Source organism: Oryctolagus cuniculus, chromosome 4 (genome assembly GCF_051225735.1).
Source record: "Oryctolagus cuniculus isolate XC-2025 breed Fujian yellow rabbit chromosome 4, ASM5122573v1, whole genome shotgun sequence".
Classification (NCBI taxonomy): domain Eukaryota; kingdom Metazoa; phylum Chordata; class Mammalia; order Lagomorpha; family Leporidae; genus Oryctolagus; species Oryctolagus cuniculus.
Genome location: NC_142870.1, coordinates 132,632,915 through 132,705,003, shown reverse-complemented (window position 1 = coordinate 132,705,003; position 72,089 = coordinate 132,632,915). Strand labels below are relative to the sequence as shown.

The window sequence follows — 72,089 nt, the reverse complement described above, 5'->3', positions numbered from 1 at the left end:
GGTTGGAATTGCAGATTAGCTCTGGAAGCCGGCTGTGACTCCAATTCCAGACTCCCCGGCCTCCTAACCATTCATTTCATCAGACTGCCTTCTGCACATGGAAGGGTGCACTAATGGCTATTTCTCACTTAGAAAGCAAAGTAATAATGTACAAAGCAGATGACGAGTCCTTCCTCTGCTTGTTTCAGATACTAGCTGATTTCCATTACGGTATGGTTCATGAACACATTCATCATAACAACTTGGCAGATCCGGGAGCTCATATTGTCGGAACTAAGTAGAATGGATGCCAAGACAGGGCGTAGGGTTTCTGAGCAGATTTGGCCCTTCAAGAAATTCCTTTCAATCATACCATATCTATGCCTAGGTCTTCAATGCCTATGCTTTGCAGCAAGCCGATGCCTTTCCACTGTGGGATATTGGGGTTTAGTTTATTTTTTCTTAACCCGATGACTATGATTTTCCTTGCATGTGATGGAGTCCATTGTCTTTCTGTCGAGCTCCCCAGTTGGTCCCCACAGAATAGGCTTGGCACCCATGGCAATGTAGGCAGACCACAAAGTCTCCAGAATGAGGAAATGTTGGAAGCAAATGATATATTCAGCTGAGCAGCCTTCCTGTCAGTGGGAGAGCCTGATTTGGACCCTAAAAGCTTACTGGTGACAACAAAGAGGCATTGGCCTGGAAAATCCACCTCCTTTTAGGCAAAACAAGACAGGTAATGTGAAAATAAGTCTGCAATATTTGCAAAATGTTGCTACATTAAAGAAATTATCACAGTCCCATACAGGTCTCTTTCATGGAGTCATTCAGCGCCACATCCCTTGTGTGTCATCCAGAGCTCTTTGCATCTTTGACTGCCTCCCAGCACCTGAGGGTCATGTATCCCACTGAGAGCTTGGAAAGAGAAGCCAAGAAGATTTGGAGCTGATGCAGACGACTGTCGAGCACAGATGGCCAGTTATCGATGTAATCTGTGTATCTGGGAGGCATGTGCTATAAGGAGGCAGCTGCTAAAACAAATGAATCAAAGCACAGTCTTTAAGAAGGGAGAGAGTGTGGACTGGGAAAGGGCAGAAGTCGGGAACTTATGCAGCTGTAAGGGGCTGTGGTCAATGCTTAAAAACCAGGACGATATGCGCTGATTGACTGAGGGTTTTCTCAAAGTGCAGCCCTATGGTGGGTCACAGCAATAATCCTTTCCACTGGGAAGGGGGAGGGGCAGGGGAGGTCATTTTGCAAGGTCAGTTTTAACAGTGTTTTTCTGGCATGCCAGGTACTCCTATGTTACATTACAAGTGATGCTCTGTGTTTTGGAATAAGCTAGAGATCCACACTTAAAAGAAGGCATTGACCTGTCATTTTCCTTAGGGAAGAGGAGCAGAGAATGTTTTTACTCCATTTATTGATCATCTAGGTGTGTGACTTAGTCTGCATGGCTGGATAAATCCTAAATCCTCTGCCTATGGTATAACCCATAATGGTACTGCAAAATGAGCCAACATTACATTGTTCTGGCTGTGTGCACAGCACTGAATTCTAATTGTGTTTCTCTATGTAAGCCCAGAATGGAAACTGCCAAGATCAATTCATTTTGATAAATCAACTGTTTCTGATGGCTATCTACCCTGAACTGCAGCTGCTGTGCTTTTTTCCCCCTAACAAAATGATTATGAAGTAAATGTGCTCCAGCTATTGCTCACATTGTTTTATTGAACAAATGAATTGCTCTGGGAAGCCTGTTATGAAGAGTTTTGGTCAATTATTGTGTACAAATTGTTTAAAAGGAAATGCATCATAATTAGGCTAACAAATCTGCTGTGATACTGCCTCTCCTGATGAATGAATTCCTTGGAGAAGTGGGGGGAGGGAGACACAAAGGAGTACTTTGCATTTTTCTGTTTATTGATTTTCATACACAGTAATATGATGGGGTAACCGATGCTGGCTCCCAACTGCTCTTTGTCCAGAATTTAATGGAGGAAAAAAATATCACTTTTTGATCCCTTTAGAAACTCTCTTAGAAGTGCAGGAAAGAGAAGCATATGGTCATCAGGCAATACCACTGAGAACATTCACCTAGATCAAAATGAGGAAATGCATTTCCACTGTCATTACCATGTCATTACAGCCCCTCCTCAGCTGCATTTATGTTGCCAACAAGAATCCTCACCAGATCAAAATGATTGGAATCAGGCCCAAGACAGCTGTGGCCTAGATAAAGAAAACCAAATAATTTCTAGTCTCCTGGATACCAGCAAACAGACTATGTCATTGCTGGCCAGTTAGTGATCTTGTTCTGCACTGCAGTTCTACTCATTGGAGTGTGACACTTTCTGGGTAGTCACTGGACTATCAGTGCTCCTTAAAGTTTAGGGAGAAAAGGATTTCATTGTCTTCAAGGCCTTCTGCAAAAGTTGGAAGGCAGACACCAAGTGATACAGTCAGAGAGGGCTCTAGGAGTCTTGACGATAAAAAAACCACCATCCAACCAGTTACAGTCTTTTGATTTCATTATTCGAAAACTGAAGAGAAGTTGGCATGTACCTATTTTCTAGACTAGTGATTACCCAATAATATATACAATAATATATAGAGTGTGATTCTGGATTTATGAAAATTGAACTTTATATATTATATTAAGGTGGGAAATGACTATATGAAAAGAAAGTCTTGAGCCAAAATTCTCACCAGAAGTTTGGGGCACTGATAAGAAATCAGCCCTTTATAGCTACCTGTGTTTAAAGACATGCTTAGCATTATGCTTGATGAGATGAAAAATCTATGAATTAATAAGTGCATGGATCAAATAAGTAGTAACAGGATCAAAATTATGTGGACTTTATGCCCAATCAGGAGAGTCTCTGACACTCAGGAAGAATCTGTGTACCATCTTCCCTGCTCCACAAACCAGGCCAAAAAGAGGCCCTTTCACAAGCCCTCATGGACCCTGGCCAGTGAATGATCTTGTTCTTGTCAGAGAAGACCTCCCTCTCAAGCCTGCTAGAGTATTCTGTTTCTCTAAATCTTGTCTCTCTCTGTAATAAACTTCTCTCACCCTGATATAAATATAACACCTAACAATCTACCTGGGACCAGTGTTGTGGTTTAGCAGGTAAAGCTGCCACCTGTGACCCTGGCATCCCATATGGGTGCCCACTAGACTCCCGACCGCTCCACTTCCAATCCGGCTCCATGCTAATGTCCTGAGAAAAGCAGCAAAAGATGGCTCAAATGTTTGGGCCCCTGCCAGTCATGTGGGAGAGCTGAATGAAGCACCTGGCTTCTGACATCAGCCTGTCCTGACCCTGGCCATTTCCATCATCCTGGAGAGTGAACCAGTGGATGGAAATCTCTCTCTCTCTCTCTCTCCCCCTCCCAATCTTTTTTTAAAAAAGAAAAAGCACACTACCTAAATTGATCCATAGATTCAATGCAATCTTCATTAAAATTCAATAAAATCAAACTGTTATTCTTCACAGAAATAGAAAAAAAAATCCTAAAATTCATATGGAACCACAAAAGGTGCTGAACATAAAAAGCAATCTTAAGCAAAAAAGAATAAAGCTGGAACATCACACTTCAAAATATGCTACAAAGCTAGAGTAGCTAAAACACCTAGCAATGGCGTGAAGACAGACACAGACAGATGGAACATCATGGAGGACCCAAAAGTAAGACCATCAATCTATTGCCACATAATTCTCTGACAAAAGGAAAAAGAACTCACAAAGAAGAATAACAGTTTCTTTGATAAGCAGTGCTGAGAAAACTGGATATCCACATGTAGAAGAATGAAAGTAGACCCCTAACTCTCATCATACATGCAAAACAAACAAAAACTTAACATGGGTTGAAGACTTAAATGTGACACCCTGAATCTATGAAACTATTAAAAGAAAACATAGAGGAAATGTTTCAGGAAGTTAATTAGGCAAATATTTTTGGATATGATCTTGGAAGCACAGGCAACAAAAGTAAAAAGTGACAAATGGGATTACATCAAAATAAGAAGCTTCGGCACAGCAAAGGAAACAATCAGCAGAGCTAACAGGCAGCCGGCAGAATGAGTGATAATTGTTGCGGCATCTAATAAGGGGATATTATCCAGAATTTATAAAGAATCCAAACAACTTAATAGAAAAAAAATAAATAATCCAATTTTAAAGTGACCTAAAGACCTAAATAGAAATTTCTCAAAAAAAGACATTCAGCAGCTTGGGCAGCAGGAGGAGCGGCTGCAGCCAGGCAGCCCAGCTTCATAAAGGCTCTCGGCTGGCACTGATCTACAGGCACCTGCCTCACACCTTCCACACTGCCAAGATGCCCAAGAGGAAGGTCAGCTCTGCCCGGGCGGTGGTGGAGGAGGAGCCTAAGACGAGATCAGCGTGGTTGTCGGCTAAACCAGCTCCAGCAAAACTGGAAACAAAGCCCAAGAAGGTAGCCGGGAAGGTTAAGTGGTCAGACAAAAAACAAATGCGTGCAGGGGGGAAGAGAGGGGCAAAGGTAACACAGGCCAAGGCAGCTGACCAAGAAACTATAGATCTGCCTACAGAAAACAGAGAAACTAAAACTGGGGAGAGTCGAGCCTCTGAGGAAGCAGGAGAGAAGGGAGCCATGTCTGATAAATATCATGTACCATGTCTCATCAGTGGTCCTGTCTCCCTTCTTGGACAATCCGGGAGAATGTTTTAGCAATGATTTTGTAAATTCAAGTTTTTCAGTAGCTCTAGAAACATTTCTAAGAAGGAGAGAAGACCACCTCATCACATTTTTTAAGTGTAAGTGATTTTTTAGAAGAGATGAAATCATTTGCTGGTTGTTTCTTTTATAGTACAACCAGGAAAATAGTGGGATATTGAATTATGGGAAGCTTTGATTCTTGGGGTGTCAGGTTAACATTCCATAGGTGGGGGTGGTTTTTATATCCTGCAACACAACACAGACTTAATGGCAATTCGGAGTCTCCATTGTGCATTTAATCTGTCTTGAATATGTTCACTGCTTCTCCCGTGTTATTTTAGTAGAATTGTTTCCTACAGAACACTACTTATTGCTCAGTCAGAACCATGTGTGCTCTAACATCTTTGGCTATGGCAGTCAAGTTTCCCTAATAATTAAGTCAATGTGCTGAGAAAGACTGAAAATTTGAGTATGCCATCTATATCATAGTAAATTGAAATGGAGGGGATTTATGTAACAGCAGCCTTCAAAGATACTGGTACTTGATAGCTTCTTAAAGATGAGCAACCTCCAAATTTGAAGCTGGAAAGTCACTGGGATAGCTTTTAAAAAAGAATGACAATCCGTGGCTTTTTTAGATTTTTGGTATACATGCTAAGAACTGTGTACAAATTGAAATGTTTGTGTAATAATTCTCAACACCAATAACTTCTCAGTTATGGACCAAAAAAAGAGATGTACAAATGACTATCAGATATATGACAAAATGCTTAACATCACCAACCATTTAGGAAAATGCAAAGAAAACCCACACTGAGATATCACCTCCCTCCAGTTAGAATAGTTATTGTTTAAAAAAAATGCTGGTGAGGCTATGGAGAAAGAGAAATTTTTATGCATTGTAGATGGCAATGTAAATTCGTATAGCTTAATGGAAAACAATATTGATGTTGCTTAAAAAATTAAAAATAGAGATTAGCATTGTGGCATGGGGAATTAAACTTCTGCCTATGACCCTGGCATCCCATATGGGCACCAGTTCGAGTTGCAGCTGCTCCACTTCTGATCCAGCTCTCTGCTATAGCCTGAGAAAGCAGCAGAAGATGGTCCAAGAGCTTGGGCCCCTGTACCCACAAGGGAGACCCAGAAGAAGCTCCTGCCTGGTTCCTGGCTTCTGACTGGCCCAGCTCTGGCTGTTGCAGCCATTTGGGGGAGTGAATCAACAGATGGAAGAACTCTCTCTCTCTCTCTCTCTTTCTCTCTGCAACTCTCCCTTTCAAATAAATAAATAATCTTAATAAATAAATAAATAAATAAATAGGGACCGGTATTGTGGTGTAGCGAGGACAGCTGTCGTCTGCAATGTCGGCATCCCATATGGGCGCCGGTTAGTGTCCTGTATGCTCTGCTTCCTATCCATCTCCCCACTATTGGCCTGGGAAAAGCAAAGAAAATGGATCAAGTGTTTGGGCCCCATGTAGGAGACCTAGATGAAGCTCCTTGATCCTGGCTTCAGCCTGGCTCAGCTCTGGCCATTGCAGCCATCTGGGGAGTGAACCAGTAGATGGGAGATCCCCCTCTCTCTCTGTAACTCTTTCAAATAAGTAAATCTTTAAAAAAAAAAAAAAGTAGTCAAAATAGTCCTAACTGTTCACCAGTAGATGAACAGATAAAGAAAAGATGGTACATATACACAAGGGAACACTATTAAGCCTCAAAAAAAAAAATGAAATCTTGTCATTTGTGATGTGGATGGACCTGGAGGACATTATGTTAAGTGAAATAAACCAAGCACAGAAAGATAAATAATGCATGATCTCAATCATATGTACAATCTAAAATATTTGATTTCATAGAAATTTGGTAAAAAATGGTTACTACCAGAGGCTGGAGAGAGTAAAGGGAAAGGGGGAAGAAGAGAGAATGGCCAACAGGTGTGGTGTTACACAGAGACAGGAGGAATAGTTCTGGTGTGCTATGGCACAGTAGGGTGAATACAGTCAACAGTAATGCATTGTGTATCTCAAAATAACTCAAAGCGAGGATTTTGTATGTACTAGCCATAAAGAAATGGTGAATGTTAAGGTGATATATGTTAGTTACCCTGATTTCATCCTTACACTATGTACACACAAATTGAAACATCACATTCTACCCCATAAATGTGTGTAATTATGATGTGTCAGTCAAAAATAATATCGAAAAAGCCAAATATCTAAAATTGGATTTATCATACAATGTAGTGACTCTAGCTAAGAATACATCACATTCTGGAAAAATTGTAAGAGAGAAGATGTGAGTGTTTACACCACTAATGTGTAAACAGTGTAAGGTAATACATGTTAATTAAGTAAAGGAAATACATATTTCAATGTATCATGCTGTACACAGTAAATAAATTCAATTGCATCTGTCAATTTAAAATTATAAAAATGTGGAATTGTTCAACTTAAAAAAAAGATAACTTCCTATGTAAGTTGGGAAAGTGTAGTGTCTTTGCAAGACCAGCATTAAAAGTCAAAGCACGAATAACTCACAGCAGTGCTCCCAACCTTTCTCGTGTCATAGAACACATGAAGTTCATATCTGTACAAACAAGGTTGTTTGAGGTCGGCGCTTCAAGCCCTGCTCCCCTGCAGACCAGGAGCATAAATGTAAGCCATTGATGTGGGAGGCTGCACTGTCTACCAGTGATCGCTAACTTCTCTGCACCATGGACCCCTCTGCTATCTAGTGAACCCTAGGAACCCCTGCTCAGGATATTTTTAAATGTATAAAATAAGTTCATAGGATTAGAGAGGACATTGATTATATTGAAACAAAGTAAAAATATTATCACATAATAGCAGCATTTATTTCATTACAATATTAAATAAGTTTAGTGCCAATTTATTTCAGATTTATTTCATTTTCAGTTGGAAGTCAGCAAAAAAAAAAGGATATAATTTTTCCAAATCCCGACTCATCAACCCCCTCATTTTCCTCTGTGAATCCCAGTTTACAAACTCATCTTGAGAAGAAGAAAACTTCAGGACAAATTATTCTCGTGTGGCTTTCTGTTTTTCCCCTTCCCCAACCTTTTCCTGAACCACTCGTAAGCCCCCTCCCTCATCCTTTCATTCTGCAGCTTCCTGCTTCCTTCGGGATCAGTCTTTCCATTATTCTTGCCTTATTTCTTCTCATTCTCTTCATTTCCTTCATATCCTTTTGTCTCTGTCCATCAACTACTTCTCAGTGCACTTAGGAATGAAGTAGCCCCATCAGGGGCAGACCCTTGAATAGACTTATTCATAGCAAATGACAGGGATTTGAGCAAAGAGGGAAATGTACTTGAAATGCAGCCCTGGTTAGCTTGCTCAGGACAAGATTCTTTGTCATAAGTAAAGTGAAGAAAGCAGCCTCCACAGTTCAGAAGGAAAGTGGGCAATTGTCTGCTAGCCTGAGTCAATATACAGTGAGTAAAATTACCCAATCTCCAAAGTAGAATATTTGCAGACATAATTTCTTTTTTTTTTTTTACCTTTTTTTATTTATTTGACAGGTAGAGTTATAGACAGTGAGAGAGAAAGAGAGAAAGGTCTTCCTTCCATTGGTTCACTCCCCAGATGGCCACTACACTGGCACTGAGCTGATCTGAAGCCAAGAACCAGGTGCTTCTTCAAGGTCTCCCATGGGGTGCAGGGCCCAAGCACTTGGGCCATCCTCCACTGCACTCCCGGGCCACAGCAGAGAGCTGGACTGGAAGAGGAGCAACCGGAACTAGAAGCTGGCGCCCACATGGGATGCCGGCACCACAGGCAGAGGATTAACCAAGTGAGCCATGGCGCTGGTCCCAGCAGACATAATTTCTATCAACTTAAATATCAAACTCTTCCTTTACAAATTAAGCCTCCATTAGTAATCCTGTACTTTAAATGAAATTAGTATTAACAAAACCCTGAAAATATTTATGGATGGTCAAGAAAATCATAGGGCAGCTAGTGCTGTGGCACAGTAGGTTAAAGCCCTCGCCTACAGTGCCGGCATCCCATATGGGTGCTGGTTTGTGTCCTGCCTGCTCCACTTCCAATCCAGCTCCCTGCAAATGTGCCTGCAAAAGCAGCAGAGGATGGCTCAAGTGCTTGGGCTGCTACACACACATGGGAGACCCAGCAGAAGCTCCTGGCTTCTGCCTTCTGGCTTTGGATCAGCTCAGCTCTGGCTCAGCTTGTGGCTATTTAGGGAGTGAACTGGCAGATGGAAGACTAAGAGATCTCTCTCTTTTTGTGTCTCTACCTCTCTCTGTAACTCTTTCAAATAAATAAAATAAATATTTTAAAACAATTGTAGGAAAGTTTGAATTCAAAATTCTTATCCACATGCCTCAAATACAATAACCATACACTGGCACTCAAAGATGTACTAACAATTCACACACCTGCCTAGCACCCTACTCCTCAAACAGCATTCTTGATGCACCTTACAGGATTATGCTTACAGGCCACTAAGTTCTCTGTAGTGAGAATTGAGTAACTCAGGAGATGGTTAAACCCCTCTCCCCCAGTAAGTAAAGAAAGAAACTGAATAAATATGGAAACAATAGGAACACAAGAGGCTCATAAATAAAATTTACTGTTAAATTATACTAGATGACAGGGCTGGCGCTGTGGTATAGCAAGTAAGGCCACCGCCTGCAGTGCCAGCATCCCCTATGGGTGCCGGTTCGAGTCCTAGCTGCTCCTCTTTTGATCCAGCTCTCTGCTGTGGCCTGGGAAAAATGTGGAAGATGGCCCAAGTCCTTGGGCTACTGCATCTGTGTGGGAGACCCGTAAGAAGCTCCGGGCTCCTGGCTACAGGTCGGCTCTGCTCCGGCCATTGCAGCCAATTGGGGAGTGAACAAATGGATGGAAGACCTCTCTCTCTCTCTCTCTCTCTCTCTGCCTCTCTTTTTCTCTCTGTGTAACTCTGACTTTCAAATAAATAAATCAATCTTTTTTTAAAAATGTGCTAGATGGATTTGACTCATCAATGTAGAAGGGAAATTCATTAAATGATAAACATCTCATTTTAATAAAGTGCATGTGACAACATCTAAATACAACTTTGTCTAAAACCATCTGACCTAATTTTACAACAAAAAATCTCAGCCACATGAATAGAAAACTGTCTAGAAAAATTAACGATAATTTATACTTCATAAGGACACTAATTGGAGAAAAGCTTTTAATACCATGCTGTCTAGACAAAGAAAATGGGATCCACTCCAATTACTTCAACACTGTGATGGGAAGCATTTTGTATTCTTTTGATATTCAAAATTCATCTTGAGGACAGGCTGATCAGGAAGCAGATAGAAACAACTGTAAGAAAGCTACACCTGAATCCATCCTTTTTTTCTGGTGAGTCACTCTAGACCACAAGGATCTCCCTGCTGCTTGTCTCAAGTATGAGGAAGCTTCAGAAAGTTCATGGGAAACTTGCATGCTCATTTATTTCCATCACTCCACAGAATTTTAAAGCCTCCCTCATTCAAATAAACACAATTTCTGATTCACTTATTGACTTCCCAACCAATTATGCAACGATAAACAATTATTTCTAAGTCCCAGTTGTTTCAAATATAATGTAGGGATAATTCACAGAGCAATTATAAAAATCACAGAAACCAATGCATTTGTCAATCGTGAGCCATAAACAGAATAAGTGTTCAAGAAAGAACATGGTAGTCAGCTTTAGACAACCCAGCCAATGAGCTAAAGACTGTTTTGAACTATGATAAGGAAATGTGATTGGATTTTATGTTTGGAAATCTATTTGATGGAAAATATACCAATGATATGCTATGGTGTTTTCTGCACTCCAGAGTCTGTGTCATGATTTTAGCATCAAATGTAAGCAACTCACTTTTATTCCACATAACTGTGTCATCTTTCCTGATACTGCACAAAGGAAAATCACACCCAGCTGGCTAACAAGACAACAGCCATAACATTGTCTCTGTAGGGAGAATAAATCAAAATCTCGTGATTTCTTTGCTCTGAAATCCAAACTATAAGGGCTTAACTGGGGGTTTCCAAAATAATGTTTACAAGTAATAATGATCTTTAAAACTGGAAAATGATTAAAACTCCATCTCCTTTAGTCAGCCCGTTCAAAAATCATATCTAGAAAACTTTGTGTTATAGTAATAATCCTTTATTATTTCCTCTCTGTCTCTGTCTCTCTCCTTGGTCTTTTCATTTATTCATTTCCCATTAATCGTAAAATTGAAATAAAAAGAGATTGAATTTTTTAAAGTCACCTTCCATTCTGGATCTTTGTTAATTTCTTCTAAGTGCACTTTAGTGCTGTTTAATTTGTATCTGGGGGTAGTGCACCGTTACTGCACTATTTGCTTATTCCTCCAGATAGAAACAATTAGCAGGGCTAGCCAAATCCTCCACCTGGCCACCATCAGCATATACACAGCACCAGGAAAAAACAGGAGGCTGAGTGTTCCTTTGGGCCTGTTTCCTTTGGTATTTAAAATCTCCACTTTTTCCAATAGGTCTGTGGTAGTGGAATCTAATTTAAAGAACTCCGATCACTGCAGGTCCTGCTCTTGGCTGTGTTTCCATTCTGATATTTTAGTACCAAAGTAAGCTCTTTCTATTTTAAAGCTATTGCACTGACAAATAAGCAGTCTCTAAAGTGTAATTCCCAGTTTGACATTGGTTGGTACTGAAACTCACTGTTTTGTTAATGTTATGTGAGAAAGGTCTAGAAAGAAATTGGAGTGATCTTGATGTGACTCAACCAGGATTATGAATGTACATGCTTTAGAAAATGTACAGATGTTGGCTTAAGTTGATATTGTCTTTAGGGTCACTGGACAACTCCATACCCCTATGGGTTAGAATTTAACACATTTTAAGTGTCACTTGATAGATACCCATGTTGAACGTGGCTTGCCTAGAAACAGAGCTGTGGTATAACAGCTAATCTCCCCCTGTGATGTTGGCATTCCATATGAGACCCAGTTCAAGTCCCGGATGCTCCACTTCCTACCCAGTTCACTGCTAATTGGTGTGGGAAAAGCAATGGAAGATATTCCAAATACTTGAACCCAGATGAGGCTCCTGGCTCTGGCTTTGGCCTATCCCAGGCTTGACTGTTGGGACTATTTGGGGAGTGAGCCAGTGTATGGAAGATTCTCTCTCTCTCTCTCCCCTCTCTCTCTCTCTCACTCTCCTTCTCTTTCTGTAACATTGCCTTTCAAACAAGTAAAATAAATAAATCTTTTAAAAAAGAAAGAAAATAACTTTCCTTTTAGTTGATAGTATCAGTAGTTTCTAAGTTCTCTTCCAAAAACTTATCAGAACATATTTTCTTTTTTTTAAGATTTATTTTATATTTATTTGAAAGAGTTACAGAGAGAGGTGGAGACACAGAGAGAGGTTTTCCATTTGCTGGTTCACTCCCCAAATGGCCACAATGGCCAGAGCTGCACAGATCCGAAGGCAGAAGCCAGGAGCTTCTTCCGGGTCTCCCACGGGGGTGCAGGGGCCTAAGGACTTGGGCAATCTTCCATTGCTATCCCAGGCCATAGCAGGGAGCTGGATCAGCAGAGGAGCAGCTGAGACTAGAACAGGCGCCCATATGGGATGCCAACACTTCAGGCCAAGGCTTTAACCCCCTGCACCACAGCGTCGGCCCCAGAACATATTTTCCAATGTAAAAGAAGTTTCACTCCACAAAAAAGACAAATATCTTATGTTTTCTTTGATTTATAGCTAATACAGAGTAAAAAACATAATATATATGAGTGAAATTGACATCTTGAGTTTGATTAGTGTTTCTAACCTCTGTCTATAGCCCTGAAGAATGGTGTTCTTTCTACTTTCTACTTGTTGAATTCTTTATTTAGTGGAGGATTAACCTGTGACTATAAAGCAAACTGCAAGTATGTTATTGTGAAACTTAAAATAAAAAGAAAGGAAAGAATGAACAGGAAGGAAGGAAGAACAGGAAGGATCATTATGAGCTTAAAATTTTATATGTGAAATACATGAAAAATGTTCTCTATATAAATTTAAAAATTAAGAAAAGAAGAACTTGCACTCCATAAATGTCAACTGATAAGTGATTGTTTTAACACAGGAAAGTTTAGATTTAAAAATCAAATTATGATTTGTAATGTCAGGAAATGTGCTATGATTTTAGATAGGTAGGGCACAGTACAATATTTTTATTCTGTATGAAGTGCCTGTAATTAACCTTATGTTTTTATTTTTATTTTTTAAGATTTATTTATTTATTTGAAAGACAGAGTTACAGAGAGGCAGAGGCAGAGAGATAAGAGAGATCTTCCATCCACTTGTTCACTCCCCAGATGGCTGCAGCATCCACAGCAGGGATGATCCAAAGCCAAGAGCTAGAAGCTTCTTCTAGGTCTCCCAAGCAGGTGCAGAGGCCCAAGGACTTGAGCCATCTTCTACCGCTTTCCCAGGCCATAGCAGAGAGCTGGATTGGAAGTGGAGCAGCTGGGACTCCAACTGGCGCCCAAATGGGATGCCGGCATTGCAGACAGTGGCTTTACCAGCTTTGCCACAGTGCTGGTCCCATGTTTTTACTTTTGAAAAAGATTGCATGTTTCCCTTTTTGTGAGATTTCAATAAGAGATGCAGGATCTAGAGACCTCACCCTGCAGGTTTTGGAACTTTGATCTTATAAAAAGGTTCTTCTTGTTCCTGGTCATGTTTTTCCAGGCAAATATCAAATACAGAGACTTGGGAGAAAATGTCAAGCAAACGATTACATCCAAGAGTGAAAATAGAGTTTCAAATATCTTTAAATAAAGTAACCACAAGTCACAAACGTCTTCTTCTAAAGGAAACTAACTTTAAAAAAAAAATTAGTTGAGAAAACCATCAGCTAAGTAGTTTCTTTCTTTGCTTTGTTGTACAACTTAAACTGCTGTTCACAGCTGCACCCCAGATGCCTAGCTCAGTGTTTGCCAAATGGAAGGTACTAGGCAAATACCTTTAGAATAAGAGCTTAGTTTAGTGAATGAATTGATGAAGGCCATATCCTAATCTATCACCACTGACTGAGCAGAAATGTCCTCATCATTCCCTTCTTCCTGTTCACAATATTTAAAATGTGCAAATGTAGAATTGCGTTCTAGATTCCCCCTGCAGTATAGGAGGCCAGGGGGAAGAGCAAATCAAGGCAGGGGAAATTCTTCAATCTCTTAGCATCTCTGGCAAATCAGAAAACAATCCTGCTTGTTGTCCTAGATTTGAAAAGGTTTCAAGACAAATTACTTCTTTTCGCTTGGCCTTTTAACAATCAATCTAAATCCCACTTTCCAAATACGAAATGTCCTCCAAATATGACAGGACAGAAAGGGAGGGGATCCAATGATATATTCAAGGACACACTTTGATAGAATTAGATTGCTACACTGCCTCACAGAAGACAGGCGGGAAATGACAATTGCTAGGCTTTTTGGTGGTGGTAGCAGAGGAGGAAATAAAATGTATATGTCATTTTTATTCCAGACAAGGAGACTAAAGATAGCTATCAGTGAATGACAGTAAATTGTACCAGATGCCAAGTAAATTTTAACAGCTTTTTAGCTGTACTTCCTATAGTCCCATGATCATTAGTATTTTAATTTTTAGATATATAACTCAAGGTTTCAATACAATACCACATAAAAAGAATATTTCAAAGGTGTCTATGGAAGGAAATTCTTTTCTTGAGACTAGAATCCACACTTTGATCAAGAGATAAAAGTATTTTGTGTCTACCCTAGAGAAATGAAAACATATTTACACACATTCTTAAATGTGAATGTTCATAGAAACATTATTCATAATAACCAGAAAGTAAAAACAATCCAAACGCCCATGAACTGGAGAACAGATAAAAGAATGGGTTCCACCCAGGCAATGGAATATTATTTAGCAATAAAAAAGAATGAATTATAATAAATACCATGACATGGGAGAGTCTCAAAGACATTGTTAAATGAAATAACCCAAATAAAGAAGACTACACATATATTGCATCTATATAAAATGTTCAGAACATAAAAATCTAGAGAGAGAGAAAACAAATCAGTAATTATCTGGAGCTGGAAATGGTGCTGCAAAGATAAATGAAAAAAAAAATGTTGGGTGATAGGAAGTTTCTAAAATTGGATTTTGTAACTTTTACACAACTTATAAGTTTACTAGAAATTATTGAACTGTACATCTAAAAGGGTAGATTTTAAGATAAGCAAACAATAACTCAATAAAGCTACTAATAAGAGACCACTTTTTTTCACAGAGGAAAAGCTGGATTAGAAAGATTCCTCGTACAGAATAAAAATCTGTAAAATATAGAATATATTTTACTAATATCCGAAGCAATGATCAATCAGAAGTGATGTTTTCTTCTCAAAACAAAATGAAGAAAATTTGAAAATAAGCATTCCTCAATTGCTCTATCTTCTCATGCACTCTCGAAACAACCCCTTACTGTGGTGAGGGAAGGAGGGGGATGGGCGTGGGAGGGGAGCTCCCATATCACAAGCATTAGACTAAATTAATTGATGAAAAAGAATGAAATAAATGACATAATGAAGGCCTCCTTTCTCTTGAGCTCTTCAGTCATACATCTTCTTTGCTCTCACTGATCTAGGAACTTTCCCAGAGGTATGGATGAGCTCATTCTAATTTTGTGGTGCGCAACACCAGCTGAGTCCCCTATGCAAGCCACAAATTAATGTAAGTTCTCACCCCTTCCCCAAACCCACTTCCTCAGACTCCCTTCCTGCCACATCTCACCATCGTGTGCAGATAGTACTAATTCTACTTCAAAGAGAAAATTGAGGCTACCCTACAGAAAATCCCTCTGTTCTCTTGCCATTTGCCCCGTGGACAAACTCTCTTGTCTCCCTATCCTTTACCCTCTTCCATTCCCTAAGGGATCCGCACTCAACTTTCCCTAACACCTTCAACCTCTTCTTAATTCTTTCATTGTTCTTGTCATGCAAACATGTTCTAAGTCTTTCGCCACTGTAAAAGCAAACTTCAACCTTATCAACCTTTAGCTGCTTCCCTATTTCCCTCCATGCCTTCACTTCCTTGAAAGACCTCATTTTCCTCCTTCCTTTTCTCGAGCTCTGTGTGAAATCAGCGATGACATGTTGGCTGTTATATCACAGGGCGCAATCAACACCTAGTTTATCTGGGCTCTCAGTAATTTGCCTTTTAGCCTTAGAGTTGATACTTAATGAATTGAGACCATGGAGAAGGTTGGAACAGTGTGAGTATATTTTGCACCTCTATCTCTTAAAGACCAGGATCATGAAGGCTGGTGCTGTGGTGTAGTGGGTAAGGCCACTACCTGTAGTGCCGGCATCCCATGTGGGCAGCGGTTCAAGTCCCTGGTTCCTGGCTTTGGGGCCTCTGCAGACATTTGGAGAGTGAACCAGCAAATGGAAGATATCTCTCTCTCTCTCTCTCTCTCTCTCTCTTACTCTCTCTCTCTCTCTCTCCCCCTCTGTAACTCTTTCAAATAAATAAATAAATCTTTAAAAAAAAAAAAAAAGACCAGGATCATCATCATTGCTAACTGCCTACTGCATACTTTCACTTGGGTAACACATTGACAGTGTAAATTTGCATATGGTACTTCACCAAATCTAAATTTCTATCAATTATAAAAATAAACCATTACTTTATATAATATAAATAAAAGTCACCAACTTCATTATGCTATTGCTACTCATTATGAGAACAGAGCAAATTGAGAGATGTTAAAATGTAGGGAAAGCAAAGAAGGAGGTACCTTTCTCTGAAGGGAGGAGAGAACTTCCACTTTGACTATGACCTTGTCTAAATAAGATAAGAGTTGGAGAACTCAAAAGGCTTCCATAGCCTTGGCAACTCGTGACAAGAGCCTAGGGTGATTCCTGACACCATAAACAAGAGTGTCAATTTTTAAGTGAACAACAGGAGTCACTGTGCACTTACTCCCCATGTAGGATCTCTGTACTTAATCTGTAGTTCAATGTGAATTAATGCTATAACTAGTACTCAAACAGTACTTTACACTTTGTGTTTCTGTGTGGGCACAAACTGTTGAAATCTTTACTTAATATATACTAAATTGATCTTCTGTATATAAAGATAATTGAAAATGAATCTTGATGTAAATGGAATGGGAGAGGGAGTGGGAGATGGCAGGGTTGTGGGTGGGAAGGAGCTTATGGGAGGAAAAAGCCACTGTAATCCAAAAGCTGTACTTTGGAAATTTATATTTATTAAATAAAAGTTAAAAAATGTAGGGAAAGCAAAACAACATGCCTTGGAGTTAATAAATTATACTAAGCAAGTGAGGGAGTTCATTAGCTTAACTCCAAAAAGGAAGATGTTTTAAGCTGCTTGTACCTGCTTTTTCTTTTCTTTTCTTTATTTTTAGGTTTTATTTATTTATTTGAGAGGTAGAGCTACAGACAGAGGGAGAGACTGAGAGAAAGGTCTGCCATCTGCTGGTTCACTCCCCAAGTGGCTGCAACAGCTGTAGTTGGAAGAATCCGAAGCCAGGAGCCAGGAGCTTCTTGCAGGTCTCCCACGCAGGTGCAGGGGCCCCAGGCACTTGCACCATCTTCACTGCTTTCCCAGGCCAAAATAGAGCAGCTGGCACATGAACTGGTGACCATATGGGATGCCAGTGACGCAGGCAGAGGCTTAGCCTACTCCTCCACAGTGCCATCCCAGTCTGCTTTATCTTAATTGTCTTCAGCTCAACAATCCTTCATCATGTGGGTGTGGCATACTTTGCTTCCTTCCCTACATAACAATCATCCAATAACTCTGAAAATTACTTAAGCCTCCACATCTAAACTCTAATTGAAACTCATTCTCTATTTTTTTTTCATTTACTTGAAAGGCAGAGTAACAGAAAGAAAGAAAGAACAGATAGATCTTCCCCAAAACCAGCAACAGCTCAGGGCTAGGCCAAACTGAAGCCAAGAGTGGGGAGCTCCATCAGGGTCTCCTCTGTGGGTGTCAGGGATCCAAGCTCTTAAGCCATCTGCTGTCTCCCAGGACACATTGGCAGGAAGCTGGATCAGAAGCAGAGCAGCTGGGATGCAAACCAGCACTTACATATGGGATGCAGGCATCCCAAGCAGCAGTTTAATCTGTTGTACACCTGCCCCTTCAGTCTCCTGGTTGTTTTGTTTGTTTGTTTTTGTTTTTGACAGGCAGAGTGGACAGTGAGAGAGACAGACAGAAAGGTCTTCCTTTGCCGTTGGTTCACCCTCCAATGGCCACCACGGCCGGCGCGCTGGGGCCGGTGCACCGCGCTGATCCGATGGCAAGAGCCAGGAGCCAGGTACTTATCCTGGTCTCCCATGGGGTACAGGGCCCAAGCACTTGGGCCATCCTCCACTGCACCCCCTGGCCACAGCAGAGAGCTGGCCTGGAAGAGGAGCAACCGGGACAAATCCGGCGCCCCAACCGGGACTAGAACCCGGTGTGCCGGCACTGCAAGGCGGAGGATTAGCCTAGTGAGCCGCGGCGCCGGCCCTTCAGTCTCCTTTTAAACAAAGATACATCATTCACTTCCATTGTGAAACTACTCACTTTTAAATCATCTAGAAAGCAGGTACACATTGTTAAAAATTCTGTAATTTAGAAATTAACAAATTACATTGGCTCTGTAGAAGTCTAAAGAAAGTGTTTTCTTTTAAAAGATGTGTTAAAGATGAAAAAAAAAACTGATCCTAAGTCAGGAGCCAGGTGCTTCTCCTGGTCTCCCATGTGGGTGCAGGGCCCAAGCACTTGGGCCATCCTCCACTGCACTCCTGGGCCACAGCAGAGAGCTGGCCTGGAAAAGGGGCACCTGGGACAGAATCCGGCACCCCAACCAGGACTAGAACACTGGGTGCCGGCGCCACAGGCAGAGGATTAGCCTATTGAGCAGCAGCACCGGCCATTGGGGGGTGAAACAACGGCAAAGGAAGACCTTTCTCCCTGTCTCTCTCACTGTCCACTCTGCCTGTCAAAAAAAAAAAAAAAGAAAAAAAAAATTAGGAAAACATTTAATGCTTTCACAGATTTTCACTAGCAATATCAGGCAGGCCAAAATCTAGAATGTGTTAACATCTATTGGAAAAATGTCAAGGGTAACAAAATCATTTAGTCGGGTCACAAAGAGACAAGAACAATCAAGAAATTGCTCCCTCCCTTTCATTCATTTCACTTTGAGGATATGGTGTCATCACTAATACAAGAAGAAAACAGAAGTCAGTACTTGCCCCTGCCCAGCTTATCTTCATCTGGAAAGGGAAGGGGGAATTGAGCCCGAGAGAGACGAGGAGTAGTCAGAAGGCATCCAGTCCTATTAACTATGGTCACAGCTCCTGGGCCCAGCTGGACTGTGAGGGGAACTCAGTTTTCCTGGGAGACTGGAAGCTCTTGCAGATGCTCAAGAGGAACAAATGCCAAGGAGCATTAAAGAAATCAAGTTGGGTCTATTCAGAGAAAGCCTCCCCCGCATTAATGGCTGCCCTCTTCGTGGGCCAACTGCTGCTGCTTTCCAGCTGGTCCCGTCTCCGTCTCAACGCCTCGGGCACTTCTTTTGTCCTGGGTACAGTTGTTTCACCTCGCCTCAAAGACCAGAGATCCCTTCCAGGTTGCCAGCCTCTGCTCTGCTCAGTCCCAGAGAATCTATTGCAGCAAGCACTGTTTTCATGCTGGCGTTGAAGTCCTTCACTGTCTCTGATGTCGTCCTGTTGTTTAGCGCTTTGCTAGGTTCACATTCAGGCTTATGGGGCCGCTCAAAATGCCAGGATCAATGTCTAAATTAAATACTCTACACATACACCATTCTTCCTCATTTCCATTTCAATCTGCATTCACAGTCTTACTAACATTCATGTAAGCCATAGCTTGATTGAGAAGCAAATAATTCTGTCAGTGGAGCAGGGGGTCAATGGGTCTCCATAGGGAAGATGTAGCCCCATAGGAACATTTGACAATGGCTAGACACATAATTAATTATCACAACTTAAGCAGAGATGTACTACTTGAAATACTACTGGCATCTAATTGTTAGAGTTTAGGGATACAGCTAAGCATCCTAAAATGCACAGGGAAGCCACCCACAGTAAAGAATAATCCAGGCCAAGATATCAATAGTACTAAGGTTGTTTAATTCTGTAGGGAACTAACAAAATGTTAACTAATGCCATGATATGATTATAATCGCCTTTCTCATTTGTCATGGATTCTTGGTGTATGGGATTGCAATACTTGCCTTCAAAGATTTAACATAAAGTAGAACCAGAATATGAACCCATTCTGCATACCTATGTATACACCTAAGTATATGGCATGTACTTAAGCCATATTCAGAGTTCTCCAGCATGAGTAAAATAATGCATAAAATAATGCTTGTCAAAAATGTTGTTGACCCATTCTTTTAATTCCACAAATACACGTTAAGCTATTAATTGCATAAACTAGTAACAATTCATTTCAAAAGAGCATGAAAGGTCAAGGTCACTGAGAGTTTCCAGCCGTAGCGTCATCTGTGAAGCACTCTCTGGACGTCTCTCAGCCTCACTGAAACTCTATCCACAGTAAACATCATATTGCTTCTCCACAAGCAGAGAGAAGCTGCGGCGACATTCTCTGACCTCAGCAGGTCCTGACCCTGTGTGGCCAGGGTGGACATGCACTGCAGATCCTCCTGGCACTCTATGCAGTTCTTCCACAGCAGTATTGACTTCTGTGAACATCTTGATTTGGAAACAAAGTGCTAAGAACAAACATGAGTAAACAAACAGTTCCAAAATGGATATAAAGGACTTGTATTGTGATGAAACAAGCTAAGCCACAGCTTCAGACACCAGCACCACATTTCAGAGCACCGGCTCCAGTCCCAGAGATTCCACTTCCAATCATGCTTCCTGCCAATGTGTCCAGGAAGGCAGTGGGAGACAGCCCAAGTCCTTGCATCCCTGCCAGCCGTGTGGAGACCAGGACGAAGTTCCTGGCTTGTGGCTTCAGCCTGCCCCTGACCTGGTTGATGCTGCCATCTGTGGAGTAAACCAGCAAATGGAAGAACCCTCTCTCTCTCTCTCTCTCTCTTTTTCCCCCTTCTCTCTCCCCCTCCACCCCACTGTGTGTGTGTGTGTGTGTGTGTGTTTCCCTCTCTGTGAGTTTTTCTGCCTTTCAAATGCATAAATAAAACCCTTTTAAAAGAAACAAAAGGCATGTAGTATCAGAGGCAGGGTGGAAAGGGGAAAGACTGGGAACAGAAAGAGTAGGTGATAGTTTTTTTCGTCATCCCAGCTTGTGCCAGAGGTGATGGCAAGAACTGCTTCAGCTGTGCCCTTCACCCAGCTTTTGAAGCCCCGCTATTGGCCACCATTTTTGACTTGGTCAACCTGTCACTGCATCAGTTAAAATCTGTCATCAAACAAAACTTTACCAACTGTCACCCTTATGCCCACTGGACTTAAACCAGCTACTCTTCCCAACATTTCATACGTTGAACTAAATTGTGTGTGAAAATTACCTTTTAGTGACTTTAGTGAGAGCCTTGTACAAACAACTGAGGGCCAGTTTCAACTGCCAGAATAGCTCTCTGTCCCATCTGTTGGATGCACATACCATTAAAACCTTTATTGGCCCCAGAACTAGAGGACTCATTCTACAGTGTTAGCTAAAAACCTACAGAAGCAGCTCTACTAGCCCTGGCTATCACTGTGACTGAGTGGATGCTACTAAAGACCCAGGTTGACCATGTTGGCATCAATACTAAAAGGTAAAACTGCCCCAAAATGAGAGCATCAAAGTGCAATTTCACAACTGCGTCTTTGTACTTCATGTTAAACTGCTCAAAGAATATATATCTATTGCTTCTCAAAAAAATAGAGACCTTTTATAACATAGATTTAAAAATAAGAAAATTTCTTCTCCTGTTAACCTTGATTTGATAAGAAAACTGTCAAAGGACATACAGTTTCAATTAGACAGGAGAAAGAAGTTCAAGAGATTTATTGTACATTATAGTGATAATAATTAATAACAATATCTGTACTGTCTTCTTAAAAATTGCTAAAGAGGGGGACTGGTGCTGTGGAATAGTAAGCTAAGCCTCTGCCTATGGCACTTGCATCCCATCTGAGTCCTAGCTGTCCTACTTCCAATGCAGCTCCCTGCTAATATGCATGGGAAAGCAGTGGAAGATGGTCCAAGTGCTTGGGCCCCTATACTCGTGCTGGGGACCTGGAAGAAGCTCCTGGATCTTGCCTTCATATCGGCCCACCTCCAGCTGCTGCAGCCATTTGGGGAGTGAACCAGCAGATGGAAAACCTCTCTCTATGTCTGTAACTCTGTCTATCAAATAAATATATAAATCTTTTTTAAAAATTGCTAAAAGGGCCAGTATGTGGCGATCAAGTTGCCACCTACTCTGCCAGCATATGAGCACACTTTCCAATCCCTGCTTCACTTCTGATCTAGCACCCTACTAATACATCTGGAAAAGCAGAGGAAGTTTGGGGCCCCTGCTACCCATTGTGGTAGACTCAGAGAGAGTTCTGAGCTCCTGGCTTCAATCTCACCCAGCCCAGTCATTATGACCATTTGGGGTATGACCCAGCAGGTAGAGGATCTCTATTTGTGTCCCCCTATATACATATATATATGTATTTTTATGTATATTTATATATATTTATGTATATTTATATGCATATATATATAAAATTCTGCTTTCCAAATAAAAAATAAATCTTTTTTTTTTAAAAAAGAATGGGGGCCAGTGCAGCAGGTTAACGCTCTGGCCTGAAGCACCAGCATCCCATATTGGCGCTGGTTCGAGACCAGATTGCTCCACTTCCAATCCAGCTCTCTGCTGTGGCCTGGGAAAGCAGTAGAAGATGGCCCAAGTCCTTGGGCGCCTGCACCCATGCGGGACACCTGGAGGAAGCTCCTGGCTCCTGGCTTCAGATCAGCGCAGTGCCAGCTGTTGTGGCCAAGTGGGGAGTGAACAGCGGAAGGAAGACCTCTCTCTCTCTCTCTGCCCCTCCTCTCCGTGTAACTCTTTCAAATAAATAAATAAATCTTAAATAAATAAATAAAAAAGAATGGAAATTGCCAAAGGGTACACTTCAAATGTTTTCATCATTTAAAAAAATGAGAAGTATGTGATGTAAAACAAATGTTAAATAATTTGATGTAGCCCATTCCACAATGTACATGTGTCAAAACATCATGTTGCACACTGTAATTTTTTTTTTTTTGACAGGCAGGGTGGACAGTGAGAGAGAGGGAGACAGAGAGAAAGGTCTTCCTTTTGCCGTTGGTTCACCCTCCAATGGCCGCCGCGGCCGGCGTGCTGCGGCCAGTGCACCGCACTGATCCGAAGCCAGGAGCCAGGTGCTTCTCCTGGTCTCCCATGCGGGTGCAGGGCCCAAGCATTTGGGCCATCCTCCACTGCACTCCCGGGTCACAGCAGAGGGCTGGCCTGGAAGAGGGGCAACCGGGACAGAATCCGGCGCCCCGACCGGGACTAGAACCCGGTGTGCCGGTGCCACAGGTGGAGGATTAGCCTAGTGAGCCGCGGCGCCAGCCACACACTGTAAATTTATATAGTTTTTACTCATAAAAATCAATTAAAGAAAAAGAAAATTTCCTTAGAAACACCTTAAGGGAAACACCGTGCAGCGTAGACCTAAGAGTGAGCATCGAAGAAACCAAGAACATCTTTGGAAAAGCTGTAAGACGCTTTTCTAGGGGCCCAGGAAGAAGTAATGATCTTCTACCAGAAGCAGCGAGTAAGGTCATGGAAGCCTAGTATGGCTTTTTTACAGTTCTCCTTATAATTACACACTAAACAATTTACCCCTTGGGGATGAGTTCCTGAAGCCTGCTGAGACACTTCACTCAGAGAAAAGAGTACATGCTGTTTTTCTTCTGTTGCTGTTTATTTTTATTAAAACAAAAAAAACTTGCAACAACTGAAAAAAAATCACCTCTGTTGATTTTTACTCTTTCCAAGAAGACTGACAGCATGAATGAACATTTGTCCAATGTGTGCAGGAAGTCCAGCAATAAAAGACAATGGCTGACACATTCATGCCCAGTCAATGTCCTGTGGTCTGGAATTCATAAAATAAAGGCAGCAGATGGCATACCTAAATTTAATTTGCTATTTGATTTACCCTTGTGCTACCATTCTGAAATGCAGATACTGAGTGTTTAATGCCATTAGAAAACACAATATCATGCTTTGCACAAGGGGACTGTGTAACAATCCCGAGACCCAAGACTGCAGCCTATGCACAGCAGTGCTCTTGTCTAAGTGGGCCAGTCACCAGCCCATACTCCATGTCTCAGGGATGCCACAGCACATGCTTCGAAATCATTCCTCGTGGCAGGAAAATAATGCCAGAGACCGGGAAGAAGAAGACCATGCCTTTGATTCCTGTGTACCAGTAAGAAATGAGGGGGCTACTTTCATGTGTTTCAACTTTCCTTCCTAATAGTCCCAGAGAAAACTGATGCTTTCTTTCATTTTCCTTGTGGAACACTCTGCACCGTTGAACTCTGTATATCTTGTTCACTGTGCATCTTTCATTGTTCTTAGTAGTGTATGTCGGGCCAATACTCTAGCCACCACTCGCTACAATGGAAACTTCTTAAGTCTATGTTACAGCTCCTGGCAGCTGTCAAAACAGTTCCTGCTGACACCATGTTTAACAGCCTTTCCTCTGAGTCAGATCAATGTTGGGAGCAGCATGCAGTGCTGCAAAATTAGGTCATTAATTGTGAAGCAAGCTCAAGCCTCCTTTTACTTGGAGACCAAAACTCTGAGGGAAAAAGAAAAACTGAACAATCAAGAATTCTAGAATCATCTTTTAAATCTCAAATAAGGTGTCCGTTTAGTAATTTGATTCTCAGAATTCTTTGGAAGGATTTTAATACTTAAAAGTATGGTGATATAATAGCCTGTCCTCAAAAAGGACTGTGAACCATTCCAATGTTAAAATAAAATTTTCACTCCTAAAGGGTGAAAATCCAAGTCCCAACACCCATTACACTGATCATTTTCTGAGCACTTAAATGTCACCTTTTTCAAATGACTCCAGGGGAATCTACTGTCCATTTGTTTCTCTCAAGGATGAGCAGTAGGATTAGCCTATAAAAATATCACATGTTCATTTAATAAGGAGAAACACGGGAGTCTCAATGACTTAGAATCTGGGGACAGAAAAATACCAATTTGGTGGTCAGAACCAGATTGCCACATGACAGCATCACTGCAATTTCTGTGTGCCTGGAGGCTGCCCTTCCGAGCTAATTTTAAGAAGAAATGGAGATTGAACTGCAGCCACACAAAGTGGAACACAGACCTTTTTGAAGATTCACATCAGGTAAACGATAAACAGGTTGTCAGAAAATAGCAACATTTGAATTGATTTTATGCTTTTATTTCCCAACCATATGGCATTTTCTATTATTAGCATTTACTCATTAAAACTGAAACCATCCTCAAAAGGTTTTAAGGAGCCTTCATGTTCTGTTACAGCATTTTAAGAATAAAAAATAGTATCCCGCTACCTTACAAACCAGAAAAAAACAAAAATGTCTCATATTTGAATTAAAGGTGGAACTGCCGATTTTCTTAACATTTATCCCCAATAAAGCAAAGATATTAAGATGGAAACATAAGTGATGTGTTTATTTAACAATTCAAAATATCTGGAACATTTTCCTAAAATCCATCACCTAATACACAAATCAAAGATCAACATATTAAGATGGCTTATGAGAATTAACAAAGATAAATGTAGGAACAAAAACAGGTTGATTTGTTTGGCACCATTCCAGCTTTCCTCCTCACTCTTCTGTCCTGATTAATTGCCCTCAGCAAGGAGCTGGAGCCTCGTTAACGCTGTTTTCTTAATTCCTGTTGATGGAGTGTTGATACAAGGATAGAACAAGAACCAACTGCCTGTTCACCAACCCATTCTTCATGTGTTAATCAATCATAACTTGTCCATTTTAATTATCCCCCAAATTCCAAATAGAGATACGCTTGCAGTTTCCAAATATTTGCATGATTAAAGATGTTTTCCTTGTTTCAATAAGGAACCTCAAATTGATGACTCAGGTGCTAAGATTTATGGGATGAAGTAGCTGTGTTTATCTTCCAGCTTTCAAAAATACTGGTCTGCAACTCAGTAACAGACAACATTCCCACCAGAAATATGCCGACTATGCCCATTAAAAATGATGATCACGTAAAAAACATAAAAACATATACCGACATTAGTAAACACAAGGAAGAAAAGCCAGCCGAGAAAATGTTTTCTAGCCTCCTCCTTCATATTCATAAAAAGGCAGTGTTTTCAAATAGTAAATATAAATGCTCAAAACTAAGAGACCATAGGTGTACCATGTAACATTTTCGGGTTATTTTGCTCTCCTTGGAGCAATGCTAGCAGATTGGGCCATCCATCAGTTATTGGGCCATCCATCAAGTTACAGGGAAGTTCTGACTGACTCACAAATAACTGGACAGTTCAGTTAAGGAAAGGTAGTAAAGAAAATTTTCACCCAATTAATTAAATCAATCAGTTATTTTGATTGAAGACAAACAAACATAAAAGCTGACTCTTTGGAAACATCTTCCCATCTAGGAGGTTCCTTCTTTCAGCATATAAAATTTATTTCATTTTTAACACTAAAATTAAAGCCATGGGGCAGATGTTTAGCCTAGTGGTTAAAACACTGATTAGGCCATCCACATCCCATATAAGAGTATCTGCTTGAGTGCTGGCTCTGCTCCTGATTCCAGATTCCAGCTAATGCAGACCCTGTAAGGCAGTGGTGATGGTTCAACTAGTTTGGGTCTCTGACACCCAGGTGGGAGACCTGAGTTGAATTCCTGGCTCCCAGATTCGGCCTGGCCAAGCCCTAGCTATTGGTGGAATTTGGGGAGTATAACAATACATGCAAGTTCTGTCTCTGTCTATGCCAAGTAAATAAATAAATACTTTCTAGTACTTTCTAATACTGATGGAATAATTTTCTCTTTTCACAATTAACAGTCTAGGAAATGATAACTGATGAGGAGGAGGAGAAGGAAAATAATTTTTTCTGCTACCCTGAATTTTTAGTTGTGGAAAAAAGATGAATAGAACAGAAGAAGAGGCCGGCGCCACTGCTTACTTGGCTAATCCTCCGCCTGCAGTGCCAGCACCCCAGGTTCTAGTCCCGGTTGGGGTTCCGGATTCTATCCCAGTTGCTCTTCTTCCAGTCCAGCTCTCTACTGTAGCCTGGGAGTGCAGTGGAGGATGGCCCAAGTGCTTGGGCCCTGCACCCCATGGGAGACCAGGAGGAAGCACCTGGCCACACAGCACAGCGCGCTGGCCATAGCAGCCATTTGGGGAGTGAACCAACGGAAAAGGAAGACCTTTCTCTCTGTCTCTCTCTCACTGTCTAACTCCGCCTGTCAAAAAAAAAATAATAAAAGAACAGATAAGTTTATTAATACATATACCTTGTGTATACACAGGAGATACCCAAAGGAAAAATGAGTAAGTAAATCTCTGAGAGGTTGCTTAAATACCATCACCTGCTGAAACAGGGAAAAAGGATGTGGGGAGACACAGTTATGATAAGGTGACCAGGTATTACACTGTCAACAAGGGTAAGGCATACTTTGCAGATTTAAGTCAGTGCCTTCTCTACTAACAAGTTTCTGATGTTGTAGGATCATCCTTCTCTTCCTGGTACAGAGAAGACACCATCTCAAAAGGAGACTTCCTTTATAGATGCAAATTTCTCTCACCAAAGCACAACATCTATTCTTTTTGTGGAGTTTCTCCTGTGTCTGTTGTGAATTATATTTTGGGGTGGCCTATTCTATTCTCCTACAGTCACATTTGGTGGTAGTGAGTTCTTAACTCCTTCAAAGACAAAAATGATGATACTGAATTTTTGAGGAAATTATTTTATGTAAAATTTTTTTCATTAAATATCCAACAAACACAAAGACATACACAAAGTACTTGAACTTCTTCAAGTAATTAAAACTTTCCTGTGATTTAACAGAAATTACACATACCCTGGTTTAATCTCTTCCCTGTTCTCACTCTGGTCCTTGAAAAATATTGAAGAAGAGGATCTCCCACAAGGGTTCTACAAAAAGTTCATGAGATTTAGAATTAAAAGTATGAATTTATGTTGGTATAAAATATTTTTGAAATGCATGTACAGTTTTTTCATATAATACAAACCTTCTGTGTATTGTGTGAAAAGTACACCAAAATAAACTCATTTTTGATTCTATTTTCTTGGTGAACTTTTTGAAGTACCTTTGTATTTGTATTTCATCTGTCAATTTCATGTAGCACTCAAGCTGAGACAGTGGTTTACCCAGAATCATCATTTGATCCACTTGTTAAACTCCTATTCTAAAACAGTAGAAATGTTTCAAGGAAATGACTCCCTGAGTAATTTTGCCTGTTTGCATGCCTGGCAAAGCAGAGCTTTTCATCTCTGAATACTCCAATAGCACTTAGCCCAGCAACTTTAACATCAAAATCACAATACAGACCGGGGATCCTCAGGGTCAAGCCTTTAAATTAATGTAATTTTAGGGCAGGCATTGTGGCACAGTGGGTTAAGTCACTGCTTGAGCTACACATACCATGGCAAAGTACCTGGATCAAGTCCCTCTTCTACTTCCAATCAACCTGCTTGATAATGTGCACTCTGGAAAGCAGACAATGATGACTCAAGTGCTTGGGTACCTTCCACGCAATGGAAGACCCAGATGGAATTCCTAACTACTGGTTTTCGCCTGGCCCCAGTTCCAGCTGTTGTAGGCATTTGAAGAGTGAACCAGTAGATGCAAGATTCTCTCTCTCTCTCTCTCTCTCTCTCTCTCTCAGTGTGTGTGTGATTTTCCCTTTCAAATAAACATTTAAATTAATGTAATTCTAGTCATAAACTCAGTCTAGAGCTTCCCAAAATGTATTCTCAAAAAATCACTGTCCAAAGTAATGTTTTCAAAGGTAATCTTCCATAGTCAAACTCATCAGAATAGTACAAGTGGTCCCAAGTCTTCTAAGTATAGCTTGAACTCCACTCTGAGATGTGTTGGGAAATGCTGTATGCTATAGTCCATTTTGATGGTTTACAATACATAGTAAAGTCTTCAAGAAACCCTACACTAAAAAAACCCTGTTTGTTTTAGTTTAAAGTAAACATATTTGACCACAGAACGCTTTTCTACTTAATATTTTGGGAGATGCTTGGAAAACTTCTCTTTTAGAAATTAAAACATCACATAGGATGAAATGTAACACCATGGAGTAGTTTAGAAACTCTTCAAAAATCTCACACTGTTGCATGGAACACTGACAGAAAGATTCTTGCCTTATTAATCAACAAAGCTATGCAGAACAAAAGAAAATTTCAAAATAAAAACATGAGACAAAAGCAGGAATTTCAAAATCTAATAAAAATTATTGCACCTAACCAAAACAAACGTTAATTACTAACTGAAAATCCTAAATACCCTCCACTTGTATTTACAAAGCATCAGTTGAGATAAACTCTACAGTATGTTTATAGTTCCAAGTATAAGACCACAATTCATCTACAAGAGATTATGTCTTCCTTTAGTGAATATTTGTCATTCTTGTTGGTTACCCAAGTCTAAATCCTTTTTCTAAGTTTGCAGAATGCTTAGGCTAAGGAGGCAAAGACTCTTCCTACTATCAGCACTAAAAATCAGACTCTCAGAGACAGACAGCATTTAGCCTGGCGGTTGAGATGCCCACTTGTCTTATCAGAATATCTGTTGTTGACACCAGCTCCCTGCTAATGTGTACCCTGAGAGGCAATACGTGATAGCTCAAGTAGTTGAGGCCCTGCCACCTACAGAGAGACCTGCACTGAGTTCCCAGCTCCTGCCTTTGGCCTGTATCAGCCCTGGTCATTGAGGGCATTTGAAGAGTGAAACAGCATATGAAAGAAGTGGCCATCAAAGAAGAATGTACTTTTCTCTGAAGGGAGGAGAGAACTTCCACTTTGCTTATGGTCTTGTCTAAATACTGATGGGATTTGTGGATTCAAAAGGCTTGCATAGCCTAGGCAGCTCATGTCAAGAGCCTCAAGTGATCACTGACATCATACATAAGAATGTTAATTGTTAAATTAACAACAGAAGTCACTGTGCACTAACTTCCCATGCAGGACCTCTGTCTTCAAAGAGTTGTATTATGAGAGTTAACAATAAAACCTGTTCTCAAAAATTTTATTTCATTTTAGTGTATTAAGTGGAGGATATTCTCATGTCTCATAAGTTTTAATAATGCCTAAGTGTCCAAATCCATTGCTTGTTTTCTTAGGTGCTTCCTTAATTAATGATAAAACTCATTCTCAAGGACCTACTTTCTTTTATTGTATTAAGTGGAGGATATTCTCATGTCTCTTAGTTATATCTAAGTGTTCACAAAAGATATATAATTCTTGGGTGCTTCTTTAAAAATTAAGTTTCTAAAAAAAAGTGAAATTAACTTCGAGATGCAGTGATTGACTAGCCCTTGTCTTGACTGTTGAGGAACAGTGTGTGTGTGTGTGTGTGCGCGCGCGCATGCAAATTGTTGAACTCTTAACTTTGTATAGAGTTGGTCTTCTGTATATAAAATTAATCAAAAATGCATCTTAGCAGAGAATGGGACTGGGAATGGGAGAGGGAGGAGAAGAGGTGGGAGTGTGGGTGGAAGGGCTGGTATGGTGGGAAGAGTCACCATATCCCTAAAGTTGTACTTATGAAATGCATGAAGATTGTATTCCTTAAACAAAAGGTTTCTTTGGGGAAAAACAGAAGCCTTCTATTTAATGTCAGAAATATGGTAAAAATATACTATAATATCCCCCCAAAAAGAAACAGCAGATGAGATTGCACCCCCTTGCTCTCTCTCTCCTCACCCCTCAAATAATAATATAATATTCACTTTCTCAACCACTCATATAGCAAAGGCACTGGCCTATGATTTTGACTTTGACTTAGGAACTACTACAAGTGAGGGCTACTCAAGATCTGACCTGGAAAGAGAGGCAGCTGAAGCAGTAGTAGTGGCATTGAGTATTTTGTATGTGGTGTATGTCCAGCTTCTAGGGACGGTCACTTGACCTAGGCCTGGATAATCAGCACATCCTATCATCTTGACTACTAGAATTACTTTAAGGATAGTTCAGTACATATCTCAATTCAATTCACTAAGATTCAATCTGAAGATTCAGGTTAGAATTCTTGGGAAGAAGAAAGCATCCTTCCAAGAGGGGTTCTAATCTACTACATTACAAAACTACCTGATAGTGATCATCCTGTAATTACAGGGCAGGATTGACCGAAAAGAGAGGCCCAGGCTTAACAGACACCATCAACTAAGCCTGTGAAGCCAGAACTATTGCAGAACTTTTCAGCTATACTAATAACAAGTTTTAACTTCCATTTAGTGAGTTTAATTTTATTTTTAGTCACAACCAAAAGGGAATTTAGGGCAACCTAGGGAAGTGAAGTAAAGAAAGAATCCAAATCAGGATTGATGGACTGCAAAGGACAAGGTCAGTGGGGAGATTAAAAAAAAAAAAAAAAGAACAATGAGCAATGAAGTTCACACTTGATCTTAGCCAAAAGGCCGAGAAGCGATTAGCAATGATGTTCAAATCTGGAAGAATCAGCAGCAGAACAAAATGTGGTATATGGAGAAGATAGGGTTAGGATAATTTATAAGTAATCCAGTAATAAGGATTTACCATATATATGGTACCCATAGCATGGTGTATGAAGGGTGCAGTAATCAAAAAGACATCTGATCTGGATACCACTTGAACATTAATTCTGAATATGAAGAAGATTCTAAGATTCTAAGTTTCCCCTCAGAGGAAACTGACAATTATAGCAATACAAACATGGGGTGGGAAGGGGATTTTACGACTTCAGAGAAGCTTATAATTTTTATTTGATAGGAATTTTCATATAGTCATAAAATGAAAAGGGAATTCTTGGGGGGATCTTTTTGCCATTAAACCAAGAAAAGAATAAAATTTGAACTTCCTAAGAAAGCAATATCTTTCATAATATTAATCTCTCTATAATATGGCTATTGAACACTGCCAAAAGAACTTGGCATTTATGTGAAAATATCAGATTGTCATTACTTCTTCATCCTCCTGCTGTATGCACCAGCTACAAAACAAATTATAATGAATAAGACACAGTTTGATCTCTCAAGGAACTTGCAATCCTAGTGAAAGGAGAAAGATTCACAAATATTCATCTGGAATACAAAAAATTTTAAGACTGCAGAGATAAAAGCAAAGCAATCTAAGAGGGCACAGAGATGGGAATAATTAATAACACCTGTGAGTTAGTCTTGTCAAAGTCGAAGCACTGCCTAAAGTTCCAACTTTGTAATCAGTTGTGTTGATAAAGGAGAGACCATTTATATCCTCTATATTCAGGAAATTATGTAACTGGGCTCTAACTTCTTTGAAATGTTTTAATGGATTCTTGAGGGAACATGAAGATAAGCCAAACTGAAGAACATTCTACACAACTGACTTGTACCCTTTAAAAATGTCTATATGAAAGATAACTTAAGGTTGACGTACTAGCCCGGATTATAGGAGACTTAAAATGTTACAACCACAATGGGAAAACATCCAGCAGAACCTTGTAAACTTACATCTACATTATGGGTTTAGCAATTCCTGTCAGATAATTACCCCCATTCAAATGAAAATACATGTCAATGAAAAGACTTGTTCACAAATGTTTAGGGCAGCCTTATTCATAATAACACAAAATTGGAAGCAACATTACTATCTATTAACAAGAAATTGGCTAAACAAATTGTGGTATATTCATAAAATAGAATATTAGTTGTTAACAAAAGGGAACAAATTAATACTCTATACAAAAATACTGCTAAATCTCAAAAGATACTATCTTAAATGAAGGATTCCAGACACAAAGGAATATATAGTGTATGACCTCATACACATTAAGCTAGTACAAGCAAAATTAATGTATAAAGCTAGAAATCAGGACAAAGAAGCTCCTGGCTCCTGGCTTCGGATCAGTGAAGCTCTGGCTGTTGCGGCCATTTGGGAAGTGAACCAGCAGATGGAAGACCTTTCACTCTGTCTTGTCCTCTCTCTGTAACTCTACCTCTCAAATAAGTAGATAAAATCTTTTAAAAAGAAGTTATTTACTCCCGGGCTATTCAAGTCTGATATCCCACTTGAATAGGTGGGACTTGAGAGCATTCGCTGTTTCCACAGGTGTTGAGAATGATATCCTCTCAGACTTTACACAGCTACTTAGGCAACAGTGCCAGGAAACCCACTAATCAAGGTTGATAGGGCCTGTTTACAATCAGGAAAGAAAGCAAAGAACACCCGGTATTATAAAAGCAGGTGAGCCCAACCCAATACACCGAGTCAGACACAATGTTGGTGTTCCTGGTTCTGGTGACTGTGGCCCTGGCATGTGCTCATCATTCTGGTGAGCATTTTGAAGGGTAAGTAAGCAGTTCCTTAAAGAGCAACTCATTCTTCCTTCCCAAAATTTGCACCCGTGACCAATTTTAAATTTTCTGTTGATCTTCGGTTTCACCATTCAGTGAGAAGGTGTTGCGTGTCAGCGTTGAAGATGAAACTCACATCAACTTAATACAAGAGTTGGCCAGCACCAACCAGGCAAGTAGCACCTATTTTAAAATCTTTGATTGTACTGTGATTCTACCAAAGGAAGAAAGACATGAAATATGAACTGAACTCATAGCAGTTCAGGCTTGGGAAACATGTAGAAGCGCCATACGTTCTTTTTTCTGTCCACATTAGATTGCCATAAGCCCTATAGTATTATAAATCCATGCTGCTTCTGAAAGAACTGACAGGGCATGGCAACTGGATGAGTGGAACTGTCACGAAGGTCACCGAGCATCCACTGTGCAGTCACTTCCCTTATAAAGCAAAAGAGAAAAATGACCAACTGGATATAACCGGAAAACTGGGCTCTCATCCAACTTAAAATTCATTTCCACATCCCATGTATCATCTGTTCTCTTTGATTTTCTTTCATTCCAAATCAAACAGCTTGAGTTTTCATGACCTTGATTTGAGTCCCCTTAAAGATATAATATTGGAGGGGCAGGGAGAGAAGATAAGAAGTAATGATAAAAAAGTAACTTTGCTTATAAGAAACTGAAATCGCTATGCTCCTTTTTTAAAAAAATAAATCACCAAATATGGGGTGAGAACTGGCATTTTTTTATTAAACATGTAGTATGTGGCAGCAAGATATTGTTGACCACAAACAGTTTCACTCGGGCCAATGCTGTTCTTTTATGAATATATAAATTAAAATTATTTCCTAGCTCCTAAATATCTGTCTATATATATACATTTTTTAATTTCTAAGGTGTGGAGAAAGGAAGAAGGTGGAAAGTGTCATAACTGCAGACCCAGAGCTTAGCCTTGAAAGAAAATGTGCAATAATCTATTCCAACCTTCCAATCAAATCTGGAATTCCATCCCCTCTGTCCCTGAAAGTAACATCCCTGGTTGCTAGCCCTGGTAACAGCTGAGCACTTTCAGGGATGGTAGGTACACTACTTTTCAGAACAGCCCATTTGCCTTCCAACCATTCCAAGGGTTTTCTTCCTTGTATGGAGCCTTTGAAAGTTGCCTTCTCTAACTGTGACCCATTAGACCTAGCTGAGCTAAACATTGTTCTACCTCTAAGATTCATCTTTCCTAGGCTGTCTCTCATTTTTCTTAGCACTCATTTACAGACTCTCGATTGTTCTGGTCACTTCTGGATACAGCTTGGTCTTTCTGTCTATATTCCTATTTTTAAAATGTAGTTACCAGAATTGACAATGGACCTCTGATGTTTTCTGATTAATAGATTCTACAGAAGCAGACATTTACTCCTGGGAGCCTAAGATCCCTTTTAGCATCTTTGACAGTCATAGAACTCTCTTAGCTTATATGAAATCTTTGTTCAAAGCCATTAGGTTACTTTTTTCCTCAGAAGAACCACCCTCAAGCAAGTGATCTTTCCTTCTGCGCTTGCATTATTCATTTTTTTAAGCTAAAGATGACAGTTTAGATTTCTACTGCTAAAATTTATCTCGATAGCCTATCTCAGCAGCTTTAGATCTTATTCAGACATCCAGAAAAATACGTCTTCCCCCTAACTTTAGAACATCAGCAAGTTTGATAGTCATGGGTTCTCAACCTTCATCTTTGTCACCGATAAAGAAAAATGTGAGTGGCTCAGCAGTCAGCACAGAAGTAGAGTTCTCCTTCAAGGCTCACTCTTGCAGTACATAGTTATCATGAATGTCCAAAGTCCCAGACGCAGTGTTAAGCACTGAAAGAGATTCATTAACCTGCTTTTCCTCAGGTACGTTTATTCAACTACTCTAAATTAGTGGGATATTACCATAGCACTGACACTGGGCCACTTTCTGGCTTGAAAAGAAGGAAACCAGTGCAGCCACTTCATCAAATGCTTTGCTGGTATCAAGATTCAGCATTCTACTAAGTTAGCAGGTTTTTCCAATAATATGACGAAGCTAATTGGGCCTGACTTATTCTTGCTCTAAACCATGCTGGCTCACAGAGATCACAGCCTCTTTTTCTGAGCATTCACAATCCATCTGCTTCCAGTTTACTCTGCAGCTTTGCTAAATCCATGCCAGGCCCTGGGAGCTCCTGCTTCTGGGCTTCACCTGTTTTCCCATTTATGAAACCCAAGACTTGTCCCCTCCACTCCCCAGTGAGCCCTTCAACCTCTGATTCTTCCAAGATTGTAAGAGAATTCTGCAACCACCACATCTGCAGCATTTTTTAAAGTTGCCTAAAATTCAGCACTTTATGATCATCATGAGCAGAATCTGGACTCATACTTCCTGGGTTCAATCCCTGCCCTACCATCTGCTAAATGGACCTGGTATACCTCTCTCAGTCTCATTTCCTCATTTGTAAAATGATGACAATACTATTTACCTTATTGGATTGTTGCCATGTTTTAAAAGAATAATACAAGTAAAGCATTTAGAAAAAATAACAAGAACAAAATAAGCATTTGATATCATTACTGTCATTAGGTCTAGGGTTTTAATGCAATTCAATACATTTAATAATTTAATAAATTTAATTTTATTGCAATTTTAATAAATTATAAATTTATTAATTTATAATTAATAGACTCCTCTTCATCCCTTGGGCCTCATTGTTCTCTTTCCAAAGAAGGTCTTTTTATTTTTTTTTTAAATCATAACATGTGAAACACTTTTCACTTATCTCGGTGGTAAATTCACCTCTCAACCCAACAAGAAAAACAGGAGACAGTGTGATTCCTTTTTGGAAAAGACAAAAGTCAAACAAGAGTTAATGGGCTACTTTCTCTCTTACAGCTGCAAAGTTATGCCTGGGCTCCAAGCAGTAGGACACATGTTTCTTCTTTATTCTTTTTATTTCCAAGAAGATTGCAAGGAAGATTTTCAAAAACCTTAGCAGTTGTGTGATTGCACCATAATCTGGGCTGTAGCCTTCCTGATAAAATCTTCCAAGGGCATCCAGTCCTTGTATCCATCCGTGGCCAGGGGTCCTTGCTCCTAGCTTTTGAAGATTTCCTTTTGAGAGCCAGATGTATTGGAGAGATCTGTGACCACGTTGTGCTCTAGCATCCTCTCCTATTTCATCTGTATTTGGATAGTGAGGATTTTCTTTTATCTCCTTGCAATCATGGTTGCTCTTGTCCCTTTATTGGGTACATTCACCATTAAGCCTCCTACTGTCTTTTCTCTGGACCTCCTTGAATAGTGCATTTCTCAAGTGTAAGGTACATTTTGCTCTATGCCTAGAGTAACATGGTTCCTACCTTCCAATGCTTTCCTCATTCCCACTGCACCAATGAGTGCCTCCTCCATACTGTCTTAGAATTAGGTCTGGAGTAGAAGATGTTTCATTTTCCACAAAAAGAAAATTTTCCTCGAGATAAATAAAAAGTCTATCAGATGCGGTACTTCAGATTCAATTGCAATGTGAAGAAACAAATTTGTGCATGTGAATAACCAAAGATCCCCAGAACCCTGAAAGAATTGAAGATTGATTTACTTTTTCTTGCTTTTGTGCTAGTTTTATAACATATTGTAAGAAGGGATTCTTCAGTTGTAAGTCAGTTGGCTGGTTAAGTTGATATTTGCATAAGAATATCATTTAACAGGTGCTAAGAAGTGTGCATGACTTACCAAGTCTAAACCTCTGTGTCTGTAATAAAGGCTTGCTTCCCTCTTCCACCTCATTCTGGAATGACAGGTATTTACTAGGATTATAAATTCAGAGCTAACTTTTAAAAATGTGCTTTCTCTTTAGAATGCGCTTATCTTCATTCCTCTTCTCTATACAGTGTAGTTGAGCTATGGTTTCTCACGAGCCCCTGCTCTCTCTGTTCTTACTATGGCATGTCCTTATACTTCCTCTACTACCAGTTAACCTCTTATCTTGTCCCTCTCGTCCTTGACCCACTAGGTATCATCCTATTCCCAACCCTTATCCAACCATCTGTGCTCTTTCCTTTCAACCCTTTTATGACAACCACAATCACATCTTTCTCCTGGAATTCCTCTGAATGGAATCTCAGTGTCCTGACCTTGCCTATGGCCCTGTGTCCTAACAGTACCTACTGGACTTCTACAACCATTTGAAGATTATCAAGATAGGACATAGGATTCTGGATCTGTGTATCTGAAATTGAGTTTTTTTAATATTTTGCCTCATCGGTTTTTGCTGCACAGTTTCTAAGTCTGTCCAAACTCCTCTCCAAACTCCCTAGCCGTGGTCACAAATGTCACCATCACAGCTGAGACTAGCCCCCAGCCATCTAATCAGGGACTGCGTGAGATACTGGGGCAGAGAAAGGCCCAATGTTGGGCTCACCTCAGACTTGTAGATGCCTTCTCAGCAGAAGGAAGAACAAGAAATCAGTTACCCTGAAAGAGGCAATACACTCTGGCTAATATTTCTTTGTAGAAAGGAGATGTTTAAAAGCACATATCACAAATACAACTGATGGAATCATCAAATACATTATCCTGCTATTTTGTGCCTAATTTTATCTAAAATCCCTCCTCCTTATGAAGACAGAAGCCCTATTTGATTTTCCCACAAATAGACTTCTCATTCCAGGTTCAAGGCCCAGCACATAATAGGTCCTCAATAATACTGGATGAATAACTGAAAACATCAGTTCAATATTAGGTCCCTGGGAGTATTCTGTTTCCACTGCAGAGCCAGAATATTCACTGTGGAAAATACCATTTTTCTTCCTGATGTATCCTCCACACTTCAGGATGTCCCTGGTTCCACACATTACAATAACTTGTGCAGAACTGAGTCCCAAGAAAACTTCCTAAGACAAATTTATTCAAAAGTAAAAGGGAAAGCTCAGTTTCCCTCTACTAAATTTTATGGCTGTAGTTAATTCAATAGCATTTATACAGCATATTAATTCATTACTACAAACATTGCTATTGCAACAAGCAATACTCCAGAAAAATCAATACATAGAAAAGAGCAGTTGTGCAATACTGCAATTAACTAGTAATATGGGAAATAATTATATGCTCTTCATGCTGGGTGATAATCAAGGTTATGTGTATATCTGTAAATATTTCTATTGACATCTAACCACTTGGTACTAACCCTTGGTCACTCAAAAGAAGTATTTCAAAGAAATTTCATGGATTTGGAAAATAACTCAAGGAGCAGAGCATTAGTGAGCTCTCAGGTGATACACTCACTGAATTATAGGAGTCCAATATGGTATATTTTGATTTTTATTCAGATTGACTTCTGGAAACCAGATTCTGTCACACAAATCAAACCTCACAGTACAGTTGACTTTCGTGTCGCTGCAGAAGATGCTGACGCTGTGGAGGACTTTCTGAATCAGAATGAACTACAATATGAGTAAGTTTATGTTGGATAGCCCTTCAGATTATCTTCCTTGCCGCAGGGCCTTTGAATAATCTTGGGAAGGTAAAAATGAGACCAAGAGCATGCCCTCCTTATGGCTCCACAAGTAAATAATGGCATAGCTGGTTCTGGGTTCCAAATATTAACACTTCTGTGACTGGGTGTGGAAAAGTGACAGACTTCTTGTCTGAGGACAAGAACAAGAAAGGATGCTTAATTACACCACACCTGCTCAACAGAGTACTGGGAGTCCTAGCCAGACAAATCAGACAGGACAGAAGTAAAGGACATCCCTATAGAAAGAAGGAAGTCAAATTGTAATTGTTTGCAAATAACATGATTTTATACATGGAAAATTCCAAGGTTTCCAACAAAAACATGCTAGAACTAATGAACAAACCTAGCAAAGCTGAAGATATAAAGTCAATGTATAAAGTCAATAGAGAGTCATCTGAAAAAGAAATCCCATATCCAATGGCTACAAAAAAATCTGGGAATACAGAACAAAAAAGTGAAAGATTTCTACAATGAAAACTGAAAAGCATTGATGAAAGAAATTGAAGAGGAAACAAAGAAATAAAGACATTACACGTTCATGAATTAGAATATTAAAATGCACACACAACCCAAAGCAATTTACAGAAAAAAAAAAAGAAAAAAAAACAACTTCTGCACTGGCAAATTTTGTGCTTAATTACACCTCTAGTGAAAATGGTTTTGACTCTTGAACTCCAAACCTTCAGCCAGATATCTGACCTGCTACTGCTTTGTGGATGAAACTAGAGAACAGGCCAAACCAATGGTGACTCTGGACACACTTTTAGGTCCAAATCTTACCAGTTCTTCTTTCTAGGGGATGGACTAGACCTATTGGGAGCCATGTCTCTATATGCTCTTTTAACTTGGGAGCAAAACTTAAGTCAGTTTGAATGGCCATTCTGTCTTTTTGTCCAAGGTCCTATCACCATCTCTAGTGCTGGTAGAAGGCATAGAGAGAAAAGCCCCAGAAAAGACCTTGAGTAGAGCTGGCAAAGCCGGGCGCACAATATCAACTCTCCTCAAGTATCTGGCTAGTCTATCTAGTTCTTTCTAGATGGTAAGTAGAGCCAGTTGTCCATCTTTTGATCCAAGAAATAGGTACTGAGCACCCATATGTATCAAATACTGGAAAGGATAGAAATGGCCCCATTTCTTTTAAAGGAAAATAGACTTGAAACTAGGAATTTAGGGAATAGACCAAGTCTAGAGGGCAGGGAAGTCTGTCCTAGGTAATAAAGCTTCAGCTGAGAACTACAAGTTGGGGAGGAGTTAGCCAGACAAAGGCAATGAAAAAGCATCCTCTAGTCAGCAAACAGAACATACACTAAGGCTTAGAAGCGGGAGGGACCTTGCTGACCTAGATGTACTTGCAGGAAAGGAAAGGAATGAGGTCCTTACTACAAAGCAGAGTTCTTACTGGAGGCATGGACCAGGAAGGAGAAAAGAACATTCAAAGGTTGATCCAGCAGTCCCCGCCACAAACCCTTCATTATGTGTCAAGAAAATATGACCTACCAAATTTTAACGTTAGACATGTTCTCTTGTTTTTCACTTCTTAAAAATATATAATCACATTTGTGCCATTGAAAATGTCAAAATTGTTGCCTATAATATCTGTATTTCCCTCGAGAGAAGTGGTGTGGCATAACACAACCCCCAAATACTTTGGGGAAAAAAACATGACCAGATTCCAATCATGGCTCTGCAACTTCCTGACTGTGTTACACAGGATAATTTCCTTAATCTTTCAATGTAACAATATAATGTCTCTCCTAAAGAGCTGTCATAACAAAGAAATAAAATAATATGTAAATAAATTGCAATTGGTATCAGTACTGCTGAGAATGCTGCTATGGTTGACTAATGTAAAAAGAGAGATTATATATATATTTTAAAGGTCAGTGGAAACTGTTAAGTTTAACCCCGTTATCATGCCTCACATAGCTTAGCTATCTGCTTTTGCCTGCGGGAGTGTCAACATGTGACCTTAAGAGCTGGCTGTCTTTTTAAAACAAAAAGATAACCCAGTAAGTTTCAAAAAGTGATTAAGATTCATGTCTATGACATTTTGCTCTTCTTATACCAGGAAGAACTTCTAAAATCCTAGCCTTTAGGAGCCTTCAGCAGCGTTCACAACGATGATGAAAAACAGAGGTCAGAGTCGAATTCTGGCCACCTGTGCAATGTCCTAATTCAATTCATACCAGAAAATAGCGAAAGGGTTTCCAGTCACCTCCCAACCAAATTTACAGAGCTGGTAGAAAATTCACTTTCTTTTTTTGGTGTAAGCTTTTAGAAAATCTTGTATGAACACTGTCTCATCTAGAACATAGGATGTTTCCTGAGGACTAAGATCTTGTTCATTTTTGCTTCTCTGTTTACTGCTGAGCACATTCGCATCTTATAATTCTCTAAATATTAAATAATAATACAGCCCTAGAAGTCTTGGAAAAACACACGAGCAACATCCTTGCCAGGAACGCAAGCAATTCCCGTGCATCCCATTATCACTTCATATGGTAACTAATCTGTGTTTAGACAGTTTCCTGCTGGTAGGGGCTTGCAGTTACACTTGCTGTAGCAGGAACCATCTACTGCACACTTCCACCAAAATAACTCTTCAGATTTTTTCCATGGCCCCAACCTTTTCAGCAAGACTGGTATTATTTGGCAACTTTAATCAGACCCTGAATTATCATGGAAAAGATTCAAAATGTATGCAAAGTGAAAAGTAACTAGTTTTAAATGCCTAAGTTGCCCCTTAGCTTTAGAAAGACTAGAAATCACCTGGTGTGAATCTCCTAGAGTTCTGAAGCTAAGTTGACAGAGCTCTTTGGTGGATAGCCCTCCAGAGAACCTCTTCCTATAAATCGCAGGAAGATTGTCTTTTCCCTGTCCTCTTCAGGGAGAGATTGAGTGTTACTAAGAGTCTACAAGATCATTTTTCTGTGAATTTCAGAGTCACACTGGCAAGTGTCCTTGGATAGCCATATGCACATAGCAGTATCTTTTCATAGCACTAGGCACAGAGTTCAGGAACTGACCAAACCTCAGGAGTCTGAAGGTGGCATGAAACTGAGTCATGTCTCCCTGGCCCTCTCAGACACCATGTTCTTTGCTTTGTTGGGAGTCAGGGTTATCTAATTTGCTTGCATGTTTAAAAAAAGGAAAAGAAAGAAGTTGGATGGCACTATAAAAGGAGCATATGAAAGTATAAAATAATGTACATGCCTCTGTATTTTGGAGCTGTAATGCAATCCCTATTATATTAAGAGGCATTGTTTTAATCTTCTAGAATAGGAGCTCATTATTTAGTAATAATATTTTGTAATTTAGCTAAAGTAGTGCTTTGTCCTAAATCTAATAAAATAAAATAATCATAAGGCTGGAAAGGATCATTTGAGGTCAATTCCTTGCCTTCAGGCAAAAGGCAGCACCACATTTCAACCTCATTCTGATGCTTTTGTAAGTTACTAGAGGAAACTTTTACTCTTGGGTGTCATCTTAAATTTAACTAACTGTGTTTTTATGGTTGCCTTCGCCTGCTTATTGATGAAAAAGCTTTAATATTTAACACAGTAATAACTCTAACAGAACGTCTCTTCTTAGTACCAAACAAAACACTAGCCCTCACATAATCACTGATTCTCCTAAACAACTTGAACTTGAGAAGTGGGTGCAGATGAAAGTGTAGCTATATGTTCTGGAAGCTCTGCTACCTCTCAACCCAGAGCTGGTTCCTAATAGATCAGAGACAGCCAGGACGGTGGTCTTAGATACGGGAGTTTACCAAAAGTCTTGAGGGTGAAGACTGCCTGGAAGCAATTAACCCATAGGCACCCACTAAGAAGGCACAGGACCTAAATTATATTTTCCTTGCTCATTGATAGCGAAAAATCTTAAAATGAAAGTGGATGTCATTTACCATTTCCTCTTGGGCTTTTTGTTTGGTTGTTGGTTGTATTTTTTGTCTTTTGTCATTTAATAAGAGAAGTAAGGCAGAATTTTTTTCAAATTGATGATATTTGAATATTGTCATTTTCTTATATGTTAGTGTTTTTTTTTACATGTCCAGGTTTTTGTTTTACTTGCTTTATCTTGTTTTATTTTTCTGTTTTTATTTTTTAGTCATCCTTGAAAATCATTTTCCTAAACTACCTTTATTCTAGGCTTTAGTTTCATTCATGTTTTCTTATTGTTTATGAAGGTGGTAGCTGGCAAAAAAAATTTTTAAGGCCAATGGATTTGAGTCAAGTCATTGCATTTTAGAATTGAAGAAGACATTGAAAGTCTACTAAGCACATGGCCCCATTCTAAAACTTGCAAAATTAAGGTACAGAGATAAATGAATTTTTTGTAAAGCTAATTTACGAGTCAGATAAAACTGTCCCTTGATCTTTTGGTTCCTAGTTCATGATTCCTTTTGCTTCTACCCTGTCTCCTAACAATTCAGTTTAGGTGTTGAATATAATTATAATACTCACTATAACCATCGTAGCAGGCAAAATGAGAGTCCCCTGAAAATATCTACACCCTAAACTCCAGAGCATCTGAATATGTTATGCTACATCGCAAAGAGGAATTAAGGTTATCGATGGAACTGAATTCCCTGATCAGCTGATTTAAAGCAGAGAGATTATTCTGGATTGTTCAGATAGATACAACATAACCACAAAAGTCCTTAAAAGTGAAGGGGGGGGGTGCTGTGTTGTGATGCAGCAGGTTAAGCTGCTGCTTGTGAGGCAAGCGTCCCATATCCAAATGCTGGCTGTTCCACTTCCAATCCAGCTTCCTGCTAGTGCACCTAATGAGGGCAGTGAAAGATGGCTCAAGTGCCTGGGCCCTGCCACGCATGTGGGAGACCCAGAAGAAGCCCCTGGCTCCTGGCTTTACCCTGGCTTGCCCCTGGCTGTTGCAGCTGTTTGATAGCAGCCATGGAGGATCTCTCTCTCTCTCTCTTACTCTCTCTCTCTCTCTCCCTGTCATTCTGCCTTTCAAATATGTAAATAAATAAACCTTTTTTTGTTTTATTAAAGAAAAAAGAAAGTTGAGAAGGAAGCAGAGAACAGGCAGAGTGACTGGGTGTGAAAAGGAATTGATCTGCTACTGCTGGCTTTGGAGTTGGAGGAGGAGGGCCACAAGCCAGGGAAGCAGGCAGCTGCTAGGAGCTGGGAAGGACAGGAGCCACTCTCCCTGGAGCCTCCAGAAAGGCTGTTGACTCCTGGTTTTAGCCCAGTGAGACGTGCACTGGTCTTCTAACCTGGAGAAGTGTAAAATAATTCATGGCATATTAAACCACTATGTTTGGCCGGCGCCGCGGCTCACTAGGCTAATCCTCCGCCTAGCGGCGCCGGCACACCGGGTTCCAGTCCCGGTCGGGGCGCCGGATTCTGTCCCGGTTGCCCCTCTTCCAGGCCAGCCCTCTGCTGTGGCCAGGGAGTGCAGTGGAGGATGGCCCAGGTGCTTGGGCCCTGCACCCCATGGGAGACCAGGAAAAGCACCTGGCTCCTGGCTCCTGCCATCGGATCAGCGCGGTGCGCCGGCCGCAGCGCGCCGGCCGCGGCGGCCATTGGAGGGTGAACCAACGGCAATGGAAGACCTTTCTCTCTGTCTCTCTCTCTCTCACTGTCCACTCTGCCTGTCAAAAATAAAAAAAAAAAAATAAAAAAAATTAAAAAATAAAAAAAAAAACCACTATGTTTGTGGTACAGCTGCAGAATACTAACAGAGTACTGATGGCAGCTCAATGGAAAATTTTCTCTCTACAAAATAAATCTTTAAATCGACTCCTCTTTTTAATACTCCCTTAAAACAATTAAGAACCTAAAACACTGTTTGCATTTTGTTAGGAGGCATTTTTACAAATTTATTATATTTTCCATAAATGGACACAAGTGCACACCCAAGTTCACCAAAGGAAGGAGTGGCCAGGAGGAGGTTCAGAGGATGTCCCTGCCAGACTTCATCAGAATGCCCTTGGGGCAGCCAGATGAAAAGCAGACTTTTGATGTGTGGCTGCAATTCTCTGTGTGTCAGATAAACCCTTTTCAAGGCTTGACTATGGGTAATAAGACTTCTGCAAACCAGTCTCTGCAATATGCAGTGCTGTCACCAAGGACTTGAGTGCCCACACCATCCTGCCCCTTCCAAACACACTCCCACTCAAAGTAGCAAAGGGAAATGAAGTCTTGTATAGGTGCACCTTCAAGCCTTTTCTTACAAGCTTTAGGAGCTTTCAACTGAACATTTATAGAAACACATAGGTCTCGATGATGTGATCGCCAACTGTCATTTTAACTCACTACAGAACCATTATTAGAGTACTTTAAACCAGTCAAAAGATAAGAAAGTAGAAAACATTTCTTTAAACCCAATATTCTTTTGCCTAATATGTCTTCAACTTGTTAATATTTCTGAATTTCCAGTCATCAAGATATTTTTCTCAAAAATAGGTTCAAGGTAACCACTTATCTTGTATTCCCATTTACCCATAATCAAAGAGGTTCCTGGGGCATGGGACTTTTAGTGCTAAAATTAGGAAAAGTCTGAGGAAGGAAGCATACAGGCCTTAAGTACATACACACTGTTGGATGGAAGCCAAGGCCCTGACCCAGATGGTCCCAGGCACCAGGGGAAGCCATTTTCCTACTTCACGGTCTAAGGTCTAAGGTCAAAGGTCATGCAAACACACGAATTCTAGTATCCCTCTCAGCGACTCCCGCCCTCCCTTGAGCAGAACCTCCCCTGGGCAGCTCAGGTTGAAGGTCTCCAGGTACACTGGGAGGACAACCTGAGAATCCTGGGAGAGTGTGCCGTCCCATCTACTAAACAGGGGCTCTGGAGCTCCATGTATGTTCCCTGCAGAACCACACTCATGTTCATAACAGCACCCAACTCTGACTCATTGCAGGGTGTTGATAAACAACCTGAGACATGCGCTGGAGGCGCAGTTCGATAGCCGGGTCCGAGCGACTGGACACAGTTACGTGAAGTACAACAACTGGGACACGGTATGACACACACATTTAGAAAGACGTTGTTTTCAGAACTGGACCAAGGACATCCCGTTAATCCAAGAATGCTTCTGTTTGGTAGATAGAGGCTTGGATTAAACAAGTGGCTGCTGCGAATCCAAACCTCATCTCTAACAGCGTCATCGGAACTACATTTGAAGGGCGCTCTATTCACCTCCTCAAGGTAATCGTTTTTAACCATGACTTTGCCAGGTCTGAGGGTTTTAAATCAATGAATCTGAGCACATTAACATCTGTTCCACAGACATGCTAATCCCAAGCATTGTTATAACTCTTTTCTTGCCTATATTCCCCAGGGACTCAAACAGATTTGCCAGCTTCTTTTATCATATGTGGATTTTTAAATCATTATTTTGATTTATTCAAAAGAAAAAATGCAATAAAATAAGAGAAGTCCTATAAATTTAGCCACATTCCTGTAAGCAATGTAAATGATCATCTACCTTGATGAAATTCTTCTCTCCCAGCTGTTGTTGGCAAATCCATTTGCTAAAGAGGTTCATAAACTTCATGTCTATCAGACAATATTACACCACGTATCAACAATTTGTTTCTGTCATCCTCTAACACCATTTTTGTCGTATAATTCTAATGAAGGAAATAAAAAAAGGAATAAGCAGAGAGAAGGAAAAATTCTTACAGGATTAGCAACAATCATGATTACTTCTAATTACTCATCCAGTTGTCTTGGTCATGTCACCCAATAATAGCAGCTGAAAATAACCTCCACGTGAGTACAATTAGACTGGGTAATCAAGCATGTTCTGAAAATATGAGCTTGTCAAGCTTAATAAAAATAATAAACAACCATGTAAGCCCTGAGCTCAAACATTGTGAGTGTCTAGAGGCAAGAGCACACTGTGCTAGTGTTGTGTTTAATTTAATCATGGGATATATCTCTTGCTAGTGTCAAGTTTCACCTGTTGAGTACAACATCCAGAAGGTAGTAAATGTTAACCCCTGAATACCATGTGATGAATCAGTTTCCCTTTTCTTTTTGTTTGCAATAGGTTGGCAAAGCTAAATCAAATAAGCCTGCTGTTTTCATAGACTGTGGTTTTCATGCCAGAGAGTGGATTTCTCCTGCATTTTGCCAGTGGTTTGTGAAAGAGGTCAGTATATAGAGTGATCTTTGGCAAAGAGAAGTAGAAAGTATTTTTTATTTCATTTCTTTTTTTATTTTTTTTTAATTTATTTATTTTACTTGAAAGTCAGAGTTACACAGAGGAGAGGCAGAGAGAGAAAGAGAGAGAGAGAGAGAGAGATCTTCCATCCGCTGGTTCACTCCTCAACTGGCCGCAATGGCCGAAAATGTGCCGATCCAAAGCCAGGAGCCAGGATCTTCTTCCAGGTCTCCCACGCGGGTGCAGGGGCCCAAGGACTTGGGCCATCTTCCACCACTATCTCAAGCCATAGCAGAGAGCTGGATGGGAAATGGAGCAGCCGGGTCTCAAACCAGCGCCCATCTGGGATGCCTGCGCTTCAGGCCAGGGTGTTAACCCACTGCGCCACAGCACCAGCCCCTCAATTCATTTCTTATAACCTGGCTAAAATAAGAGAAAATAACATAAAAAAGAAGTGTGCATAATTCCAAATTCCTATTTTTGAAAATTTACTTCACGACCTTTATAAGACAAGACTTTAAAACAGCTTGAAAATGTTCTTTATTTGAATTTCACTCAAATTTATTAGTGTATTACACACCTTTGGTGCAGAAACTAACAGCAAGTATGGTGGATCAGTCATTCCAAAGGTAATGTGTGTTGGCCTAGTGGTTAAGACATTACTGGGGACACCCACATCCCATGTTAGAGCACCTGGATTCAATTTCCAGATATTTCTCCCAGTTCCATCTTCCTGCCAAACCTTGACCCTGGGAAGCAGCAAGTGATGATTCAAGTAACTGAGTTTCTATCACCAGTGTGGGAGACCTAGGGTGAGTTCTTGCCTCTCGTCTTTGGCCTGGCCCAGTCCTGGCTTTTGCAGGTATTTGAGGAGTAAACCAGCAGCTAGGAATTCTCACCCTGTCGATCTGTATCTCCGTGTGTAGTTGTGTGTATGTGTCTCTCCCTCGGTCTCTCTGTCTCTCAAAGTAAAAAAAAAAAAAAAAAAAAGTTAACTTTTGTGAATAAACCATCAACTTGATCATCATTATAATATACTTCAGAATAAAAGAAAAAGTGTGTGGTAGTCCCTACTCTAAATGATAAGGTTTCTCCTTCTGTATAATTACAATGATAAGATATATGCAAAGCTCTTTAAAAACTGAACTTTTTAAATATCCATGAGCTGACACAGATATAAATAATAATTCAATCAATAAATAAAAGAGAAAAGAATTCTTTCTTGCAGAAGAATTACGACTAATATATGTACCAAGAATGAGTAAAATATAAAATCACCAAGAGAATATCACTTCAGGTAAATCAGAAGATAAAATTTAAAGAGAAACAAGATACTTGCAGTCAGAAAATAGCTCCCTCTAAAATGTATTGGCTACAAAGGGAAAAGTTAACAGTGGAGAAACCTGGAAGAAATTCCCTTAACCAAGTGATCAACATCACTAGTAAAAACAAAACATACCAATATCATGTACCCCTTAAAATTATGCACTGAAAAGGCACAATAACATCTGTCATATTTTTCCCAAACTCCATGACCTCTCTTTACTCATAAAAGAAAAGTTTAATTTTAAAAAATCAGACAAACAACTTGATGGACATTCTGCCAAATAACCTGAGCAGCATTCTTCCATGGTGTCAAAGTTACCAAAGACAGGGAGAGATGAGGAACTCCCACGGAGCAGAGGAGACTAAGGCAACCACGATGTAGGATCCTACCATTGGATCCTGGAACAGAAAAAGGCTGGTAGTGGAAAAACCAGCTAACTCTCAACAAAGTCCACAGGATGGATAGGATTGTGCTCACATAAATTTCTTCACATTGGGAGAGGTCTTTGTTGTGTGAGGACCCAGGGGTGAGGCAGACATCTGCAAGCCAAGAAGAAAATGAGGCTGACACCCTGATCTCAGGTTTTCAGCTTCCAGGTGCGTGAGAAATAAATGTCTATTGTTTAAGCCAAAAAAAATTTTTTTTCTTCACATTGATGATTGTTCTGTGGTTATATAAGATGGTCACAATAGGCAACACTGGATGAAGAGTGGCTGGCAACAACCTGTACTATTATTAAGCTCTTTTGTAATTCTTAAAACCTGCATTGAAGTTCATTGAAGTTAAAAACATTTATTTGCTTTAAAAGACATAAGAATATTATAATACACAACAAAACTGCCTTGTGTGAACCATTTCTGCATTTATTTGCTATGGCCTTGATTTCTAGATGTTATATATCCAGGGGCATCGCTTCACTTCAGTGGATAGCTCATCATCTGCCCTTTAAAAGCAGAGAATTGGATTTTACCATTATTGCCAACTTGTAAACCATTTAAAGAATATGGTTCTGGGGCAGACGTTTGGCATAGCAGTTAAGCCACTGTTTGGGACATCTGTATCCGATATCAAATGCGTTCCAATCACGGCTCTGATCTCCATCCCAGCTCCCTGCTAAGGCATGCCTTGGGAGGTAGCAGTTGATGATTCAAGTACTTGGTCTCTGCCACCCACATGGAAGAGATGAAAGGAGTTGCTAGCTCCTGGCTTCAACCTAGCCAAGCTCTGGCTGTTGCATGCATTCAAAGGGTGAACCAGTGATGAGAGTTCTCTTGTCTCTCACTGTCTGAATTTCTTTGCCTCTGTCTCTCTGGCTTTAAAAATAAATAGGTCGGCACCGCGGCTCAATAGGCTAATCCTCCGCCTAGCGGCGCCAGCACACCAGTTTCTAGTCCCGGTTGGGGCGCCGGATTCTGTCCCGGTTGCCCCTCTTCCAGGCCAGCTCTCTGCTATGGCCAGGAATGCAGTGGAGGATGGCCCAAGTGCTTGGGCCCTGCACCCACATGGGAGACCAGGAGAAACACCTGGCTCCCGGCTATGGATCAGCGTGATGCACTGGCCACAGCGGCCATTGGAGGGGTGAACCAACGGAAAAAGGAAGACCTTTCTCTCTGTCTCTCTTTCTCACTGTCCACTCTGCCTATAAAAAAAAAAATAAAAATAAATAAATAAATAAATTTTTCAAAGTATATATGGTTCAATAGCTCCCCACTGTAATAAGCACAGGCTTTATCGTGTGCAATTTTCATGAATAAATACATGTATAAGTACAGAGTCACAAAGAGTATAGAAGAACTGTTCACACACAGAAGACTTTTACATTGTAAAGTTCATTCCAGCCAGTCCAAAGAAGGATTTACTTTCATTTGAACATGATTGGGAATGGAGGGGCTGTAACTAAGGGAACAGAGTTAATGGGCATGATGTCCTTCACTCTTAGATAAATGTCCACATTACTTAACAGGGAGAACCAGTCCCTTAGCAGAAATTCCTCCTCAAGAAAGAGGATGAACAAGGAGACCCCCATCATTATGCAGCTTGGAGAGTTGGGGAGAGCTGCCCCAAATCCATTGGTGTGGGCTCACTTAATCATTGGAGGCAGCCTCACTCTTCTTGCAAGCTCGAATCTCCCTCTAGTAAGATCATCTATAGGGAGTTTCATAGAAAATAACCCAGTTTATAGTTGATATATCATCAGGAACATGCATATTCTCTCATAAACATTCCTTAATTACTAGCACTAGGATTTATGCTCATATCGCACTACCTTTGGAAAAAAGTTACATAGTTTTTATCTCAAAGGAAGCTAGTATTTTTGTTATTTGAAAGTCATTAACCTTATTAAATCTTTAGAGTAAAACATTAGAATCAAACATAGTAAGTATGTGAATTATTTGTAGATGAAATAGAAGTATGCTGGAAGCAGAGAAGAATTGAAGACAACAGTCTTAAACAAAAATATCAGTAGCCAATTGCTGTAGCTGTTTAAATGCTAAAGTTGTCTACCTCAGTAAGGGACATTGTGCTCATTATCAAAGCCAATATTCATTTCATCTACGTACATTTTACCAGCACTGCAAATTCCATTTTCCATGAAATTCTGCTTTGTCATTCACATACAGGCTGTTAGCAACTATGGAAAAGATACTCTCACGACAACGCTTCTCAACGAGTTAGACTTTTATGTCCTTCCTGTGGTCAACATTGATGGCTACGTCTACACCTGGACCAAGGTAAATGAACCAAGACTGAGAACTGATGAAATTAAGATCAACCGTTTTCTATCATACTTGTCCTAACTACCTAATTCACTTTCAGAACCGAATGTGGAGAAAGACCCGCTCTACCAAGACAGGAACTACCTGTGTTGGTGTGGATCCCAACAGAAATTTTGATGCTGGTTGGTGCAGTAAGTATCTGACTGACTAGTTTGCATACATCAGTTGAAAAATTTAAGAGGAAAAATACATTAAAAACACAGCAGTGTGTAAAATTAGAAAACCTACAAACTTGTATGTCTTAGAGTTCTAACTTTCCAAAGGCACACACAACCGTTTACTAATTCATTCAACAAAAATATGTCAGACACTCAGCTATTTTCCCAGCAGTGCCACATGATGGAAATGTAAGACTGAACAAACAAGATGTAATCCTACAATTCACAGCATGTACAACCCAGAGAATCTAGTCTAATGAATGTCTAGAGAGAGCCATTAAATTAATAAACATTTAAATAAAACTGTGATGCAAGAATGATCACAGTAATAGAGCATTTCTTGTGGAGATAGTTTGCCCCCATTATCAATATTCATTTTCTTGCCCTGTAATGGTCTCATTGTGTAAAATTACACAAGGACTACTCGGTGATCTCCCTTGCAACTTCTTACTATGTTAGGTAAAACATACCATCCTAATCATGTGACTAAATGTATACATACTTTATAATACATGTGTAATTGAAGATGATGATAAAAACTCCCATGAAAAACAGTTTATTCTTAATTCCCTAACTTCCAAGCTTGAAAAATCCCTGTCAGAACTGTGGTAGGTCATTGTCTGTCATTGATAATATATTTTTCCAGAATTGGGAGCCTCTAAAAGCCCCTGTGATGACACGTACTGTGGATCTGCTCCTGAATCTGAAAAAGAGACCAAGGCCCTGGCCAACTTCATCCGCAAAAATCTCTCTACCATCAAGGCATATCTAACAGTCCACTCGTACTCCCAGTTGCTGCTCTACCCTTACTCCTATGATTACAAACTCCCTTCAAACAGTGCTGAGTTGGTAAGTAGCCATGACAGTGCACGTGGCATGCCAATGGTGAGACTTTTAAATTCTAATCCAGAAAAAAAAAAAAGATAATAACAACTTCTAAAAGTTCTTCTATTAATTTTTGGTAGTGGAAGTGGAAAAATTATTACAGATTTGTGGGATGGCTGTATATATTGGCTAAAAGATATAGTATTTTGATGCAAGGAATGGACCTTCCTCTGGTTCATTCACTGATCTTCAAAAATGACAATAGCTCCATTTCCTATGGCATCATCACAAAACTGACACACAGGATGATTTCAGGTGATTGGGGTAATAGACAAAGTTCCTTAGGTTGCACCCATAATCTTTGGCAAAGTCAATTTGGTGAAGTCATTTTGAGCTATATTTGACACTCAGAGTTTAGAAGTCATTAGAAATTTGCCTCATTTGATTGATATGGGATACAGCCATGAAATCCTAAAAATGTTTCGCTGTTTGAGCAGATGAGAGACAGAAGCTAATCAAGACCAAATGATGTGACTCAGTCTTTACTAGATACAGAGCATAACACCAAGAAATTTAAGTATCTCTACTCAAAACAACTAGCAATTTTGTTGGACGATCAACATATAATCACATGAGCAATTAAATAGTGCGAGTTTTATAACAATTCACATGAAAAAATATTACACATCAATGTGCAATTTTTAAAAAAACAGATCTGAATACTTCAAACAATATTTTCCAATTTATGAAACATCTGGCTGCCAGAAATTGAGGCCAATGATGTAAAAGAGCAAATATAAGATTTAAATCATTTCAGTTATGTCAAAAAAGTACTGTACTTAGACAATGACATAGATATTTGGCCTACCTAGATGCATAAATTTGAAGATCTAGTAATTTTAAAAGCTGCAAATGTTTTTGTGCTTTGAGATTCAGTCTTTCAGGGACCAAATAAGACATGTAATGCTGTAAACATTTTGTGAAGAGCAAAAACAGAAAAATTACCCACTCTTCTCGAAAACTGATAGATAATAGTTGGCAAAAGAAAAAAAAAAGATTAAAAACCCTTCCCGTTTTCCCTATCTGTATCCAAAAAATAGACCGGCACTGTGGCTCACTAGGCTAATCCTCCGCCTATGGCGCCAGCACCCCAGGTTCTAGTCCTGGTCGGGGTACCAGATTCTGTCCCAGTCACTCCTCTTCCAGTCCAGCTCTCTGCTATGGTCCAGGAGTACAGTGGAGGATGGCCCAAGTGCTTGGGCCCTGCACCCCATGGGAGACCGGGAGAAGCACCTGGCTCCTGGCTTCAGATCAGCGCGGTACACCGGCCACAGTGGCCCTTGGGGGGTGAACCAACAGAAAAGGAAGACCTTTCTCTCTGTCTCCCTCTCTCACTGTCCACTCTGCCTGTCAAAATAAATAAATACATAAATAAATAAATAAATAAATAAAATAAAACAATGTTAGACCACTAAACATTTCAGTTTTTCAGTTATGCTCAGTATGTGTTTCCAATGGGTGCTCACAGTCCTGCAGTCACAGCAAGAGAGGTATGGTCAGTGTCTCCTTTCTATCCTAGAGTGTTGGCAACAGAAGAGAGGAAGAAGGAGTATACAGCTTGCTTAATTCATGTGGGTATATTTAAATTGTACCACATGAGAAAATTAAAAAGCCATAATAGCTAAACACTAATAAATTAATAATGTAAATATCAAAACTAAAATTGTAAAACACATGAAATGTAACTATGATTAATATATCCAGTCTGCAAGGCACTAAGCCTTAGACATGAATACTAAAAGATCATACGAACAGAAAAGCTCAAAGTGTTCTTTGGAATCAAGCCACTCTGCCAAGATTTGGTATCTTTTATTTTGGGGGGAATAAGTTTAAGGAATGATAATGATCAAATAGCATTGTTGCTATTCACCACATGCAATAATATCCTAGTATTAGACTACCCAAAAAGTCTACAAATGATCCATTAAAAAAAGGAAAATCAAATAAGTTCTGCCTTGGGAATTTCATGAATAATCCCTGCTGCCTTCCATGAGAATTTTATTCAGGAGAAAACCCAAGACTCAGAGTCAGCCAGTTTAATGGGCCAATTCATTTGTGTCTCTAGTGGGGAGAAAATGTTCCAAGCAGAATGTGAGTCACCAAGACTCTTCCCTAAGAACCGCTTCTTTATTTAAAATCAAGAAAAGGAAAATAATAGAAAAAGAGATACTATTCAAAATCTAGTGTTTCAAAATTGTTTTTGAATTTTCCTTAAAAGTATATTTATTTATTTATTTGAAAGGCAAAATTAACAGCGAGATCTTCCATCCACTAGTTAATTCCCCAAAATGGCTGCAATGGCCAGTGCTAGACCAGGCTTAAGCCAGGAGCCCGGAACCCAATCTGCGTCACCACGCGTTAGCAGGGAGCCAGCCTGGAATTAGAGTGACCAGGACTCCAGCCTGTGCTCACATGAGATGTCTGCACTACAGGTGATGGCTTAAACTGGTGAGACACAACACAGGACCCTGTTTTTGAATTCCAAATAATAAAGCACTAGAATAAACATAAAGATATCAAAGTAATATATTCATAATCTATTATCAAAGGAATAAAAGCACAAACCACAAAATAACTTTATCCTGAATTTTTTTTAATATGAACTAATAAATTCAGGGAAGAAGGCATGCTACTTCTTGTTTTTCCAAAGCATGATAAAAATGTTACATGACTAAAATGCAAAATTTAATTAGATTTACATAATACTCAATGACTTAAGTTACTTTAATTTCTAATAACTTTTTTAAATAGTTTTTTCTATAGTTTGGCCTGGTTTCATAAAAGAAATATTTAAATGCCACTAGTAAGGCTTAAAGTGAATGTTAGTTGATTACTTAATTCATTCTATATCTGAATTCAGTTTGACACCCCAAAACAACTTTAATCTTTTGAGTTCCTAGAAATCCTTTAACTTTTTCTTATTTGTATAATTCCAATTCACTTACTTCCAAAGCATATTTTTGTATAATAAGCTTATAATTATGGTGTAATTACAAATACATGTAGAGTCAAAAGAGAATTTGAGTCTCTCAAAGGGAAAGATATTGGAGTTTTCACAGTTTTTATTTGTGATGAGGATTTCAAGGGGAAAAATTAAATTTTCATCTAGAAAGATGAATTTTCCATCCAAATTGAATGCCTCTATATTAATTCTTGGGTAGGGAAAGCTGTCCCTGCTGCAGAAAGCAAAGGTAGTAAAGGATTAATAAGATGAATTCCTGGTATCTTACTACATTATAGATAACTGAGAAAACTGAGCATTTTTTATTGGATACATTATGATGTCGTCTTACACAGGATTTGGCCTCACCATTGGCATACATATGATTTTTATTTCTCTTTACACTTATAAATCTTATAAGAATACATTTACAGAAAAAAAATGCTTCAAGGAGAATAAGACTGTAGATTCAAGCAAATTGATTTGTACTTATATTAGAATTTTCAGCAAATTTAGAACATACATAAGCAGCAATCCTTTATTATCTGAATCCTGATAAAAATTTATGTGGCTTCATTTCCAAGAGATCTCACATATAGACTGCCTCAAAATTGCTCATATCATGAGACAACCTTCAGAGGAAAGAAAGGCAGAGATGGGAATGTACAGTCCAGGGAAGTAAAAGAACAGGAAAAGTAATTACATAGATTATAAAGAATATTGCCAGAAAATCCAGCTTGAGTAGAGCAATACAAGCCCAGGACAATATGGTCATTTTATACACAAAATGCTTTTCATTACTGCTTGTAGCCATTCTGTATTGTTTAAAGAAATAAAGCAAAACGCACAATGAGTTTCCAGTGGCTTCATAAACCTGTATAGTGCCTCAGTGTAGACTTCTCCAATATAATGTTATCACCATCTTCCAAGGAAATTTTAAAGCTTAGAAAAAGAGGGTTGGGATATTAACATTTCCAAATATCTAAAGCATAACACATTGAACTGTGTGCCCTCTTTATTGTCAGAGGAAAATAAAATCTGGGAGACATAATGGAAAAGATCCCCAAACCTAGCCATATTGCTGCACTTGCTAAGCATAAAACCCAATCTTTGGCTCACCTTCCTATCCCCAAGACACCTACATAACTCTGCTATTAATAGTAATATAATAGCGCCACCTTGAAGTGAAAAGTAGGAAGCCAGCAGAATACCCAACCACGTGTCTTGTCCCAGTCCCCAGATGAACCAAATGGAAAGCAGAATACACTGCACAAAGGTGCTGATACACAGCATGCGTCCTGTACCATCGCTCTGCATTGGAGACGCAGAATCGTATAACTGGGAAAAGCTTAGGAATTATCTGGTTCTGTTTCTTCTTTTCCAACTGAAACAAGAAACTTTGGCTAAGCCAACACTAGTTGTGGAGCTAGTTCTGTGTCTAGAGCTATGGCTTCTGAAGACTTTTCTAGGTTGCCCAATATCCAAACACACACACACACACACACACACATACACATCTCTGTGGCCCTATGCTGTCCTAGTACTTCGTAACTATCTTGCAGAAGAACATTCAGCAGAAAACATCAGGAAGCCCATAAAATACATCATAATTACCTTTGCCCCTAGACATTGCTCAGGATTTCCTCTGGTTAGCAGAGATGACTCCCTGCTCGGTTCCTAGTCTTTATGATTCTGGCCCATTCTTCTGATGGAAGTATACTCATTAATCGGGAGGAAGAAGACAGTAACTCTAATTATTCTATGTGACCAAATGATAGAAACCTGCTCTTAAACTCTAACACCTTCCAGTCCAGTGGCACTTCACACACCACCTCTTTTGTTTGTTTGTTTGTTTGTTTGTTTTAAACATTTCTTTATTGATTTGAAAGGCAAAGTTACAGAGACAAAGGCAAAGAGAGAGAGAGAGAAAGAGAGAGAAAGAGAGAGGTCTTCTATCTGCTGGTTTACTCCCCAAATGGCTGCAACAGCCAGAGCTGGGCCAATCCAAAGCTAGGAGCCAGGAGCTTCTTTCAGGTCTCCCACTTGGGTTTGGGGGCCCAAGGACTTGTGCCATCTTCTACTGCTTTCCCAGGCCATAGCACAGAGCTGGATCGGAAGCAGAATATCCAGGACTCAAACTGGCGCCTATATGAGTTGCCGGCACCATAGGCAGAGGATTAACTTACTGTACCACAGTGCCAGCCCACACATATTACATCTTAAAGAAAGTTTTGTTTAATGAGCCACCAAGATAGAAGCCACAACTCTAGATATAATGCCATGATTAGAGATAAAAATAAAAATCAAAGGGAATAAATATTGTGATTAGGAGGTGGACAATTGCAGAGCCAGGCACACACCCATCACAGCTGTCACAATGTCCTTGCCTAATAACAGGAGTAGCAAGGCCTCAGCCTCACTGTCATGCAGGCTACTAGCCACTAAGGCAAGCAGTGCTCAAAGCACAAAATTTATCTGTTTTAGGAATTTCCTCAGAATGCCTGGTCTCATTTAAAAGAAAATTTTTTCTAATGGCAACAGTAGAGTGTCTGTTTCAAAGAACTGGTTGCTGATTTACCATTATATTATACTCTAAGTGATTTCCTGGCCTAATAAAATTCTCCTGTAGAGCCTGGTGAGGACATGGCTGAGCAGGTAATTATCAGAAATTTCATTGAACACCTATTCAGTGTTAACCATAATCCATGGTCCTTGCCACAGAGAATTTAGGATTCTATTGAGATGATGAAACTCAGATACCAGGAACCACACAGGAGAAGGACAGGAGTTGTCAACTAAGCTCCATCATAGAAGCTCAGGGAAGGGAAATGGCAGTGAGGGCTGGAGCTATTCCATGAAGGTTGTGGAGGGGAGATGCAATTTGTTCTGAGCCTGGAAGTGTGGGCAGGACTTTGGGGGCAGTAGAAGGACTAAAGCATTTTAAGAGAAAAGAACCAGCCAATGTGCAACGGAGGTACTGAATGAAGGAGTTGAATAGGGGAGAGGCAGAGGATCAGCCTATTTTGGATGTTCTTGTGAGGGAAGAGTGGGCGTGAGGTTTGGTCAGTATGATGCCCGGATAGAGAGGGACTTGAAGATGAGAACAGACCCTGTGATAACCAGTATTGCCAGGTCCAACATAGCACTCTTAGCTTACTGTGCATTTCAGATGAGCAACAAATAGTTTTTACTACATGTGTGTGCTGAATATTTCATGGGATGGACTTATACTGAAAACATACTCATGCTTTATCTGACATCTAAATTTAATGAGGCATCCTGTATTTTTTGCTAAATCTGGCAACCTTAACTGGTGAAGTATTCTTCTATGTATATAAGGTCTATCAGTGGGCACTGAGGAGAAAGCAAGTGGGACTGGAAGAAGCAAACGTGTATCTGCTAAAAAGGAGGCCTTAGCACAGATGTTTAAAGCCAGCTGTCTTTGACTTTAATATTTTCCTAAAAAGCAACTTATTCACCACAATTACATATTTTATAGTTTCCTTTGGACTAATTTTGCTCCCCCCAACTTTCCTCCCATCACTGCCCTGAGAGATCATTTGGTAGTGTTTGGGAGATGGGTTTGATCGTCCTGTGGGGGAGATCTCCTGGCATCTGTGCTGATAAACAGCCCATAATGCACAAGACAGGCCCCTCCTCCCACCCCACCCCACCCCCCCAGCAAATAATTATCTGGCCCAAAATGTCCATCTGCGCAGAGGTTGAAAAACCTTGCTTTACATAAAGATAAGAATAAAATCCCATTCCTGGCCAAAGACTCTTGGTTTTCACAGGATTTCACACCCTCCTCACAATTAGTTTGCAGTGTTCTGCATAGCTTGAGCACAAGAGCCCCTGCACATCCCTGTATACATTACTCACTTGTAATGTTTATATGGGAGAAGCACCAATTTCACCAAAAACAAAACAGAACTTCCCTGGACGTTGCAACTGCTGCTGACTCAGGCTTCACATTTTCCGTGAATTTGAAAGAGCTTAAAAATATGTATGCAGATCAGTCGAACAAAAAATTTTGGTTTATCTCAAGCAAAAGTGCTCCCGCATTCCCACCCAACTAGTGGGCTCTCCTAAACCCAGCTTGTCCTTAACCCCTATCCCTGGCTCCCACGCAGAGCCTCCTTTCAGAAACACATTTCTTTCTTCCAGTCCCACATGCCTTCTCCTCAGAGCCTGCTCACAAATCTTAAGAGCCTTCCTTTTGCACCAAAATTATGAGAGTTCAATTTCTCACTGGTCCCTTGGTGTAAGTTGCCCACTATCCCAGAGCAGAAGGAAGGACACTATAATTAGAGATGATCCTGATGCTCCCATTATCACACACTGACCCTCAACGATGGTTAAACTCACCAAAAAGTGCCTTTAAATTGTTTCACACCTCATAGTCAAGGGCTTTGGTTTCTTCTACGGTAATTAGGGGCCCCTGGAAGACTGGAAGAGGCAGCCACAGCTGTGACGCCAGCTGTGTACCTGGAGGCTGGAATGAGGACCACTTGCACGGTCACAAGACAGGGGCCTCTTTATCATGTGTTACCTGGGAGCGCAGGCCAAGGGAGAAGAACACCCCCTTTTTTCATCTCCCCAGGCCCCTGGAGCCCAGAGCCTGGAGAAGCATGACATTAGTTTATCCTTTGTCTCTAGGGCTTTCAGCTAGATGTGACATTTCAGTCTCTGTCTTTTGCTCTAGGACCAAGGCCTCTTTTTAAGGAAACAGATAACAAAAGAGAACATGCATAAGATGTGTCAGGAAACTCATATCTAAGGATTAATAAAGGCTGGGCATGTTTGGCCTTGACTAAAAGCAAAGTTTTCTCTGAGGCTGATTTATATTTAGCTTCCTTCTGTTCTTTACAATCGGTAAAGCCAGCTCCAGCAACACTTCTTTTGAAGTATTCCAAGGCCACAAGGAGAAGCAAAAAAGAGCACAGGATTTAAAGAAAGAAGAACCTAGCCCAAGTCAGCCACTTATGGGGCTATGTGCCCTTGGGCAAGTTCTTTTATCCTCTCTGAGTTTCAATTCTTTTATCTGTAAAATGGGGATAAAAATATCTAGCTCTTATCAAGTGCCCTTTGTCAAGTCCAAGGTTTTATGTAAATGTTAGGTTTTTCTGAACACACTGAGCAAGGATATAAAATGTCCCTCCCATGGCAGGTAGTGTAGAAAGTGTCATTAACTGAGGATTCAAGATGTGGACCCTGCTCTCTGCAGTGTTGTTCTTGGGTCTCCTGTCATTTGTCTTGGTCCTTTTGTACGGAAATGTACAGGGGAAAGGAGTTACCACTAGAGCGTCTTAGCAGACGCAAGCACACCTTTCTCTCTATAGTTCCTGGCAGGGGTCAGTCTTCCAGCTTGTTTGGAAGACTGCACGTGCTGCACCACACAGCATTCCATTCTGCTAGAAAATTCTGTGGTGATGAAATGTGGACAGATAATGTTAGGAAGATAAATGAGTAACATTTGTGAAATTATTTGAACTCCGCAAAAGAAAAGACCCACGCTGATTCCAGGGATTTTTGTTAAGATAATTGGAATTTTTTAAATTATATTTTAGTTGATTAATGTCTATTCTTATTTTTTTTTTGTCTCTTGGCCTTGAAAGGGCTAAAAAGAGTCCTCAGATTTCTTTGTTTGTTAATTAAGAAAAACAAGTAAAGTACATAAAAGGCATCCGTGCCTCCATGTGCTAACCCGTCTATTGTCGCTGCCCTCCTCACAAGCAGCCCCAGTCTGCACACAGGTGGGTCACAGTTCAACCTTTGCAGAACTTGGCACTTCCCGCCCCATCCAGATCTTGCCTGTTTATAGTGCCTCTAGGCCTAGCACAGGCCTCAATCAACCTTCTGCTAGGTAGGAGCTGGGCTGCTGAGGGTACAAAATGAATAGCCAAGGATCGCTTCTCAGAAGGAGCTCAGTGCTGGGCAGAGGAAGCAGTACCAAAACACAGAGTACCAGCACAGAGTGACAACAACTCAGAGATCTGTGAGTACCTACTAAGGACTGGGGAGGCCTGATGCTCCCTGGAAGAGCCGGGGACAGCTTCACATGGGAGGTAACACGGCAGCTGGATCTGGAAGAACAGCTACAATTCTCCATGGGACCAAAGTCATAGATGTAAGGAGAGGTAGGGACAGGTGAACAGGTAAGCAGGTCAGGAAATGGAACCGCAGAAAGAACAGGGGATGCACAGGAAGAGAGAAGGCTGGGATTCATGCATCGTGACTCTTGTCAAAAGAGAAGGTTGGACTTCAATCAAAGGTTTAGAGCCACTGTAGATACGGTGGTGAGGTGACCCTCAGATGAGTGATGAGGGGGAGGCAACTGAGGACAAGAACGGCCAAGGCTAAAGCACAAACTAAATGGTCCTTCTGTGCGTGCCAGTGGCAGGAACAGAGCAACAGCCTCTTCAAGCGAACATCAATCTTAGACACTGTTGCAGAATCAAAGACAGCAGCTTTTTCCTAAAGATTTCCTAGGAAGGCTTAAAAAGTGCTTAGGTGTCACTTCACGTGCCCAGAGCACGGTTCGAGGAAAAGCAATTTGAAATTTTTGTGTGGCCTTATGGGTAGTTATGAGTTGATGGATAAGTAGATGACTCCGAAGAGAGACCATAGTACCATTAGTTACTTTTGGTTTTGTCTGGAAACTCAGTTATTATACTACTACAATAAATATGTCGAGGAACTTGAAGGCCAACTGAGGCATCTGTTTCATAGATAATGTCTGTTAAGCCTATATCTTTTACCTTTATAATCTTCCACATTTGGAAATTCTCATATTTAGAACTTTTCACCTTTGGCACTAGTCCTGAAGAATTATATTTCTACTAACTAAAAATAATAATTCAAAGCCTAAAGAAAAGAACAGATCAGAAGTGAAAGCCGGCAAAGGCAGCTAGGCAAGGAACAAGAGATGTTTAGGGTCAGAGGTTCTACCTTGCAGAAAAGTAACTAGCTTTTCACCAATGGAGAGCAGATTAAAGAAATTGTACAATAGTAGAAAACATACTGCTTCCCTACCAAAAGAACTATTACCTCACCACAATCCACATCTCTAAAAGATGGCTTTAAATCTATTCTCAGCCTCACGCCATGTTGATCGATTATTCTGATTCTAGCTGAAAATAAGGGCCTACCTGAAGGTCAGGAGACAGTCTGACTCCAGCATCTTGGTTAGGATAAAACTGAGCACCAGGGGCAATGCAGTTAGATGGTAGCACACAAGAGTCCACATAGGAAGAGAAAGCATTTCTTAGCTTACCAGTTTGGAAACAGGGAAATAGAACCCTAATTTTTCAAGGGGCTGGCCCAAAACTGAGAAGACAGGGTTAGTTCCAGGAAACTGATGGCATCAGGCCACTGGACCAGAACAGAACATCATTATTTAAATTTTTTATAGTGTTTAAAATTTCCTAATTTGTCATTTGACTGATGAAATACAGCCATTGAAATCTTACAACCTTGTGCTCATCAATTTGACCCAAGATTCTATGAAGCTGATTTTAGTAATAGAATAATGACTAAGGGAAGTTTCTCCTTTGTAAAACTTGGATTACCCTGTTTCATCAACATCATAGTTTTCCAGGCATATGGACAAGAAGTAAGTGTGATGCCAAAGTATGAAATAAGGCCAGTTTCATAACCAGAATGAATTATAGCTAATTCTCCTGTAGTAAACAACCAGTTTTTCACATCTGTACTCCCCAGCCAGAGGAGTCAGGCCTTGCTTTTCAAGTGCTTATTTAAATAGGCTGTATGTCAGTGGACTTGTGCAGGGCAGGGTTTCTGGGTGCAGAGAGCCCTTCCCTAGCAGTTGGGTGCAGAGGGCTGGAGGTGAGAAGGTGATGCCACTTCTAAGAAGAGAATATACATAAGGTAACACTCATTACTTTTTTTCGATTCTGGGATTCACATAGTCTGCTTTTTGAAATAGAATGAATGTTCTCGAAATTTTGGCTTAAAAAGTCTTCCAAGCTGGAACTATCCCACAGCCTTGGAAGTGCCATTTGCAAAGCACTTTGATGCTGGCACTGACTATGCAATCATTTTTTTGTGTAGTCCCTGACACTGCTGCACTAATTCATAAAATCCTATCATGAGTTCATCTTGGCTTTACAACCTACCACACTGCCAAGTGGTTTTTGGGTTGTCTTGCTTTGCTTGGGGTTGTGTGTGTGTGTGTGTGTGTGTGTGATTTTTATCTGTTTGCCTGCAAAGTAGATACAGTCTTAGCCATTTGCCCAGTTACAAGACCCCTTTGCCCTCTGTTTTCCTCTTAAGAGCTTCAGGGACAAGAGACAGAAGCTCAGGGTGAGTGTTTGGGAACACACATTAGGGAAGATACCCTTCTACAAGAATCTCTTGGATTGTAAGACTAAGTCAGCTGGGAAAACTGGAATGGATGCTGAAGTATAAAATGCTAACACCAAGTGTGACATAAACATCTTTAAGTTCTTAAAAATAATATGAGGGAGGGGTGTTTATTTGGCAGTGTGTGTTTTCACGTACTTACTTATTGCTGGTTCTTTTGCAGGATGCCCTGGCCAAAGCTGCTGTTAAACAGCTTACCTCCCTGTATGGCACCAAGTACACATACGGCCCAGGAGCTACAACAATCTGTGAGTCTTGGCTTCAGAATGGTGCAAAGAAACCATGTGCCTAAAAAGCCAACAAATGCTTCCTGAGCTTTTCTTTTCTGAATATGTAAAGCATATGGCTTTTGGTGCACAGCACTTTTTTCTAAAATAAGTACTCAGTTGTCTGTTAAAAAAAAAAAAAAAAGGAGAGGGCTGGGGTGAGGATATTCCTATTCTTTCAACCATCAGAAACGTTTGATCTCTGAATATTGAGCGTCTACCAAGTGCCAGAACCTCACTAGATGCTAAAAGAAAAAGGAAGAAAGACCAGAAGTAAACAGTCCACTGGGATGCAGGTGCTAAGCGCTGAGACTGACATTAGGATGCACAAGGAGAGAACATGTCCAGACAAACCCAGGTCCCCTCCTCACTCCCACCAGTATCAGTGATGGCAGTGAGGACATGGAAACACATTATCAGGAGGGCTCATCGCCAGGAGAATGCGGGAGAAGGAGCGTTTTCCACGCTACCTGGATCACAGGTCTGATGGCTACTTGATGCGCAAGCCAGCTTCAAGGGGTGGACATCAATCCCTCTTGCCAGTCCATTGGTAAGAAAGCAAAAGAGAGGAAGTAGGAGGGTTAGGTAGGGGCCAGGCCACAAGGCCATGGATATGACAGAGTCCAGATTTCTTTGAGAAGGCTCCTTTTCCATTTCTATTTCTATTTTCCTTTGCCTTCCAGTGATTTCTTTCTGCCCCAGTTCTGAAATGAATAGAAAGATACATGAGGAAAAGATGCAGGCTTGTCATCAAGGGGCCTCCAGTGCAGCTGGGAAGGCTCCAGGCCTAAGTGGCTGGGTTGTTGATGTTTTTGTTTTTATAGAATACAGTTTTCTGCATTCTTATTGTTCCTTATACTGCTCCGATGCAGAGGAGTATACTGTCTACTTAAGGCTATTCTAGCAGAAATAACCCGCCTCGTCAAACATTGAGCTTCCTGTATGTTTTATTCAAACTACTTCAACTACCTTTTTTTTTTTCCCTATCATTCTGCCAACCTTAGGAGGGCAGGAGCAGTGTCTCCCCTTTATCCTGACCTCTCCAGTGTTGAGCCCATGGCCTGCTGTGCACTGGGGGCTATATAGTCATTGATGGAATACATAAAAAGATAAATAATTACTGAATGCATATTCTACGTGATAGTAACAACAGAATCTTTACTGAATGAGATAATAACTGAACAAATGCCAGCATAAGCCAGTAAACACACTGAAAGTACAAAATAATGGCACAGCCCTGCCTTCAAGCTGCTCCGATTTCCTCATTCAGCTCAGTTTTATGGGATTTAGAGTCCTCTCCTCTCATTACTCCCTGAAGCTTTCCTTGTTTTCCTGGAAGTTACACATTAGTGAGCCTTTCATTACTACAGTGAAATACCTGCCACAAGGTACCCATGAAAGGAGGAGGTTGGCTGCAGCTCATGGATGTGCAGGTTCACAGTCCAAGGTGGAGTAGCCCCAGTGATTCAGCATCGGGTGATGGTGCTTTTGCTAACAGAGTCCCCAGGTGAGGCACAGCGTCACTTGGCAAGAGGGAGCACCATGCCTCTCCTTATAAAGCCACCATGATGCCCTCATGAGGCTCCATTATAACAACCTTATCCAGTCTTTCTTTCTCTAAAGGCCCTGCCTCTAAACATCACAAGTAGATTAAGTGTCCACCTTCTTAGTGCCGTTAAGATGTTAGGGATGATGCCTTTAACACATAAGCCTTTGGGGGAATATTCTACATTCAAACTGATGTCCAAACCATAGTGTAAGTGAACTTTAAAAAGATCATGGAAAATGTATTAAATGTGGATTACCAGAAAACTATGTATGCATTTCAACATTTTTGCAGCAAAATAAACTTATTTTCTATTCCATTTTCCATGAAATTTTGAAATACCTTAACTGATATTTATCAATTAATATGCTATGTAATCTTGTTTACTATAACATAAAAGGACTGTGAGAATTTCATATTACAAATTACACACTTTCTAGAGAATTGAGCATATCATTCCCACAAAGCAGGTATAGAGGTAAGATTAAACAATTTTCTTTAAAATAGCTCCCCAAATCCTTTATGATCCAATTTACTAGAAAATTGGCCTACCCAGAATATTTTGCACAGTGAAACATTTGTAATTATGAAAGGAAGCTGACAATTTTTAGCAATGCTTTCTAGATTTAAACTTTCTTTTTTTTTATCTCTGCTCTTTGCACATTTCAGATCCTGCTGCTGGGGGCTCTGACGACTGGGCTTATGATCAAGGAATCAAATATTCCTTCACTTTTGAGCTCCGGGATACAGGCAGATACGGCTTTGCACTTCCTGAATCCCAGATCCAGGCAACCTGTGAGGAGACATTGCTGGCAGTTAAGCACATCGCCAACTACGTCCTGGAACACCTGTACTAGTGGAGGATGCTGAGATCCGTATTTAAAAATGCTCATTTTTCACTTCTTTTCTTTCCTGAATTATTCTTTTTGTTTGCCTGGATGTTTTGCAGATCTCAATCTTTCTTTTAGGCTTCTGGGTCTATGAACTACTTGGATATTTTAATATTGATCAGAATAAAAGTCAAGCATTCTAATGGGAACACCTGAAAGATTGTCTACTTCTTTGGTGGGGGATGGGGTATGGTGAGAACAAGTGAGTAGCAAGCTGTGCATAGGTAATAATGTAGTCATTCGTTATTGGCACAGGATTGGCCCAGGACTGTGGCCTGGGACTGACCCACACTGACCAAGTATAGAAACAGACACATTATAAAGGGAGGCTTACCAGTAAGAAGAAACAGAAATGGAAATTGAGAATTGCAAAACCTAGTGTGGATGAAAAAGACATCATCTTGATTTAGCTTTCATTGCAGCTCATTCACATTATTTTATGAGCTGTAGACCATATGCCAAGAACTGTGCTATGCAATTGAATACAGAACAAAGGAAAAGAAAGATAACACTTCTGCCCTCATTGGATGTATAGGCATCAGGAAGACAGTCATTAAACAGATAGTTAACTAATTAGTTATTAATTAATAATTAGTGATTTAGTTTGCATTAAGCAAATAAGCACTGAATGGACTATACAGAAATAACATATAAAAGTCTACCTACCTGATGAAGGAGAAAAGGCTGTCTCAGGAAGCATTATAACCTGAAAAAAATGAGTCACCATGAGCTGCACAGGTCCCAAGCCTATGATTATTCAGGTGTAAAAAGAAGAGGCCGGTGCCGCGGCTCACTAGGCTAATCCTCCGCCTTGTGGCGCCGGCACACCGGGTTCTAGTCCCGGTTGGGGCGCCGGATTCTGTCCTGGTTGCCCCTCTTCCAGGCCAGCTCTCTGCTGTGGCCCGGGAGTGCAGTGGAGGATGGCCCAAGTGCTTGGGCCCTGCACTCCATGGGAGACCAGGAGAAGCACCTGGCTCCTGCCATCGGATCAGCGCGGTGCGCCGGCCCCAGCGTGCCGGCCGAAGCGGCCATTGGAGGGTGAACCAATGGCAAAGGAAGACCTTTCTCTCTGTCTCTCTACCTCTCACTGTCCACTCTGCCTGTCCAAAAAAAAAAAAAGAAGAAGAAGAAGAAGAAGAAAGCCACTGAGAGTGGGACTTAGATAATAGAAGAGGGGCACGTGTCAGGGCTGGGGACCATATCAGGCAGTGCTTAGAGGTCATGTTAATGATTTGGAACATTGCTCTAAGAATAATGGCAATCCATTGACAATGTATGATCAGAGTCTTCTTTTTATTTAATTATTTAATTAATTAATTGAAAGACAGAGTTGGGGGTGGGGGGAGAGACTATTCCATCTACTGGTTCACTCCCCAGATGGCTGTATCAGCCAGGGCTGAGCAGGCTGAAACAAGGGGCCAGGAGCTTCTTCTGAGTCTCCCACATGGGTGCATGGGCCCAAAGACTTGGATCATCTTCTGCTGTTTTTCCAGGCACACTAGCAGGGAGCTGGGTCAGAAGTGGAACAGCCGAGACTGGAACCGGTGGCCATACTGGATGCCAGTGTGGCAGGTAGTAGTCTCACCTAGTATACCACAATGCTGGCTGCAGTTTTTGTTTCTTTTTTAAAGCACCAACTAGTCCGGAGTAGAAAGCAGATTGGAAGTAAGACAAGAGGTGGCAGGGACACTGCCTAGAAGTCATGAAAGATGGAAAGCCACTCTGTGAGTTGTACATCACACATAACTTGATGTTTTCTAGATTTAGAACTGTACATACTAGTGATGAAAAGCATTGTTCTGAAAACAAGCTTTAAGATAGAATAGTATGTATTTGGGTTGTAAAGTGGCGGCATTTCTTGTTTTAAAATCATAGAACAGGGGCCAGTGCTGTGGTATAGTGGGTAAAGCTGCCACCTGCAGCGCCGGCATCCCATATAGGTGCCGGATCGAATTCTGGCTGCTCCACTTCTAATCTAGCTCCCTGCTTATGCCCTGGGAAAGCAGTGGAAGATGGACCAAGTGCTTGGGCCTCTGTACCTGCATGGGAGACCCAGAATAAGCTCTGGGCTTCTGGCTTCAGATTGGCCCAGCACTAGCCATTGCAGCCATTTGGGGAGTGAACCAGTGGATGGAGGACCTCTGTCTCTCTCTCTGTCTCTTTCACTCTCTCCCTCTCTCTCTCTCCCTCTGCCTCTACCTCTCTGTAACTCTGCCTTTCAAATAAATAAATCTCTGTCTCTCTCACTCTCTCCCTCTCTCTCTCTCTCTCTCTCTCTGCCTCTACCTCTCTGTAACTCTGCCTTTCAAATAAATAAATCTTTTTTAGAAAATCATAGAACAAAATATTAGCTCATCATTTTCTATGCAGATTCAATGAAAATAGAATTCCATATAAAAATAATATGCTAAAATTTCCATAACAGTCCTGCTTCTGCTTCCAATCCAGCTTGCTGCTGATGCACACCCTAGGAGGAAGCAGGTAATAGTTGAAGTACTTTGGTCCCTACCACCCACATGGGAGACCCACTTGGAGTTCCTGGCTCCTGGCTTTCTTCCTGCTCCAGCCCTGGCTGTTTCAGACATAAGGAAAGCGAAGTAGCTGACAGAAGACATCTCCCCCTCACCCTCTCCTCTCTCTCATAAATATAAATAAACTTTTTCAAAAAAAGGAAGATAAATCCCTTGAAGACACCATGGTTCATTGGGAAGTTAAGTTGGAGTGATTAATTTCATTAATTGTCCACTAGATGGTAGCAGTGTAGATGCTACAATTTGTCAAGCAATCAACTTCAAAATAATTTAATAATATATTACTTAAAGAAACAGAGATCTTTAAATGTAAAAAAGAAATTCCTGCTAATTTTTCTGTAGTTTTGATGATAACTTAAATAGATGTAATTCAGCTAACTTATTTTTCCCCACTATATTTAACTAATATAAACTGGAGGGCTAGAGGCCAACTCTGTGGCATAGAAGGTTAAACCTCAAAAGTGTGTGACACTGGCATCCCATATGGACGCTGGTTTGAAACCCCAGCTGCTCCACTTCTGACCCAGCTCCCTGCTAATGTGCCTGGGAAAGCAGCAAAAGGTGGCCCAAGTTCTTGGGCCCAAGCACCCACATAGGAGATCTGGAAGAAGCTCCAGGCTCCTGGCTTTGGCCTGTCTCAGCCACCTGGGGAATGAACCAGTGGATGGAAGAATCCATTTCTGCCTCTACATCTTTCTGTGTCTCTGCCTTTCAAATAAATAAAAATTAAATAAAAAAAAGTCAACCATAGTTACCTGATTATCTTGCTGAAAGTATATGATTACATCTCTGGTCCACAGGGTGCTCCCTTACCCTGCCACTGGCAGATAACATCAACCCCTAACTCAGAGATACTGCATCCGAAGCACAGAAGCCCAGTGGGTAAACCATAAAAAGCACTCTAAGTCCCTCAGCCTAACACTCTCCAACAGAAATTAGGAAGACGTAGGCTTCTCTAAATTTCAAGGAATTTTTAAGTAGAATAAGGAACTAGAAAACAAAGATGCAAATATCCTTATTTAAAATTCCCTGCAGGTGAAATTTCCCACATACATTTTTGCTGGAATTCCTGCTACCGAAATAGCTAGTGGCTGAGAATTCCACCCTCCCAAGCTAACCCAAGGAAAACAAAGAGTGAAGTTTGCTTTAGTCCTCTCCAGGGCAACAGAGGCTGATGCCCTCCTGCCTGGCTGATCCGACACCTAAGAACCCCCCAACCCAGCCTTGCCCACCTAAGAGCCCCAGGGTATGAGGGCACCTCTTCCCCTTCATTTTTTCTTAAAGATTTATTTATTTATTTGAGAGGTAGAGTACAGAGAGATGGAGAGACATAGAGAAAGGTCTTCCACCTGCTGGTCCACTCCCCAGATGGCTGCAATGGCCAGAGCTGAGCTGATCAGAAGCCAGGAGGCAGGAGCCTCTTTCAGGTCTCTCACATAGGTACAGGGGCCCATGCACTTGGGCCATCTCCTGCTGCTTTCCCAGGCCATTAGCAGAGAAGTGGATGGGATGTAGAACAGCTGGGACTTGAATCAGCACCCAGATGGGATACTGGCACTGCAGGTAGAGGCTTAGCCTACTGCACCAAAATGGCACCATGACCCCCCCCCCCAACCCCACATTCTTTAACTTCCTTCCACCCTGAGAGCCCTTCCCTCAGCTCCAACCTCTCATGCCCCAAAGCCACCAACCGCCCCTTGACCAGACTGGCTGCCTCGGCTATATAAGGTACTGTACCAACTGAAATAAATGAGTCTGTGCGCTGCTCGCCACTAGCCCACTTTCACCCGACTCCCAGTGTCTGTGTTGTGACTCTGTGCCTCTTGCCCCCACCACGTTCCTCCTCTCAGAACAAATCCACAGCAACACCACAGTTAACCAGCAGCACAGGAATAGCCCCTGGACACTCTCCTTATCAAATGACGTGGCCAGTAAACAGCAAGACTAGTTTTCTGATGTGAATTACAGAATTCCTATATATGTACAGTCACATACCAAGTGCTCATCTGCTTTTCAAACTGACCTATGTGACTTGGTCAAAGAGGAAGAACTGTGACAAGTTAATGAGTTAATTTGGGGGCTGAATGGGGTTTTGATGAGGTTCTTAGGACATCTCATTCAAGCAAGTAGCCATTGTCCCTTTACCAGGTCTGACACTGCCTGAATCATACACTCACATATTCAATGAAATAACAAGAAAACTTTCACTTCCATTTTCTAGGACACTTCTTTTGCAATGGTAATGTTTGACAATACAGGGAAGCATAGTTTGAAAAAGTGATATTTTAAACCTTAACTAAACATGAACGTACTTCGAAAAGTGTGTAGAAAAGTAGATTTAAAATATTATTTTATTTTGGCCCCAAAATATTTGAAATCCATGCTTAGCTCCTGAGAATATGCATTTCCCATGAACTTTTTGAAGATCCCCTTGTATATACAACTTCAATTTTTTGTACCAAAATAAAATAATCCATTCAATTTTTCCATGACCCTTTTGAAGTATCTATACACGCTACAAAAATCTTAAGAGTGCAAAGCTCCAGAAAAATGGAAAATTATTCCTGTATGAAGCATTCAACTTTACTTTTTAAAGCAACTAATTTAACCTATGAAGCATCACACAGAATGACAGTCTTACACAGTCAATCTTAAAATGATATGGTGCCAACAACTATTCATCCTATTCCAGACACATGCCAAGACCTTTTATAAATCTTGATGCTGTAATATAAGGTTGTACTGAACTATGCCTGCCAAGAAAAGCACTTGTTCTGATAAAAAGCTCAGGAACATTCTTGAAATTCATCTATTGTGCTTTTCTTCAAAGGCTAAATAGATTGGAGAGGACTGGAAAAGGGATCTTAAATGCATCACACATCTATATCCTATTCCAGAAACAGAATTGTCAATATTCAACAGATATTAAGAATCCTAAGATGTACTTTTATTTATCATCAAAGTCTCATCCTGAGATACCAAAGTCCTCATATACTCATCTAGATTCCCTAATAAAATAAAAATGTCCTGTTTGTTCTGAAAAACAGATGTAGAAGTCTTCCCTATTAAAAACAGTCCCACCACAAAAGGCTTCAAGAAAATACATCAGAATGCTAGAATCAAGGGAGATTTCTATTTTTCTTCTTTCAAGTTTCCTGTGTTTTGCAAAACTATTTTCAATGGACATTTGTAACTTTTACAATCAGAAAATAAATCTCCAAACAGCAAAGTTAGAACATAAAAATTTTTTTTCCTGAAGTTGTCTACATTGAAACAAATACAAAGAGCTGTTTTATCCTTAAGGGTCAGAGTCCCCACTTTAATCTGCCAGGTGACACGTGCTGATACACCTCGTCCTGCAGCACAGTAGTAGCCAACTGTCAGTCTCCAACTAGAACCTGACAACTGCCTGGAGAACACAGTTAGGGTTTGCAGCACACACCATGCTCTG

The 72,089-nt window shown here is 40.5% G+C and overlaps 1 protein-coding gene and 1 pseudogene across 1 annotated transcript; both read left to right on the top strand.

Annotated features, from left to right (window-relative positions):
* The first annotated feature begins 4,323 nt into the window (after positions 1-4,323).
* LOC100355466 (non-histone chromosomal protein HMG-14 pseudogene) lies at positions 4,324-4,695 on the top strand (annotated as a pseudogene).
* A 28,484-nt stretch (positions 4,696-33,179) lies between these two features.
* On the top strand, positions 33,180-66,256 carry CPB1 (carboxypeptidase B1). Its single transcript, XM_002716588.6, has 11 exons — positions 33,180-33,265; positions 33,368-33,443; positions 38,605-38,729; positions 45,685-45,784; positions 45,870-45,971; positions 46,819-46,920; positions 50,881-50,991; positions 51,077-51,167; positions 51,841-52,043; positions 63,569-63,653; positions 65,887-66,256. Exons 1-11 carry the CDS (start codon positions 33,195-33,197, stop codon positions 66,072-66,074), a joined length of 1,254 nt encoding a protein of 417 aa, XP_002716634.1. The 5' UTR covers positions 33,180-33,194; the 3' UTR covers positions 66,075-66,256.
* The last annotated feature ends 5,833 nt before the right edge of the window (positions 66,257-72,089 follow it).

Excerpts from the sequence above, each read along its gene's own strand:
- CPB1 (XM_002716588.6), top strand. The coding sequence starts at position 33,195 with ATGTTGGTGTTCCTGGTTCTGGTGACTGTGGCCCTGGCATGTGCTCAT. Across the intron at positions 46,921-50,880 it reads GCCAGTGGTTTGTGAAAGAG|GCTGTTAGCAACTATGGAAA; the intron begins GTCAGTATATAG and ends ATTCACATACAG. Across the intron at positions 63,654-65,886 it reads CCCAGGAGCTACAACAATCT|ATCCTGCTGCTGGGGGCTCT; the intron begins GTGAGTCTTGGC and ends TGCACATTTCAG.